Consider the following 72,089-nt stretch of genomic DNA (forward strand, 5'->3'; position numbering starts at 1 on the left):
TGCAATAAGGAGCGGGGACTTTATAGATATGATCATGTAGACTTGAACAACAATGTGTATCCCCCATCATGGGGCTTGAACCCATGCCCACAAGGTTAAGAGCCTTGTGTTTTACCAATTGAGCACTGGATCCTTCAATATAACGGAATAAGGCTCGTGTACCTTCAATTTTTGGCAGGAGCAATTGGTAACCCCCAAGGGCCGGCTCATTATGATGTGATGAGTCGGGTCTTCAATAAGGTGAGCAAAAAATGACTTTGCATTAGCCCCCAAGTGCCATGGTACATGCTGGCAGTGACATGGGACTTGCATATTTAATGTAATCTCAATTTGAATAATGTAGCCCCCAAGTGCCGGGTCGTAAGCCTGCAGCGACTCGAGACTATTCCTTCCATTGTAGAATAAATTGTATCCATTGATAAAATAATAGCCATTGTGCTGAAGCGACTTTGAAACCTCAATCATAATATTGGTTATTGATAACCATAATAAAAATCCAGCCATGTTGGCTATTGAAGATTTGAATAATATAATCCGTCGAGGGTATTGACCCGTAGGCATGCAATAGCATGATTTTGATTGCTCAAGGTAAATATATCCTAGCAACTTAACGCCCTTTATCAGGACAGGTTATCAAAACCCCAAATATGCTCAAATATGAGTCATAAAGATTAAGGCTACATGGCCTGAATTGTTTTAAACAAGGATGAACTCAAAAATGTTCAAATAGAAATAATAAATCAGAAAAACAAGGCTTTCATAGGTGTCCAGGCCTAAAACTCAAGTGCTTTCACGGGCCGCACAGCCACTGAGTTAAACCTTTATACAAAACTTATAAGCCAGACTTCACACAACCAATCGTTGTTTTAACTTTGACAAGTTTAGGGTCTGTATAAGATTGACTTGTCAAAAGTACGGCGGGTCGTTCCAGGATTACCTAGGCAGAGTGGCAGACTTAAAAAGGCAGGATAACCCGGGGTTTTAGGTGAATACACCTGGCTTCCAAGCCTGGCTTTTAAGCCTATTACAAGGGTCACAAAACTCTTGTCCTTTAGAACAAAGAGCCCCCAAGCAATATCTTTGAGCTATGCTCAATGGGCAATTATGTTTGAGTTGTGCTTTTGCAATAGACTCTCTTTGGTCCCTTTAACCTGGGTAGCAATCCCCCAAGTGTTTTTATAAACATGGCATATAAGCCGGATCAAAAGGGTAATCATAACTCCGCTAAATAAGCCGGAAGCCCCCATGTGACCATAATAAGATAAGCCCATAAGGCAGGATACCCATGTTTGAACTGTGCATCATGGCAGCAAGTTCTCTTTGGCAACCTTTAATTTTTCTGAGAACTCAAACTTCCGAGAGAGGAATTTCTTTGTTCAACCGGAGTTTTAAATCGGATACTAAGAGCTTCCAAGCTTGATGGGAGAGAGATATCTCTTGAGCCGGATTTTAAACCGGAATCTTCATTTTGAGCCGGAAATTTTCTAACGGCCTTTAAATTTTCACCAATAGGGCAGTAACCTCCAGGACCGGGTTATTTTTCCCTTCAATGACCTGGAGTTCTTGAGTCTGCTTTAAACTGGCAATCATTTACTGAATCATGTCATCATAGCCCTCGAGTCTCAAAGCGACTCGAGGAGTTGGCTTGAGATTCTCCATAATTGACCGTGATATAAACCAGCATATAGTTGAACAGCGGAACGCTGCAATATGGTGAAGCTTAGCGGCAAAGGTGGCAAGTTGATGATCTTCGCAATACTCATTGTATATCCCAATATGAGTCATTCAATAAATTTGGTGATATGGTGGTCACTTCTGCAGCAGAAAATTTGTCCTGCACATGAAAATATATAGACAAAAGTAATTGTTCTTTGACAAAAACAATATGTGCCAATAAAATAGACGTAGATAGACATCACCTGACTTTGTCCAGATGACGTATGATCCGTATATATATCGTTCATGAATAATCCACAGTAATTTCAATGGCGCTTTAATCACTCTCTCGAAGAGACTTCAAACTGGGCGACTCTTGTTTGAAGAAATGGAAAAGCCCGGTGGGTCAAAGCCCATAGATGAGTGTGGCAGAAGCAGGACCACAGGCAGCTCGCAGCGGCGATTCTGGATGCAACACCCGCAAGACAATGGGCCGGTGGTTTAAAGCGGCACTGTGGTGACTTAGAGCAGAGGCGCGGGTGCTTGGTAATGAAGGCGACGACCGTGGCCCTGGCGGATCGAAAACCGCGGTCTAGAGGCGAGGTGAACCAGCAGGTCGACGGAGGCGGCGCCGAGGAGCACTAAAACGGGGCGACTCATGGAGGAGTGGCAAGGTGGTTACACTGTAGTGGCGGGTCAAAGACGAATGCGGCGGCTCAGTGAGGGACAGCCAGTTCGAGGCACGCTGAGGCGGCCTACCGGTGAGGTGCGGCTGAGCCAGCGTCAGGTTGAAGAGGAACAGACGGTTGAATGCTTGACGTGGAGTACCCGCAGTGGCAGGAAGAGCCACAATGGAGGAAGTAGATTCAATGGCGAAGGTGAGCCGGCATGGGCGTGCTCAGAGACGGGTCGTGGCCAAGCAGCTCCAGGCAGCACCGTAGCAGAGGCGGGTTAAGGCTGAGGCAATTTGACGAGGCTACAACCGTGGAAATGGGAGGCCACGGCCGCGGTGGCAGAGGTATCTCGCTGCGGCACTGCTCCAAGGCGGGGGCGGTTCGCCCACGGCAGATCATGATGGCTCAAAGCAGCAGAGGCGGTACCCGCGGATCGACAACGGTGGCAGGCCGCTTTGCACGGGATCGATGGAAATAGAAGGTGACCTGGCGCAGCGGCGGTTCATAAGTGTAGCGGCGGCGGCGGCAGGGCCCAGGCCAGCCGTAACGGTTTAGAGGTGAGTCACTGCGGCGGTTCAGCATCGCAGGCTGGTGATGCAGTGAGTCATAACAACGGTGGAGGTGACCCGGCTGGGGCGATTCATAAACCGGCCGCGGGCAGCGTGAGTCGGCCAGAGGCAAAGGCCGCAGAAGTGAAGGCATCTGGCGGCTAAAGGCGCGGGCAACGAGTAAGGCTGCGGTAGCGGCAGCGGCTCGACACAGCGGCCCAAGATGACCACTTTGAAATAGAGGTAAGGCCAAACTGGGGTTAGCAGCTTCTACACTCGAAGTGGCGTTGTGTGATGACGGTTGTAGTTTCTATCTCCAGCAGATTTGATTGATTCTCTGGGCTCGAACCTGAAGCATGGTCGCAATCTGCACTGTCTTTTGTTTGATCACAGAGAGCCATATCAATTTAACTGCTGCAGGATTTGTACGGTACAAAGAGCAGGAGCCCGAACGTATTTAACCCTCTCTATTGTACGCGCGCGGGAAAACATATAGTCTGATCCAGCCGTTGTAAAACTTTGCAGTGGAATTCCTGAAGGATCTTTGACCCGGTGACTTGCTGTGCCGTATGAAGGCGAAAACTTCAACTCGTCTCAATCTAGTCTGGCACATTCTTTCTCAACGAGGTGGCTTGGTATGGCCACAGGAGCAGTGAGTCGACGAAGCGGGGGACCACGATGGCGGTTTGAGGCAAGGCGGCCGTGAGCGACTTGCATCAGGTATAAGCAGCTTGGTCAAAGCGGAGAGCGGCAGCGCCGGCTCGGCCACGGCGGCTTATGGCAGTAGAGGACGGTAGAGACGAGCCGGTGTTGGAGTACAGTAGCCAGCGCGCCTCGGCGGGTCAACAGCACAGGCGAACCAGGCGGGTCCACGGCAAAGGCGAGCTGCTGGCTTGGAGTTACCCCAGAAGCTATGTCAGGCCGTAGTAGTGGCATGCCGTCAACTCGGAGGTAGCTCAGAGCGGTTCGGAGACGGCTTGGCAACTTAGCAGAACGACGCTTGGAGCGGTGGGTTAAAGCCATGGCGGGTTGACCGGGGCGGCGTCTTGACCAGGCGGAGGTGGGTCGCGGCGAACCTCGGCAGAAGAGCAGACCGGCCCCGAGACAAGGTAGGCCCGGCTCGGAACGGCTTCGGGTGTAACTTGATGCACCACAACGGGGGCGACTTAGCAAAAAACGACACCGACCACTAGTTAAAAACCATCTTGACTCCACGCGTGACTCATCAAGTAGTAGTAATTAGCTCTTTTTGGTAGCGATTTAGAGGCCGAGTCGTGGTTGGTTTGACTCCGCTGTCACTTATGTCAGCGACCGTAGCAAATATTGATGCCTTAGGTTCCGAAGGATCACCGGATCCTCAGTGACTTAACCCTAATTTCCCTTGAACTCAAAACCTCGCCCGGGCATTAGATCTGACTCCTGTTTTAGACTGATAAACTGAAAACTGATGCAAATCTTTCCAAGCCGGTTTATGTTCATCCGGAAACTTATGAACTTCTCGATCCCTGAGAAAAGATCCCTCCAAGAACTCATCACCACCGTGCGCAGGCCCCACGGTGGGCGCCAACTGTCGTGGAATTCTCATGGCAGATGTCCTAGTGTGAGGACTTAGTCGTGAGGCCAACGCATCTATGTGGTAGCTTGAGAGGGGTTGATCGGAATCGAGAGACGCAACACAAGACAAGGATTTAGACAGCTTCGGGCCCCGGGAAACATCATCCGGTAACGACCCTACATGTTGTTTGTGGTTAGGTCTTATTATCATCATGAGGGAGTCGCCGTAAACCGGCTCTCCTAGTTATGTCTAGCCTTAAGATTCTCCTCTCTTCTCTTGGGGTGCCCTGCCCCTCCTTATATAAGTTGAAGGGGCGGGTCACATGTAGAGTCCATCTCGGACTAAGACTTAAACTATTCTGACTTCTCTTCATGGGCTTCTTAACATCTTGGGCTTCTTAACGTCTCGGGCTTATTAACCCCAAGCGACTCTGTCTGCTGGGTTATGACTGTCTGCCGGGTTACCATCTGACTTATCATCTGTCGGGTTATGATCTGACTTAACATCTGCTGGGTTATGATCTGACTTATCATCTGCCGGTTTATGATCTGACTTAACATCTGCCTTATCATCTGCCTTAACATCTGCCGGGTTACGATCTGACTTAACATCTATCGGGTTATGATCTGACTTAACATCTGCCTTAACATCTACTGGGTTATGATCTGACTTAACTGTCCCAGCTGGGTCATAACTTCCTCCGGGTCATACTGCGGGGTATATCCCCGACAGTGGTAGTTGTTTTGATCTTGCTGAAAAAACAGAAACTTTTACGCCCAGGAAAATAATTTTCATTTGTTACAGAAGCGTGATTTGAATCTGATTCGTTTTGCACAAGATTGGTATACAAATTTCCCAGGTTGTCCTAATTTTTCAGAATTTTTGGAGTTACAGAAGTATTCTAGAGTTACAGATTACTACATGTTGTTCTGTTTTTGACAGATTCTGTTTCTATATGTTGTTTGCTTATTTTGATGAATCTGTGGGTAGTATCGGGGGGTATGTACCATGGAATAGTCGGAATATAGTAGATATTACACCAATATAAATGAAGAATGATTTCACAACATTACCAAAAGTGGTGATTTATTTTCTTATACTAACGGAACTTATGAGATTTTCTGTTGAGTTTGTGTTGTGAAGTTTTCAAGTTTTGAGTAAGGATTTGATGGACTATGGAATAAGGAGTGGCAAGAGCCTAAGCTTGGGGATGCCCAAGGCACCCAAAGGTAATATTCAAGGACAACCAAGAGCCTAAGCTTGGGGATGCCCTGGAAGGCATCCCCTCTTTCGTCTTCGTCTATCAGTAACTTTACTTGAGGCTATATTTTTATTCACCACATGATATGTGTTTTGCTTGGAGCATCTTGTATTATATGAGTCTTTGCTTTTTAGTTTGCCACAATAATCCTTGTTGTACACACCTTTTGAGAGGGACACGCATGAATCGTGATTTATTAGAATACTCTATGTGCTTCACTTATATCTTTTCAGCTAGGCAATTTTGCTCTAGAGCTTCACTTATATCTTTTTAGAGCACTGATATGTCTCCAACGTATCTATAATTTATGAAGTATTCATGCTGTTATTTTATCATTCTTGGATGTTTTACAATCATTTTTAGCAACTTTATATCATTTTTTGGGACTAACCTATTGACCTAGTGCCCAGTGCCAGTTGCTGTTTTTTGCTTGTTTTTTACATTACAGGAAATCAATATCAAATGGAGTCCAAACACCGCGAAACTTTTTGTGGATTTTTTTGGACCAGAAGACCAACTGTGGGCCAAAGAAGCACCTGGGTGGTGCCCCAAGGGGGGCACAACCCACCAGGGCGTGCCTGGGGGCCCAGGCGCGCCCAGGTGAGTTGTGCCCACCTCGGTGGACTCCCACACCCCTTCTTTGCACTATAAATTCCCAAATATTCCGAAACCATTCAGGGTTAACCTAGATCAGAAGTTCCACCGCCGCAGGGCTCCATAGCCACAGAAAACCAAGCTAGACCCGTTCCGGCACCCTGCCAGAGGGGGGAATCATCTCCGGTGGCCATCTTCATCATCCCGGCGGCCACCAGGATGAGGAGGGAGTAGTCCACCCTCGGGGCTGAGGGTTTGTACCAGTAGCTATGTGATTAATCTCTCTCTCGTGATCCATATCATGGGCTTTGTTAATATAGTCAGATCATATGATGTTTCTCCCCTGTACACTACTGTTGTGATGAATTGAATCTTTACCCTTTAAAGTTTTGTGATGTCGGATTGAATGTTCATATTTGAGAACACATGATGTATGTCTTACGGTATGAATACTTGAGGTGACAATGGGGTATCATATGGATTCACTTGATATACATTATGGCACTCAATTTGCGGATTCTCGCGCTGATATTGGGGTAATCTATGCATAGGGGTTGATGCACGTTTTTATTATCTTTTCTCCGATAGAAACTTTGGGGTTTCTTTGTAGTTCTTTGTGTGGATTGAGTATTATGAATATGAATATGCTTTGGTGTTATTCTAGTATGAACTCTAGTATAGATCGAACGGAAAAAATAGCTTTGCGTTATTTTAGTACGAACTCTTGAATAGATCGAGCGGAAAGAATAGCTTTGAGGTGGTCTCGTACCCTACCAACAATTTCTATCTTTTTTTCTCCGCTAATAGGAACTCGGGAGTGATTCTTTGTTGCACGTTGAGGGATAATCATATGATCCAACTATGTTAGCACTGTTGGGAGATTGCACTAGTGAAAGTACAGACCCTAGGCCTTGTTTTTAAGCATTTCAATACCGTTTTTGTGCCCGTTTACTATTTTCTACCTTGATGTTTTTATTTATTCAGATTATAAAAATATATTCGACCATCAATATTACACTTTTATCACCATCTCTTCGCCGAACTAGCGCACCTATACAATTTGCCATTGTATTGGGTGTGTTGGGGACACAAGAGGTTTCTTCTATTTGATTGCAGGGTTGTTTGAGAGAGACCATCTTCATCCTACACCTCTCACGGATTGATAAACCTTAGGTCATCCACTTGAGGGAAAATTGCTACTATCCTACAAAACTATGCGCTTGGAGGCCCAACACGTGTCTACAACAATAAAGTTGTGTAGTATGCTAGAAATATTATTGTTTTTATGTCAATATTAAACTTTTGTTTTGAATCTTATGGATCTGAATATTCATGCCACAATAAAGAAAAATTACATGGATAAATGTGTTCGGTAGCATTCCACATCAAAATTCTGTGTTTATCATTTACCTACTCGAGGACGAGCGGGAATTAAGCTTGGTGATGCTTGATACGTCTCCAAGGTATCTATAATTTTTGATTGTTCCATGCTATTATATTATCTGTTTTGGATCTTTTACATGCATTAATATGATATTTTACATTATTTTTTGGACTAACCTATTAACCTAGATCCCAACACCAGTTTATGTTTTTACCTTGTTTTTGAGCTTCGCAAAAAAGGAATACCAAACAGAGTCCAAATTAAATAAAACTTTCACGATGATTTTTCTTGGACCAGAAGACACCCCGGAGATTTGGAGTTCAAGTCAGAAGAGCCACGAGGCGGCGACAAGGGGGGAGGGCGCAGCCCCTGCTGTCGGTGTACTAGAGTAGGGGTACCCTAGTATCCCGAACTTGTGCACGGGCAGTCGCAGCATCCCACGGCAAGGCTTGCCGGGTGACCGCCAAGATCCTCCGTGTTTCCTCTGGAGCCATTCAAGAACAAAGTGTCCAAGCCAAGAAGACAAGACCCCGGCAAGAGGAGCTTGCCGGGAAGGCTAACAAAAGCATCCCAAGACCCCGGCAAGAGGAGCTTGCCGGGAAGGCCACCCAAGGCAGTTCAAGGAACTTGCCGCGGCGCACCAAGCGTCCCGGCAAGGCCCGGTGAGCGACAAGCTCCCGGACGTGACAAGACAACAACCGCGGCAAGGCACTTGCCGCGGCAAGGCACCACTGTGCCCGCGCTCCAGCACATCCACCAACGTGTCGCTCAGGGACCCCTCCAGGCGTACGTGGCGGAAGGCTGTGCAGCTTGCGGTGTGCGGTGGCAAGCGGCTGACAAGTTTGCCATCATGGCGAGCGGTGGCGCCCCTGACGGTCTCTTCTCGCACTGTTTAGGCGACACAGACGGGCATTTAAGGCCCTTGTCCCCTGCCGTCAGGGTTAGGTATGATACACTGTAGCAGGTAGCTGTGCCTACCACAGCACCTTTCCATTTTTGCCCTTTACCTCCGTTGCCACCTGTCGGTGACCCCTTGAGCATATAAAAGGAGGCATGTGTGCAACGTAGGGTGGGGGGGGGGTTCGAACACTCACGCTCGGTCTCGCTAGCTGCTGGTGTGTACTGTAGCACTCCACGCCCCCGAGCAAGAAATCAATACAAACCACAAAGCAGGAGTAGGGTTTTACGCATCCGTGTGGCCCGAACCTGGGTAAATCGCTCGCGTGCATCGCCTCGATTTGCTCTTTTCACGACCTCCGCCCCCGCCGAACCAAAAGGGACCCGGTCCGCCGGTCCCATAGGTGCCCGTGGATCAGTACCCCGGCACCTTCCTTATGGCCTCCTTGTGACTCCCGTGACCTAGTTCTGCCTCCTATATATTCACATATATTCCCAATCCACCAGAAGCATCCACGAACACTTTTCCACTGCCGAAACCTTCTGTTCCCGTGAGATCCCATCTTGGGGCCTTTTCCGGCATCCTGTTGGAGGGGGATTCGATCACGGAGGGCATCTACATCAACTCTATTTCCCTTCCAATGAAGCGTGAGTAGTTTGCCTCAGACCAGCGGGTCCATAGCTAGTAGCTAGATGGCTTATTCTCTTTCTCTTTGATTCTCAATACCATGTTCTCCTCGATGTTCTTGGTTTCTACCCGATGTAATCTTTGTTTGCGGTGTGATTGTCGAGATCCGATGAATTGTGGATTTATGATCAGCTTATCTATGAATATTATTTGAATCTTCTCTGAATTCTTTTATGCATGATTTGATATCTTTGTAATTCTCTTCGAACTATCGGTTTGGTTTGGCCAATTACATTGGTTTTTCTTGCAATGGGGGAAGTGCTTAGCTTTGGGTTCAATATTTTGGTGTCCTTTCCTAGTGACAGTAGGGGCAGCAAGGCACATATTGTATTGTTGCCATCGAGGATAAAAAGATGGGGTTTACATCATATTGCTTGAGTTTATTCCTCTACATCATGTCCTCTTACTGAAAGCGTTACTCTGTTCTTCATGAACTTAATACTTTAGATGCAGGCAGGAGTCGGTCGATGTGTGGAGTAATAGTAGTAGATGCAGGCAGGAGTCGTTCTACTTGACACAGACGTGATGCCTATATTTCGTAATCATTGCCTTAGATATCGTCATAACTTTGCGCTTTTCTATCAATTGCTCGACAGTAATTTGTTCACCCACCGTATTATTTGCTATCTTGAGAGAAGCCTCTAGCGAAACCTATGGCCCCCGAGTCTATTTTCCATCATATAAATTTTCGATCTACTATTTTGCAATCTTTTACTTTCTGATCTATAAACCAAGAAACCCCAAAATATTTTATCTTTTATTTAGTTTTATTTATCTATCCCTATCAGATCTCACTTTTGCAAGTGACCGTGATGGGATTGACAACCCCTTTATCGCGTTGGGTGCAAGTTGTTTGATTGTTTGTGCAGGTATTGGTGATTTGTGTGTTGTTTCCTACTAGATTCATACCTTGGTTCTCTAACTGAGGGAAATACTTATCTCTACTTTGCTACATGATACGTCTCCAACGTATCTATACTTTTTGATTGCTCCATGCTACTTTATCTACTGTTTTGGACTATATTGGGCTTTATTTTCCACTTTTATATTATTTTTGGGACTAACCTATTAACCGGAGGCCCAGCCCAGAATTGCTGTTTTTTTGCCTATTTCAGTATTTCGAGGAAACAGAATATCAAACGGAGTCCAAACGGAATGAAACCTTAGGGAACGTGATCTTCTCCCCGAACGTGATCCAGGAGACTTGGACCCTACTCCAAGAAGTTTCCAGGGAGGTCACGAGGGTGGAGGGCGTGCCCCCTGGGCGCGCCCCTCTGCCTCGTGGGCCTCTCGGAGCTCCACCGACGTGCTCCCTCCTCCTATATATACCTACGTACCCCCACTAGACCAGAGACGGAGCCAAAAACCTAATTCCACCGCCGCAACTTCCTGTATCCACGAGATCCCATCTTGGGGCCTGTTTCGGAGCTCCGTCGGAGAGGGAATCCATCACGGAGGGCTTCTACATCAACACCATAGCCCTTCCGATGAAGTGTGAGCAGTTTACTTCAGACCTTCGGGTCCATAGCTAGTAGCTAGATGGATTCTTCTCTCTTTTTGGATCTCAATACAATGTTCTCCCCTCTCTCGTGGAGATCTATTCGATGTAATCTTCTTTTTGCGGTGTGTTTGTTGAGACCGATGAATTGTGGGTTTATGATCCAACTTATCTATGAATAATATTTGAATCTTCTCTGAATTCTATTATGTATGATTGAGTTATCTTTGCAAGTCTCTTCGAATTATCCATTTGGTTTGGCCAACTAGATTGCTAGTTCTTGCAATGGGAGAAGTGTTTAGCTTTGGGTTCAATCTTGCGGTGTCCTTACTCAGTGACAGAAAGAGTTGTAAGGCACGTATTGTATTGTTGCCATCGAGGATAACAAGATGGGGTATTTATCATATTGCATGAATTTATTCCTCTACATTATGTCATCTTGCTTAATGCGTTACTCTGTTTTTAACTTAATACTCTAGATGCATGCTGGATAGCGGTCGATGAGTGGAGTAATAGTAGTAGATGCAGGCAGGAGTCGGTCTACTTGTCACGGACGTGATGCCTATATACATGATCATACCTAGATAACCTCATAACTATGCTAAATTCTATCAATTGCTCAACAGTAATTTGTTCACCCACCATAGAATATCTATGCTCTTGAGAGAAGCCACTTGTGAAACCTATGGCCCCCGGGTCTATTCTCATCATATCAATCTCCATTACTTTATTTTACTTGTTTTGCTTTTACTTTTTACTTTGCATCTTTATACCAAAAATACCAAAAATATTATCTCTATCAGATCTCACTATCGTAAGTGACCATGAAGGGATTGACAACCCCTAAGCGTTGGTTGCGAGTTGCTACCATTTTGTGCAGGTACGAGGGACTTGCGCGTGACGTCCTACTGGATTGATACCTTGGTTCTCAAAAACTGAGGGAAATACTTACGCTACAGTGCTGCATCACCCCTCCTCTTCGGGGAAAACCAACGCTAGCTCGAGACGTAGCAAGAAGGATTTCTAGCGCTGTTGCCGGGGAGGCCTACGCCAAGTCAAGTCAAGATTTACTCTCCCGTCAACGAGCCATTTCTGGCGCCGTTGCCGGGGAAGCCTACGCAAAAGTCAACATACCAAGTACCCATCACAATCTCTATCTCTCGCATTACATTATTTGCCATTTGCCTCTCGTTTTCCTCTCCCCCACTTCACCCTTGCCGTTTATTCGCCCTCTCTTTCCCAATCTCCTCCTCTTTTTCCCTTTGCCTTTTGTTTGCTCGTGTGTTAGTTTGCTTGCTTGTTCGTCACGATGGCCTTACCTAATTTTGGTGATCTTCACCTTAAAAGGCTAGAAGATATCGAAAACAATGTCAGGAAGTTTATGGTCTTGCAATTTGAGCATAATAATTTCTTTAGAAACGAGCTTAAGGAACAAAAGAGTTTTATGAGTTATATGAATAAAGAGCTCGATGATATGTCCAAAGAATTTGATGGTGTAAGAGCCCAAATTGCTCATCTTGAAAAAATGACCGCTGAAATTTCGGATATGCAAGCCACCTTAGTCAATAAGATGGCCGCTAAACCGAATAACTATGAGAATCAAGATGAAGATCTAAAAGTTATTGATGTGTCCCCTATTAAATCGTTGTTTTGCAATGTGAATCTTGATGAATATGATTATGATCTTCCCTTACCTAGAAGGCGTTCTAAGAATTCTGAGTTTTTAGATCCTGATGATGAAATTGATAAAAAAGGGATTGAAAGAAATAAAAATCTAGATATTGCTAAACCCACTATTTTGGATCTCAAGGAATTTAACTATGAAAATTGCTCTTTAATTGATTGTATTTCCTTGTTGCAATCCGTGTTAAATTCTCATCATTCTTATAGTCGAAATAAGGCCTTTACCGAACACATTGTTGACGCCTTAATGCAATCTTATGAAGAAAAGCTTGAGTTGAAAGTTTTTATCCCTAGAAAACACCATGATGAGTGGGAACCTACAATTAAGATTAAAATTAGAAATTACGAGTTTCATGCTTTGTGTGATTTGGGTGCTAGTGTCTCTACTATCCCCAAAGCTTTGTGTGATTTGCTAGATTTCCGTGACTTTGATGATTGCTCTCTAAACTTGCATCTTGCGGATTCCACTATTAAAAAGCCTATGGGAAGAATTAATGATGTTCTTATTGTTGCAAATAGGAATTATGTGCCCGTATATTTTATCGTTCTTGATATAGATTGCAATCCTTCATGTCCGATTATTCTTGGTAGACTTTTCCTTAGAACGATTGGTGCAATTATTGATATGAAGGAAGGGAATATTAAATTCCAATTTCCCTTAAAGAAGGGCATGGAACACTTTCCTAGAAAGAAAATAAAATTACCATATGAATCTATCATGAGAGCCACTTATGGATTGCCTACCAAAGATGGCAATACCTAGATCTATCCTTGCTTTTATGCCTAGCTAGGGGCGTTAAACGATAGCGCTTGTTGGGAGGCAACCCAATTTTATTTTGTGTTTTTTGTTTTTGGTTCTGTTTAGGAATAAATAATCCATATAGATTCTGTTTAGATGTGGTTTTATCTTTTATTTAGTGTTTGTGCCAAGTTAAACCTATTAGATCTTCTTGGAAGATAGTTATTTAATCTTGCTGTAATTTCCAGAATCTTTGTGCTCAGTGCCCGAATTGTCAAAAATCACCAGAACGTGATAAAATAGTGATTCCAATTGCTTCTGATCAATAAACAAATTTCCCAGGTCTTCTAATTTTGGTAGAATTGTTTGGATTCCAGAAGTTTGCGTTAGTAACAGATTACTACAGACTGTTCTGTTTTTGACAGATTCTGTTTTGCGTGTGTTGTTTGCTTATTTTGATGAATCTATGGCTAGTAAAATAGTTTATAAACCAGAGAGAAGATGGAATACAGTAGGTTTAACACCAATACAAATAAAGAACAAGTTCACTACAGTACCTTAAAGTAGTCTTTTGTTTTTTTTCTCTAACGGAGCTCACGAGATTTCTATTGAGTTTTGTGTTGTGAAGTTTTCAAGTTTTGGGTGAATTCTTTTGATGGATTATGGAACAAGGAGTGGCAAGAGCCTAAGCTTGGGGATGCCCATGGCACCCCCAAGATAATCCAAGGACACCAAAAAGTCAAAGCTTGGGGATGCCCCGGAAGGCATCCCCTCTTTCGTCTACTTCCATCGGTAATTTACTTGGAGCTATATTTTTATTCACCACATGATATGTGTTTTGCTTGGAGCGTCTTGTATTATTTGTGTATTTGCTTGTTAGTCTACCACAATCATACTTGCTGTGCACACCTTTTGAGAGAGCCATGTATGAATTGAAATTTGTTAGAATACTCTATGTGCTTCACTTATATCTTTTAAGCTTGATAGTTTACTCTATGTGCTTCACTTATATCTTTTTGAGCGTGATAATTTTTGCTCTAGGAGCACGGTGGTGGTTTGTTTTAAAGAAACTTGATCTCTCATGCTTCACTTAGATTATTTTGAGAGTCGTTAATAGCATGGTAATTTGCTTAATGTTAATATACTTGGTATTCAAGATATGTGAAACTTTCCTTTTAGTGGGTTGAATACTAAGATAAGTTTAATGCTTGGTAATTGTTTTGAGATATGGAGGTGATAATATCATAGTCATTCTAGTTGAGTAGCTGTGAATTTGAGAAATACTTGTGTTAAAGTTAGCAAGTCCCATAGCATGCACGTATGGTTAAAGTTGTGTAACAAATTTGAAGCATGAAGTGTATCTGGCTTGTGCATCCTTATGAGTGGCGGTCGGGGACGAGCGATGGTCTTTTCCTACCAAGCTATCCCCCTAGGAGCATGCACCTAGTACTTGATTTTTGATGACTTCTAAATTTTTTTGCAGTAAGTATATGAGTTCTTTTGACTAATGTTGAGTCCATGGATTATACGCACTTTTACCTTTCCGCCATTTGCTAGCGTCTTCGGTACCGTGCATTGCCCTTTCTCACATTGAGAGTTGGTGCAAACTTCGCCGGTGCATCCAAACCCCATGATATGATACACTCTTTCACACATAAACCTCCCTATATCTTCCTCAAAACAGCCACCATACCTACCTATCATGGCATTTCCATAGCCACCATACCTACCTATCATGATATGATACACTCTTTCACACATAAACCTCCCTATATCTTCCTCAAAACAGCCACCATACCTACCTATCATGGCATTTCCATAGCCATTCCGAGATATATTGCCATGCAACTTCCATCATCATCATCATCATCATGACATGCTTTACTTTTGTCATATTGCCATTGCATGATCTTGTAGTTGACATCGTATTTGTGGCAAAGCCACCATGCATTATTTTTCATACATGTCACTCTTGATTCATTGCACCATCCCGGTACACCGCCGGAGGCATTCATATAGAGTCATATCTTGTTCTAGTATCAAATTGTAATCATTATGTTGTAATCAATAGAAGTGTGATGATCATCATTATTAGAGCATTGCCCAATCAAAAAAAGAGAGAAAGGCCAAAAAGAAAAAAAAAGAAAGGCCCAAAAAAAAGAAGGAGAAAATAAAAAGGGCAATGCTACTATCTCTTTTTCCACACTTGTGCTTCAAAGTAGCACCTTGTTCTTCATGTAGTGAGACTCATATATTGTGCTTCAAAGTAGCACCATGATTTTCATATAGTGAGTATCATAATTTGTCTTGTTCATACTAGTGCGAATTTTTCATTATAGAACTTGGCTTGTATATTCCAACGATGGGCTTCCTCAAAATGCCCTAGGTCTTCATGAGCAAGCAAGTTGGATGCACACCCACTAGTTTTCTTTTGTTGACCATTCTTAGCTCTAGTGCATCCGTTGCATGGCAATCCCTACTCCTTGCATTAACATCAATTGATGGGCATCTCCATAGCTCATTGATTAGCCTCGTTGATGTGAGACTTTCTCCTTTTTTGTCTTCTCCACACAATCCCCATCATCATATTCTATACCACCCATAGTGCTATGTCCATGGCTCGCGCTCATGTATTGCGTGAAGGTTGAAAAAGTTTGAGATTATTTGAGTATGAAACAATTGCTTGGCTTTTCATCGGGGTATAGAAGTTGGGAACATCTTTGTGTGACGAAAATGAAGCATAGCCTAACTATATGATTTTGTAGGGATGAACTTCCTTTGGCCATATTATTTTGAGATGACATAATTGTTTGATTAGTATGCTTGAAGTATTATCATTTTTATGTCAATATGAACTTTTGTCTTGAACCTTTTGGATCTGAATATTCATACCATGATTAAGAAGATTTACATTGAAATTATGCCAAAGTATCACTCCGCATCAAAAATTCTCTTTTTATCATTTACCTACTCGAGGACGAGCAGGAATTAAGCTTGGGGATGCCTGATACGTCTCCAATGTATCTATAATTTTTGATTGCTCTATGCTACTTGATATACTGTTTTGGACTATATTGGGCTTTATTTTCCACTTTTATATTATTTTTGGGACTAACCTATTAACCGGAGGACTAGCCCAGAATTGCTGTTTTTTGCCTATTTCAGTATTTCGAGGAAACAAAATATCAAACAGAGTCCAAATGGAATGAAACCTTCGGGAACGTGATCTTCTCACTGAACGTGATCCAGGAGACTTGGACCCTACTCCAAGAAGTTTCCGGGGAGGTCACGAGGGTGGAGGGCGCGCCCCCCCTGGGCGCGCCCCCTGCCTCGTGGGCCCCTCGGAGCTCCACCGACGTGCTCCTTCCTCCTATATATACCTACGTACCCCCATTAGACCAGAGACAGAGCCAAAAACCTAATTCCACCACCGCAACTTCCTGTATCCACGAGATCCCATCTTGGGGCCTATTCCGGAGCTCCACCGGAGAGGGCATCCATCACGGAGGGCTTCTACATCAACACCATAGCCCTTCCGATGAAGTGTGAGTAGTTTACTTCAAACCTTCGGGTCCATAGCTAGTAGCTAGATGGCTTCTTCTCTCTTTTTGGATCACAATACAATGTTCTCCCCCTCTCTCATGGAGATCTATTCGATGTAATATTCTTTTTGCGGTGTGTTTGTTGAGACCGATGAATTGTGGGTTTATGATCCAACTTATCTATGAATAATATTTGAATCTTCTCTGAATTCTTTTATGTATGATTGAGTTATCTTTGCAAGTCTGTTCGAATTATCCGTTTGGTTTGGCCAACTAGATTGGTAGTTCTTGCAATGGGAGAAGTGTTTAGCTTTGGATTCAATCTTGCGGTGTCCTTACTCAGTAACAGAAAGAGTTGTAAGGCACGTATTGTATTGTTGCCATCGGGGATAACAAGATGGGGTATTTATCATATTGCATGAATTTAACTTAATGTCATCTTGCTTAAGGCGTTACTCTGTTTTTAACTTAATACTCTAGATGCATGCTGGATAGCGGTCGATGAGTGGAGTAATAGTAGTAGATGCAGGCAGGAGTCGGTCTACTTGTCACGGACGTGATGCCTATATACATGATCATACCTAGATAACCTCATAACTATGCTAAATTCTATCAATTGCTCAACAGTAATTTGTTCACCCACCATAGAATATCTATGCTCTTGAGAGAAGCCACTAGTGAAACCTATGGCCCCCGGGTCTATTCTCACCATATCAATCTCCATTACTTTATTTTACTTGTTTTTTCTTTTACTTTTTACTTTGCATCTTTATACCAAAAATACCAAAAATATTCCAAAAATACCAAAAATATTATCTCTATCAGTTCTCACTCTCGTAAGTGACCGTGAAGGGATTGACAACTTCTAAGCGTTGGTTGCGAGTTGCTACCGTTTTGTGCAGGTACGAGGGACTTGCGCGTGACGTCCTACTGGATTGATACCTTGGTTCTCAAAAACTAAGGGAAATATTTACGCTACCGTGCTGCATCACCCCCTCCTCTTCGGGGAAAACCAACACTAGCTCGAGACATAGCACTGCATCACCCTTTCCTCTTCAAGGGAAAAACTAACGCACCGTTGCCGGGGAGATCTATGCCAAGTCAAGACATACCAAGTACCCATCATAAAACTCTCATCTTTTGCATTACATTATTCGCCATTTGCCTCTCGTTTTCCTCTCCCCCACTTCTAAAATGATTTTCAAAAATATTTGCCTTTTTCCTCACCCCTCTTCTGTTCGTCTTTTTCATTTGCTTTTTGTTTGCCCGTTTGTTAGATTGGTTTGTTGCTACCATGTCTGAATCTGGGTAGGTTATCGCTGAAAAGGATAGTAGTAACGATGGGGGAAACTTTGATGCTTTTGCTAATAGTAATCCTCATGAAGAATCTACTATCTTGCACACTAAAAAACTTTGCATAGGTAGCAGCAGTATTATTGAAAAAAGGGGCTATTCAAGATTTCTTTACTTGTGCCAGTGTGCTACCGACGTTAGGTGTATCTATTCTCCATAAAACTAGTAGTCTCGTCGATGCTATATCTTTGCTTGTGGTTGAACTTGAAAGACAATTTGTTCATATGCATCCATGCATACAACGGATTTTTCTAGAGTTCTCTAATATTGAGCATTCTTCTGTTAAGCGCGCCACCACTATATTTCTAGCCCATGAATTTAGATTTATTATGAAAGAAGCTAGTGAAATTTTCACGCATTATAAAGTAGATGGTGGTCGACCTCCCACAGAGGGGGTTCTCTTTAATCAAGAGGAAATAGTGCGTTTACAATCTCTAGATCATGTTGCTTATAATGAAAATTTAAGAAAGAGGGTCCCTACCGATGTTTTAGTTGATAAGATTTCTGAACTTAATGATAATTTTGCTATACAAAAAAACGGATTAGGTTTCTCTCTTGGACACAAGCTCATGACTTTTTCCCAAAAGAACACTTACAATGATGAATTGGTCATACAATATGAGGGGCCGAAGGTGGAACCAATTCCTCCCAAGCTTGATCTTAGGGATCCTTATCCCATTAAATTTAGCCCTTTTGATTACTTTTGCTTACCACAAAGAAAACTTGTTGCTGAACGAAGGAAGTATGACATGAGCTTTCGAGATTTGCCTTATCATTACTATGATTATACCTAGATCTATTTGTGTTTTATGCCGAGTTAAGGGCGTTAAACAATAGCGCTTGTTGGGAGGCAACCCAATTTTATTTTTGTTCTCCGCTTTTTGGTTATGTTTTTCAATAAATAATTCATCTAGCCTCTGGTTAGATGTGTTTTCGTGTTTTAATTAGTGTTTGTGCCAAGTAAGACCTTTGGGATGGCTTACAGTGGTTGTCGTGGAATTGTCACAGCAGATGTCCTAGTGTGAGGACTTAGTCATGAGGCCAACACATCTATGTGGTAGCTTGAGAGGGGTTGATCGGAATCGAGAGACGCAACACAAGACAAGGATTTAAACAGCTTTGGGCCCCGGGAAACATCACCCAGTAACGACCCTACATGCTGTTTGTGGCTAGGTCTTATTATCATCATGAGGGAGTCGCCGTAAATCGGCTCTCCTAGTTATGTCTAGCCTTAAGATTCTCCTCTCCTCTCTTGGGGTGTCCTGGCCCTCCTTATATAAGTTGAAAGGGTGGGTTACATGTAGAGTCCATCTCGGACTAAGACTTAAACTATTCTGACTTCTCTTCATGGGCTTCTTAACATCTTGGGCTTCTTAACGTCTCGAGCTTATTAACCCCAGGCTACTTTGTCTGTTGGGTTATGGCTGTCTGCCGGGTTACCATCTGACTAACCATCTGGCTTATCATCTGCCGGGATATGATCTGACTTAACATTTGCCGAGTTATGACCTAACTTAACATCTGCCGGGTTATGATCTGACTTAACATCTGCCGGGTTATGATCTGACTTAACATCTGTCGGGTTATGATCTGACTTAACATCTGCCTTAACATCTGCCGAATTATGATCTGACTTAACTGTCCCAGCCGGGTCATAACTCCGGCTGGGTCATACTGCAGGGTATATCCCCGACATTAGCCCCAATTTAATTTGGATTTATCCATGTTACACTAATCCTATAAAACAAACACAAGAACAATTTTGACAGATTATGCTCCGGTTTAAGAACTTTTGTAATCCGACACCTGATCATCCTTAACTCCTTGTCATTTCCTTCTTCTAGAAAATCTGGGTCAATAGACCAACTTCATACTCAGTCTTATCTTCAGCCGGCTTGAAGATGTAGAACTTGCCCATTTATCATTGCCAAAATTGCCGGGTTATAAAAAGTGATGGCACCATGTCATAATTGTTTGTTAACATCAGCTTTGAAAGCGTACCTCCCTTATATGAATATCACTTGTAGCCCCCAAGTCTTAAGAAGGGAACATAGTAACAACTTAAGACTTGCTTCAATATGAATGTCACAAGCTTGAAGAAATACAGGTTATTCATCTCAATCATTAATCATAAACTGAGTATTCCACATATGTAGCCCCCAAGTGCCGGGTTGTCATGCTTGCAGCAACCTGGAACTTGTAATTGTCTTATGCTCATAAAAACTTCAACCAGTGTAGCCCCCAAGGGTCGGGTCGTTATGCAATAAGGAGTGGGGACTTTATAGATATGATCACGTAGACTTGAACAACAATGTGTATCCCCCATCATGGGGCTTGAACCCATGCCCACAAGGTTAAGAGCCTTGTGTTTTACCAACTGAGCACTGGATCCTTCAATATAACGGAATAAGGCTCGTGTACCTTCAATTTTTGGCAGGAGCAATTGGTAACCCCCAAGGGCCGGCTCATTATGATGTGATGAGTCGGGTCTTCAATAAGGTGAGCAAAAATGACTTTGCATTAGCCCCCAAGTGCCATGGTGCATGCTGGCAGTGACATGGGACTTGCATATTTAATGTAATCTCAATTCGAATAATGTAGCCCCCAAGTGCCGGGTCGTAAGCCTGCAATGACTCGAGAGTATTCCTTCCATTGTAGAATAAATTATATCCATTGATAAAATAATAGCCATTGCACTGAAGCGACTTTGAAAACCTCAATCATAATATTGGTTATTGATAACCATAATAAAAATCCAGCCATGTTGGCTATTGAAGATTTGAATAATATAATCCGTCGAGGGTATTGACCCGTAGGCATGCAATAGCATGATTTTGATTTCTCAAAGTAAATATATCCTAGCAACTTAACGCCCTTTATCAGGACAGGTTATCAAAACCCCAAATATGCTCAAATATGAGTTATAAAGATTAAGGCTACATGGCCTGAATTGTTTTAAACTAGGATGAACTCAAAAATGTTCAAATAGAAATAATAAATCAGAAAAAACAAGGCTTTCATAGGTGTCCTGGCCTAAAACTCAAGTGCTTTCATGGGCCGCACAGCCACTGAGTTAAACCTTTATACAAAACTTATAAGCCAGACTTCACACAACCAATCATTGTTTTAACTTTGACAAGTTCATGGTCTCTATAAGATTGACTTGTCAAAAGTACGGCGGGTCGTTCCAGGATTACCTAGGCGGAGTGGCAGACTTAAAAAGGCAGGATAACCCAGGGTTTTAGGTGAATACACCTGGCTTCCAAGCCTGGCTTTTAAGCCTATTACAAGGGTCGTAAAAACTCTTGTCCTTTAGAACAAAGAGCCCCCAAGCAATATCTTTGAGCTATGCTCAATGGGCATCTATGTTTGAGTTGTGCTTTTGCAACAGACTCTCTTTGGTCCCTTTAACCTGGGTAGCAATCCCCAAGTGTTTTTATAAACATGGCATATAAGCTGGATCAAAAGGGTAATCATAACTCCGCTAAATAAGCCGGAAGCCCCCATGTGACCATAATAAGATAAGCCCATAAGGAAGGATACCGATGTTTGAACCGCACATCATGGCAGCAAGTTCTCTTTGGCAACCTTTAATTTTTCTGAGAACTCAAACTTGCGAGAGAGGAATTTCTTTTTTCAACCGGAGTTTTAAATTGGATACTAAGAGCTTCCAAGCTTTATGGGAGAGAGATATCTCTTGAGCCGGATTTTAAACCAGAATCTTCATTTTGAGCCAGAAATTTTCTGACGGCCTTTAAATTTTCACCAATAGGGCAGTAAACTCTGTGACCGGGTTATTTTTCCCTTCAATGACCTGGAGTTCTTGAGTCTGCTTTAAACTGGCAATCATTTACTGAATCATGTCATCATAGCCCTCGAGTCTCAAAGCGACTTGAGGAGTTTGCTTGAGATTCTCCATAATTGACCGTGATATAATCCAGCATATAGTTGAACAGCGGAACGCTGCAATACGGTGAAGCTTAGCGGCAAAGGTGGCAAGTTGATGATCTTTGCAATACTCATTGTATATCCCAATATGAGTCATTCAATAAATTTGGTGATATGGTGGTCACTTATGCAGCAGAAAATTTGTCCTGCACATGAAAATATATAGACCAAAGTAATTGTTCTTTGACAAAAACAATATGTGCCAATCAAATAGACGTAGATAGACATCACCTGACTTTGTCTAGATGACGGATGATCCGTATATATATCGTTCATGAATAATCCATAGTAATTTCAATGGCTCTTTAATCACTCTCTCAAAGAGACTTCAAACTGGGCGACGCTTGTTTGAAGAAACGGAAAAGCTCGGTGGGTCAAAGCCCATAGATGAGCGTGGCAGAAGCAGGACCACAGGCAGCTCGCAGTGGCGATTCTGGATGCAACACCCGCAAGACAACGGGCCGGTGGTTTAAAGCGGCACTGTGGTGACTTAGAGCAGAGGTGCAGGTGCTTGGTAATGAAGGCGACGACCGTGGCCATGGCGGATCGAAAACCGCGGTCTAGAGGTGAAGTGAACCAGCAGGTCGACGGAGGCGGCGCCGAGGAGCACTAAAACGGGGCGACTCATGGAGGAGTGGCAAGGTGGTTACACTGTAGTGGCGGGTCGAAGACGAATGCGGCGGCTCAGTGAGGGACAGCCGGTTCGAGGCACACTGAGGCGGCCTGCCGGCGAGGCGCGGCTGAGCCAGCGTCAGGTTGAAGAGGAACGGACGGCTGAATGCTTGACGTGGAGTACCCGTAGTGGCAGGAAGAGCCACAATGGAGGAAGTAGATTCAATGGCGAAGGTGAGCCAGCATGGGCGTGCTCAGAGACGGGTCGTGGCCAAGCAGCTCCAGGTGGCACCGTAGCATAGGCGGGTTAAGGCCGAGGCAATTTGACGAGGCTGCAACCGTGGAAATGGGAGGCCACGGCCGCGGTGGCAGAGGTAACTTGCCACGGCACTACTCCAAGGCGGGGGCGGTTCGCCCGCGGCAGATCATGATGGCTCAAAGCAGCAGAGGCAGTACCCGTGGGTCGACAATGGTGGTAGGCTTCTTAGCGTGGGATCGATGCAAATAGAAGGTGACCTGGCGCAGTGGCGGTTCATAAGTGCAGCGGCGGCGGTGGCAGGGCCCAGGCCGGCCGTAACGGTTTAGAGGCGAGTCACTGTGGTGGTTTAGCATCGTAGGCTAGTGATGCAGTGAGTCATAACAACGATGGAGGTGACCCGGCTGGGGTGATTCATAAACCGGCCGCGGGCAGCGTGAGTCGGCCAGAGGCAAAGGCCGCAGAAGTGAAGGCATCTGGCGGCTCAAGGCACGGGCAACGAGTAAGGTTGCGGTAGCGGCAGCAGCTCGACACAGCGGCCCAAGATGACCACTTTGAAATGGAGGTAAGGCCAAACTAGGGTTAGCAGCTTCTGCACTCGAAGTGGCGTTGTGTGATGACGGTTGTAGTTTCCATCTCCAGTAGATTTGATTGATTCTCTGGGCTCAAACCTGAAGCATGGTCACAATCTGCACTGTCCTTTGTTTGATCTCAGAGAGCCATATCAATTTAACTCCTGTAGGATTTGTACGGTACAAAGAGCAGGAGCCCCAACGTATTTAACCCTTTGTATTGTACGCGCGCGGGAAAACATATAGTCTGATCCAGCCGTTGTAAAACTTTGCAGTGGAATTCCTGAAGAATCTTTGACCCGGTGACTTGCTGTGCCGTATGAAGGCGAAAACTTCAACTCGTCTCAATCTAGTCTGGCACATGCTTTCTCAACGAGGTGGCTTGGTATGGCCACAGGAGCAGTGAGTGGACGAAGCGGGGGACCACGATGGCGGTTTGAGGCAAGGCGGCCGTGAGCGACTTGCAGCAGATATAAGCAGCGTGGTCAAAGCGGAGAGCGGCAGCGCCGGCTCGGCCATGGCGGCTTATGGCAGTAGAGGACGGTAGAGACGAGCCGGTGTTGGAGTACAGTAGCCAACGCGCCTCGGCGGGTTAACGGCGCAGGCGAACCGGGCGGGTCCACGGCAAAGGCGAGCTGCTGGCCTGGAGGTAGCCCAGAAGCGAGGTAAGGCCGCAGTAGTGGCAGGCCGTCAACTCGGAGGTAGCTCAGAGCGGTTCGGAGTGGAGGTGGGTCGCGGCGAACCTCGGCAAAGAGCAGACCGGCCCCGAGACAAGGTAGGCCCGGCTCGGAACGGCTTTGGGTGTAACTTGACGCACCAAAATAGGGGCGACTTAGCAAAATACGACGCCGACCACCAGTTAAAAACCATCTTGACTCCACGCGTGACTCAACAAGTAGTAGTAATTAGCTCTTTTTGGTAGCGATTTAGAGGCCGAGTCATGGTTGGTTTGACTCCGCTGTCACTTATATCAGCGACCGTAGCAAATATTGATGCCTTCGGTTTCGACGGATCACTAGATCCTCAGTGACTTAACCCTAATTTCCCTTGAACTCAAAACCTCGCCCGGGCATTAGATCCGACTGTTATTTTAGACTGATAAACTCAAAACTGATGCAAATCTTTCCAAGCCGATTTCTCTTCATCCGTAAAATTATGAACTTCTCGATCCCTGAGAAAAGATCCCTCCAAGAACTCATCACCACCGTGCGCAGGCCCCATGGTCGGCGCCAACTGTCGTGGAATTCTCACGGCAGATGTCCTAGTGTGAGGACTTAGTCGTGAGGCCAACACATCTATGTGGTAGCTTGAGAGGGGTTGATCGGAATCGAGAGACGCAACACAAGACAAGGATTTAGATAGCTTCGGGCCCCGGGCAACATCATCTGGTAACGACCCTACATGCTGTTTGTGGTTAGGTCTTATTGTCATCATGAGGGAGTCGCCGTAAACTGGCTCTCCTAGTTATGTCTAGCCTTAAGATTCTCCTCTCTTCTCTTGGGGTGCCCTGCCCCTCCTTATATAAGTTGAAGGGGCGGGTCACATGTAGAGTCCATCTCGGACTAAGACTTAAACTATTCTGACTTCTCTTCATGGGCTTCTTAACATCTTGGGCTTCTTAATGTCGCGGGCTTATTAACCCCAAGCGACTCTGTCTGCTGGGTTATGACTGTCTGCCGGGTTACCATCTGACGTACCATCTGGCCTATCATCTGTCGGGTTATGATCTGACTTAACATCTGTCGGGTTATGATCTGACTTAACATCTGTAGGGTTATGATCTGACTTAACATCTGCCGGGTTATGATCTGACTTAACATCTGCCTTATCATCTGCCTTAACATCTGTCGGGTTACGATCTGACTTAACATCTACCAGGTTATGATCTGACTTAACATCTACCAGGTTATGATCTGACTTAACATCTACCGGGTTATGATCTGACTTAACTATCCCAGCCGGGTCATAACTTCCTCTGGGTCATATTGCGGGGTATATCCCCGACAGTGGTAGTTGTTTTGATCTTGCTGAAAAAACAGAAACTTTTACGCCCAGGAAAATAATTTTCGTTTGTTATAGATGCGTGATTTTAATCTGATTCTTTTTGCACAAGATTGGTACATAAATTTCCCTGGTTGTCCTAATTTTTCAGAATTTTTGGAGTTACAGAAGTATTCTAGAGTTAGAGATTACTACATGCTGTTCTGTTTTTGACAGATTCTGTTTCTATATGTTGTTTGCTTATTTTGATGAATCTGTGGGTAGTATCGGGGGGTATGTACCATGGAAAAGTTGGAATATAGTAGATATTACACCAAAATAAATGAAGAATGATTTCTCAACATTACCAAAAGTGGTGATTTATTTTCTTATACTAACGGAACTTATGAGATTTTCTGTTGAGTTTGTGTTGTGAAGTTTTCAAGTTTTGAGTAAGGATTTGATGGACTATGGAATAAGGAGTGGCAAGAGCCTAAGCTTGGGGATGCCCAAGGCACCAAAAGGTAATATTCAAGGACAACCAAGAGCCTAAGCTTGGGGATGCCCCGGAAGGCATCCCCTCTTTCGTCCTCGTATATCAGTAACTTTACTCGAGGCTATATTTTTATTCACCACATGATATGTGTTTTGCTTGGAGCGTCTTGTATTATATGAGTATTTGCTTTTTAGTTTGCCACAATAATCCTTGTTGTACACACCTTTTGAGAGGGACACGAATGAATCGTGATTTATTAGAATACTCTATGTGCTTCACTTATATCTTTTCAGCTAGGCAATTTTGCTCTAGTGCTTCACTTATATCTTTTTAGAGCACTGATACGTCTCCAACATATCTATAATTTATGAAGTATTCATGCTGTTATTTTATCATTCTTGGATGTTTTACAATCATTTTTAGCAACTTTATATCATTTTTTGGGACTAACCTATTGACCCAGTGCCCAGTGCCATTTGTTGTTTTTTGCTTATTTTTAAATCGCAGGAAATCAATATCAAACGGAGTCCAAACACAGTGAAACTTTTTGTGGATTTTTTTGGACCAGAAGATCAACAGTGGGCCAAAGAAGCACCTAGGTGGTGCCCCAAGGGGGGAACAACCCACCAGGGCGCGCCTGGGGGCCCAGGCGCGCCCAGGTGTGCCCACCTCGGTGGACTCCCGCACCCCTTCTTTGCACTATAAATTCCCAAATATTCTGAGACCTTTTGGTGTTAACCTAGATCAGAAGTTCCATCGCCGCAGGGCTCCATAGCCACCGAAAACCAAGCTAGACCCGTTCCGGCAACCTGCCAGAGGGGGAAATCATCTCCGGTGGACAGCTTCATCATCCCGGTGGCCACCAGGATGAGGAGGGAGTAGTCCACCCTCGGGGCTGAGGGTTTGTACCAGTAGCTATGTGATTAATCTCTCTCTCGTGATCTATATCATGGGCTTTGTTAATATAGTCGGATCATATGATGTTTCTCCCCTGTACACTATTGTTGTGATGAATTGAATCTTTACCCTTTAAAGTTTTGTGATGTCGGATTGAATGTTCATATTTGAGAACACATGATGTATGTCTTACGGTATGAATACTTGAGGTGACAATGGGGTATCATATTGATTCACTTGATATACATTATGGCACTCAACTTGCGCATTCTCGCACTGATATTGAGGTAATCTATGCATAGGGGTTAATGCACGTTTTTATTATCTTTTCTCTGATAGAAACTTTGGGGTTTCTTTATAGTTCTTTGTGTGGATTGAGTATTATGAATATGAATATGCTTTGGTGTTATTCTAGTATGAACTCTAGGATATATCGAATGGAAAAAATAGCTTTGCGTTATTTTAGTACGAACTCTTGAATAGATCGAGCGGAAGAATAGCTTTGAGGTGGTCTCGTACCCTACCAACAATTTCTATTTTTATTTCTCCGCTAATAGGAACTTGGGAGTGATTCTTTGTTGCACTTTGAGGGATAATCATATGATCCAACTATGTTAGCACTGTTGGGAGATTGCACTAGTGAAAGTACAGACCCTAGGCCTTGTTTTTAAGCATTGCAATACCGTTTTTGTGCCCGTTTACTATTTTCTACCTTGCTGTTTTTATTTATTCAGATTATAAAAATATATTCGACCATCTATATTACACTTTTATCACCATCTCTTCGCCGAACTAGTGCACCTATACAATTTGCCATTGTATTGGGTGTGTTGGGGACACAAGAGGTTTCTTCTATTTGATTGCAGGGTTGTTTGAGAGAGACCATCTTCATCCTACACCTCTCACGGATTGATAAACCTTAGGTCATCCACTTGAGGGAAAATTGCTACTGTCCTACAAAACTCTGCGCTTGGAGGCCCAACACGTGTCTACAACAATAAAGTTGCGTAGTAGACATCAAGCTCTTTTCTGGCACCGTTGCCGGGGAGGTGAGTGCTTGAAGGTATATCTTTAGATCTTCCAATTAAATATTTTAGTTTCTTTTTTTATCACTAGTTTGGTTTATAAAAAGAAAACTAAAAAAATGGAATTGAGGTTGCATCATATTATTAATCATCTTTATAACATCTTTCTTGAAAATGATGGTTCAGAAAATTGTGCTCAATTGTTAGAAGAAGAAGTCAATAAAATGTTTGGCACAAAATATTTGAATGATGAGTATGATTGCAATGTTGTTAGTATAAATTCTTTGAATATCCAAAATGCTAATGATGATTGCACAAGTCATGACAAAAATGTTTCTTATAAGCATGTCAATTTTTGCGGAGTGAATTGGGAATGCATTTGCACACCAAAAAGGGAAGATAGATTTTGTAAGAAGCATAAATATTTAGAAATGAAAAGTTGCAAGAGAGGCTATATGGTTGTGATGAAAGATATAATTTTTCGCCATCCTTGTGAACTTTGCAATGAATGTGGTCATTTAAATCTCCAATGCAGTTTGTTTCAATCAAATCGTGTCCAAAAATTGTGATACCTTGATTTCCCTTAAGCATCATAACGATCTTAGTCTTCTTTTGGGGTATGAAGAAATGAAACATATAACTAAGGGTTTCCCAAATCCCAAGAGATTTCTTGATTTTGATCTAGAGGAAATTTATATGTCTTGTACGGTAAATTGCATTGAGAATCCTTATATTGCCAACTATCTAAAGACAAGAAAACAAATAGAATATGAAGAGAGTAGTAATGAAAGGGAAAATATTTCCCAATACCGTCCTAGTGTTTATTATGATGAATCAGGTAATGAGGAGGAGCTTCCTATCCAATCAATCTCTTCAACAAGAAGCTTTAAAGAATTAATTAAACCCACACATGATGTGGTGAAGAAGAAGAAAAGAAGAAAGAATAAAGGTAAAAAGGTATCTCTCCCAAATAATGTTGCTCCTATCACCATTGTGCCTCATGAAAGTGAATCAAATATGTTGATGGAGGACGATGATATTGAGTATGATTTTGTGATACCTACTACTTGTTGTAATGATTATGATTGGGAAGACAACGATATCCCTTATGATCTTGAAAATCTATTTAGCACTTGCTTAGAAGAATATGATAATAATGTTTTCTATACTATTGGTGCCATTCATGCTATTGATAAGAATGGTTGTGATGACATGCAAAACCACAAGCTTGGGGATGTTATGTTTAATGAGTATGATATGTTTGAAGATTTATTTACAGAAAATAATGCTTGTCCTAAGCTTGGGGATGCTTTGCTTAATGAATATGATCCTTTGATTCCTTCTACTTTTGATAAGAAAATTTATTATGATGATAGCATGCCTCCTATTTATGATGATTACATAGATAAAAGTGGGTTTGGAGTCAACTCTAGGTAGTAGTGATCCCACTATTTTGGAGGGTGTTGAATCTTATTATAATATTGATGAAAGTGGATTTGGAGAGGTCATGACTCTATTTAGTGATACATCCACTATTTTGAAAGAGGTTTCAATTGACTTTGACAATGAAGTTGCTATCTATGATGATTATTATGATGACATCTATGCCATAAAGAGTGATAAATCTTCTATGCTTGAGCATCATGAAAAGAGTGTTGTATGTGATAGTTATATTGTTGAATCCATTCATGATGTTTCTGAAAATTATTATGAGGAAGGAACTTATGCTCTTACATATCTCAATAATATCAAGTTTCTTCTCTATGTGTTGATTGTTTTGAAGTTGCACTTGTTTTGCCTTCCCATCCTAGTTGATTCTTGTTCCCATAAGTTGTTTTCTCACAAAATCCCTATGCATAGGAAGTGGGTTAGACATAAATGTGCTACTTATATGCTTCATGATGCTCTCTTCATGTTTCAATTCTTATTTTTTTATACGAGCATCATTGAAATCATCATGCCTAGCTTAAAAGGCATTAAAGAAAAGTGCTTGTTGGGAGACAACCCAACACTTTTACCTACTGTTTTTGTGTGTTCACATTATTATGCTACCGTATTTATAATGTTTTATTGCTTTCGTTTCAATAAAGTGCCAAGTAAAGCCTTTAGGATCATGTTGGGTGATAGTTGCTTTGATCTTGCTGAAAAACAGAAATGTTTGCGCTCACAAAAATAATTCTAGTTTTTAACCGAAGAGTGCTTTTGAGTTTATTCTTTTTGCAGAATATTAATATACAAATTGCTCACGTGGTCCTACTTTTTCAGAATTTTTCGAGTAGTGGAAGTATGGTTGGAGTACAGATTACTGCAAACTGTTCTATTTTTGACAGATTCTGTTTTCAATGCATAGTTTACTTGTTTTCTAGTTTCTATGGCTTATATTGCTCAATATAAATTGTGGAAATGCGAGAATGCTCTTTAGAGCTCGGGCTCCATGGAGCCTGAGTTTGACTTGGTCAAAATTCAAGCTTTTACGTTTCAATTTTTTTAAAAAAATACACACATACTTAGAGACATAAAGCATATGTGTGTAAATTTTCAGGACGAAACACCTTAAAATGAGTGGTACACAAAAAGAAAAAATCTAAGACTTTTTAGTATATGCACTATTCATCCTCAAAGTCCATGAATTTGTCTTTTTTGCACAGATCACATTTTAGGATAATTAATTCTTAAATTTAACATACATACACATAATATCCTTGTTTACTCGTATGATTTGTTTCAGATTTTATTGAAATTGAAAAGTGCGAATTTTGAATTTTTCAAAAAATCTGGCCTCCAAGGAGGCCGAGCTCCAAAAGGCCCTACTCGTGGAAATGATATGATATAGTAGGCATTGTGTGAGAATAATTATGAATCTTGTCTTTGGCAGTACCAAAAGTGGAATGGTTTGCTCTTTATCATACTAACCTATCTCACAAAGTTCCTTAAAGTTTTGTGTGATTGAAGTTTTCAAGTTTTGGGTGAGATGTCAATATGAGTAGAATAAGGAGTGATGATACTCTAACCTTGGGGATGCCCAAGGCACCCCAAGGTAATATTCAAGGAAGATCCAAGCAACTAAGCTTGGGGATGCCTCGGAAAGCATCCCCTCTTTCGTTTCCAACATTATCGGTAACCTCACTTGGAGCTATGTTTTCATTCGTCACATGATATGTGTTTTGCTTGGAGCATCATTTTCTTTTGCTAGGATTTGCTTGATGTTATTTAGAATAATATTTTGCATCTTTATTTTTAATAAAAATATCAAGTATAGCCTTTGCCATGCTTATTTTGCAAGTCTACTTGTTGTTGTTTCAAAACAGAAAGTTTATCGATGTTGCAAAAATTCCCTAGAAAATTCAGAATGTGATAAAATGTTGATGTTTTTTGCAAAATGAGCTCTGATAAATTTTCTACAGCTTGGCAAATGTTCATAACTTTTGGAGTTAGGGAAGTGCTGATACTCTTGCATTCTTTACAGACTGTACTATTTTAGCAGATTGTTGTTATGTTTGCATTGTTTGCATATGTTTGCTTTTTTAATGATTCTATTTGAGGATAGGAGTATTAAATATGCAGAGGCATTTAGTATGCAATGTTGAATAATAATTTTAGTGGTTTGCTACAGTAGAGTGTGATAAGGTTTTTGCATTGGTTTATACTAACTTATCTCACGAGTTCTTGTTGAGTTTTGTATGGATGAAGCTTTTGAGATTTAGGAAAACCGTGATATGGGAGGAACTAAGGAGACATAAAAGCTCAAGCTTGGGGATGCCCAAGGCATCCCAAGATAATATTTCAAGAAGTCTCAAGCATCTAAGCTTGGGTATCCCCCGGTAGGCATCCCACCTTTTTTCTTCAACAATTATCGGTTAGTATCGGTTGAGCCTAAGTTTTTGCTTCTTCACCTGATGTGTGCTATCCTTGGATTGATATTTTATTTTGTTTTTCTTGCTGTTTTATTAAAGTACTTAGATTTGAAAGTTTTTAAATAAAATAGAGTCCTCAAATAGTTGTCAGGAAGGCTAAGTAAGCGGCATTCACATCTCGTCAATGAAGCTCTTTTCTATAAAATTGCTGTTGTGCTTCACTTATATCCTATGAGTAAATTATTGAATAAATTGAATGTCATGAAGTTGAAATCATATCATGCCTAGTGGTAGCTTAACATTGGGTTTAAAAGTGAAATCTTTTGAGGCTTGACAATCACAATATTGTTCATACAAGCAATTCACGAATAATTAGTATAAGGAAGAGAACTTTCACATGTAAATACACTATCATGGAAATCTTTTGTGATTGTGAGCCCCCATCAAAATATTATATGCCAAAATTGTTGACGTTGGACAAGGAATACAACGTAATGATTTATGTTTGTTCATATTCATATAGAAGTTATATTGTCATAGATCGTTCAACATGTGGTGCTTGCCCCCCATCTTTGCTAGCCAAAAATTCCGCACCAAGTAGAGATACTACTTGTGCATCCAAAAACCCTTAAACCCAAATCTTATTTTCAAGAGTCCACCATACCTACCTAAGGATTGAGCAAGATCCTTCAAGTAAGTTGTCGTCGGTGCAATAAGGCAATAGAAATTTCTTCTAAAAGTGTGAGAGAAAATTGAGCGTTGCACGAACTTGTGATGGCAAAAGCGACGGACTGCATAATAAAGGTTGCTATCATCAGGGGCAATACAACGTGACGTTCTTTTGCACTAAGTGGTTGATCATACAAACAAATAAGCGCATGGCAACCTCTGCTCACCTCTACGAAGGGCCTATCTTTTACTTTTCAGTATTTACTTTTATGCAAAGAGTCAAAGTATTTCTCTCTATTCCCTTTTATTTTTATCCTTTGGCAAGCATCATGTGGTGAGGAAAGATCTAGGCACATATGTCCAGTTGAATATGGGTAGCATGAGTTATTATTGTTGACATCACCCGTGAGGTGAATACATTGGGAGGTAAAACAATAAGCCTCTATCTTCTATGTGTCCGGTTGAAACGCTTTGCTCATGTGTACGAAGCGAGTGTTAGCAATCATAGAAGACTGTATGATGGTTGAGTATGTGGAGCTCTTACTTAAACTCTGTTGAATAAGTTGAATTGCAATTGCTTGGTGACTAAGAACATAGGTTGTTGGGTTTCAAGAGAATTCATTGTTTGAACCTTAACATGTGAATTGGTTGCCACTATAACATGAGAAGTTTTATAAGAAAGAATTGTTGTTATGATGCTAGGAAAAGTGATTGAAATTATCATTGATTAAACTTGTGCACTTTTCTAGCATTCACACTTCATAAATTATTTGTTTTATCATTTACCTACTCGAGGATGAGTAGGAATTAAGTTTGGGGATGCTGATACGTCTTCAATGTATCTATAATTTATTAAGTATTCATGCTGTTATTTTATCATTCTTGGATGTTTTACAATCATTTTATAGCAACTTTATATCATTTTTGGGACTAACCTATTGACCCAGTGCCCAGTGTCAGCTGTTGTTTTTTGCATATTTTTTACATCGTAGGAAATCAATATCGAACGGAGTTCAAACACCACGGAACTTTTTGTGGATTTTTTGGACCAGAAGACCAACAGTGGGCCAAAGAAGCACATGGGTGGTGCCTCAAGGGGGGCACAACCCACCAGGGCGCGCCTGGGGGCCCAAGCGCGCCCAAGTGGGTAGTGCCCACCTCGGTGGCCTCCCGCACCCCTTCTTTGCACTATAAATTCTCAAATATTCCGAAACCGTTCGGGGTTAACCTAGATCAGAAGTTCCGCCACCGCAGGGCTCCGTAGCCACCAAAAACCAATCTAGAACCGTTCCGGCACCCTGTTGGAGGGGGAATCATCTCCGATGGCCATCTTCATCATCCCAGCGGCCACCACGATGAGGAAGGAGTATTCCACCCTCGGGGCTGAGGGTTTGTACCAGTAGCCATGTGATTAATCTCTCTCTCTCGTGATCTATATCATGGGCTTTGTTAATATAGTCAAATCATATGATGTTTCTCCCCTGTACACTCTTGTGGTGATGAATTGAATCTTTACCCTTTGAAGTTTTGTCATGTCGGATTGAATGTTCAGATTTGAGAACACATGATTTATGTCTTGCGGTATGAATACTTGAGGTGACAATGGGGTATCATATTGATTCACTTGGTATACGTTATGGCACTCAACTTGCGGATTCCCGCAGTGATATTGGGGTAATCTATGCATAGGGGTTGATGCACGTTTTTATTATCTTTTCTCCGATAAAAACTTCGGGGTCTCTTTGTAGTTCTTCGTGTGGATTGAGTATTATGAATATGAATATGCTTTGGTGTTATTCTAGTACAAACTCTAGGATAGATCGAACAGAAAAAATAGCTTTACGTTATTTTAGTACGATCTCTTGAATAGATCGAGTGGAAAGAATAGCTTTGAGGTGGTCTCGTACCCTACAAAAAGTTTCTATCTTTTGTTCTCCGCTAATGGGAACTCGGGAGTGATTCTTCGTTGCACTCTGAGGATAATCATATGATCCAACTATGTTAGAATTGTTGGGAGATTGCACTAGTGAAAGTACGGACCCTAGGCCTTGTTTTTAAGCATTGCAATACCGTTTTCGTACCCGTTTACTATTTGCTACCTTGCTGTTTTTATTTATTCAGATTATAAAAATATATTTCTACCATCAATATTACACTTTTATCACCATCTCTTCATCGAACTAGTGCACCTATACAATTTCCATTGTATTGGGTGTGTTGGGGACACAAGAGATTTCTTGTATTTGATTGCAGGGTCATTTGAGAGACACCATCTTCATCCTACACCTCTCACGGATTGATAAACCTTAGGTCATCCACTTGAGGGAAAATTGCTACTGTCCTACAAAACTCTACGCTTGGAGGCCCAACACGTGTCTACAACAATAAAGTTGCGTAGTATGCTAGAAGTATTATTGTTTTTATGTCAATATTAAACTTTTGTTTTGAATCTTATGGATCTAAACATTCATGCCATAATAAAGAAAAATTACATGGATAAATGTGTTCGGTAGCATTCCACATCAAAAATTCTGTTTTTATCATTTACCTACTCGAGGACGAGCGGGAATTAAGCTCGGGGATGCTTGATACGTCTCCAAGGTATCTATAATTTTTGATTGTTCCATGCTATTATATTATCTGTTTTGGATCTTTTACATGCATTAATATGATATTTTATATTATTTTTGGGACTAACCTATTAACCTAGAGCCCAGCACCAGTTTCTGTTTTTTCCTTGTTTTTGAGCTTCGCAGAAAAGGAATACCAAACAGAGTCCAAATGAAATAAAACTTTCACGATAATTTTTCTTGGACTAGAAGACACCCCGGAGATTTGGAGTTCAAGTCAGAAGAGCCACGAGGCGGCTACAAGGGGGGAGGGCGCGTCCCCTGCCTTATGGGCTCCTCGTGACTCCCGTGACCTAGTTCTGCCTCCTATATATTCACATATATTCCCAAACCACCAAAAGCATCCACGAAAACACTTTTCCACTGCCGCAACCTTCTGTTCCCATGAGATCCCATCTTGGGGCCTTTTCTGGCATCCTATTGGAGGGGGATTCGATCACGGAGGGCATCTACATCAACTCTATTGCCCTTCCAATGAAGCGTGAGTAGTTTCCCTCAGACCAACAGGTCCATAGCTAGTAGCTAGATGGCTTATTCTATTTCTCTTTGATTCTCAATACCATGTTCTCCTCGATGTTCTTGGTTTCTACCCGATGTACACTAGTAGAAAACAGGGCTATGGTCTAGGCCGGCTCAGCCCATTAGTCCCGGTTCAGTGTAGAACCGGGACTAATGTGGGCATTGGTCCCGGTTCGTGAACCCAGGGGGCCGGCCGGGCCACATGGGCCATTGGTCCCGGTTCGTCTGGACCTTTTGGTCCCGGTTGGTGGGACGAACCGGGACCAATGGGCCTCGCTCCTGGCCCACCACCATTGGTCCCGGTTGGTGGCCTGAACCGGGACCAAAGGCTCCCCTTTAGTTCCGGTTCTTGCCACAAACCGGGACCAATGAGGTGCCTATATATATACCCTCGCCCGCGAGCAGAGCACTCCAATGCTCTATTTTTCTCTGGCCGGCGAGGGGAGGGGTTTGTGGTGCTCTAGCTCACCTCCTATGCACATGAGGTGTTCGATGGAATGCCCGAGCCACACTACTTAAACTTTCTCCTCTCGAAGCTCGACCTCCAAGCTCCATTTTCCTCGAGATTTGTCTAGATTTAGCGGTCCGTCACGCCCCGTCCCCGTCTTCACCGCCGTCGATCACCCGCGCTGATCTCATCACCGACACCACCGTGGTGAGCCTCTTGTTCTTATCTTCTTTCTGAAAGGAAAAATATTCTTACTTGTCTGTTTAGATAGATACTTGTATCATTTTCTTACATTTATTATTGCATCTTATATAGTGCGATGGTTTTGGTATCCGCCCCCGTCGGCCCTCGTCCTGTCTATGATTCGGATTTGGTATGTATATTATCTTCATAACTATTGGTTCATTTATTGTTTATGAAAATTATGCCGACCAACGTGACATAGATTTTATTTATCTAGGATGTATGTGAATCGGAAATGCCAACCGACCCTATTGTCGAGAGGTTAAATTTAGTTGAAGAAGAAAACAATTTGTTGAAGGAAAAAATAAAAAAAATTGAGGAGGAGAAGATGATATTGGAGTTGCATGTTGCGGATGTCGTCGATGATCACAAGATCAAGATGGATGCAATGCGCTTGAAGATTAGAAAGATTAGAAAATATGCCATTCATACCGAGGCTTGGTATCATTATGCTGTTGGATCAATTGTTACCTTGGTTGCGATTATGATCGCATTTGTTTTCGCATTGAAATGTTTTACATAGTTTCAATGTATGGTTTAATTAATTAGATGCTCTGGAGAGCTATATGTTGTTAGATGAGAACAATGTATGCACTTTGGTTTTAATGTGATGATGAACTTCTATTAATTTGGACACTTAATTATATATAATGCACGCAGATGAACCGGCAATGGATGTACGGTGACAGACACACCCGCGAGTACATTAAGGGCGTGCATGAGTTTCTCGATGCGGCTAAGGCAAACAAGCAGAATGGTTTTATGTGTTGTCCATGCACTGAATGTGGGAATATGAGGTCTTACTCTAACCGGAAAATCCTTCACTCCCACCTGCTTTACAAGGGTTTCATGCCACACTATAATGTTTGGACGAGGCACGGAGAAATAGGGGTTATGATGGAAGACGGCGAAGAAGAAGAGTACGATGACAACTATGTGCCCCCTGAATACGGTGATGCTGCAACGGGGGGAGCTGGTGAAGATCAAGAGGAACCAGACGATGTGCCCAATGATGCTGCCACGGGTGAAGCTGCTGAAGAACAAGAGGAACCAGACGATGTGCCCGATGATGATGATCTCCGCCGGGTCATTGTCGATGCAAGGACGCAATGCATTAGTCAAAAGGAGAAGCTGAAGTTCGATCGCATGTTAGAGGATCACAAAAAAGGGTTATACCCCAATTGCGAAGATGGCAACACAAAGCTCGGTACCGTACTGGAATTGCTGCAGTGGAAGGCAGAGAATGCTGTGGCTGACAAAGGATTTGAGAAGCTACTGAAAATATTGAAGAAGAAGCTTCCAAACGATAACGAATTGCCCGACAGTACATACGCATCAAAGAAGGTCGTATGCCCTCTAGGATTGGAGGTGGAGAAGATACATGCATGCCCTAATGACTGCATCCTCTACCGCGGTGCATACAAGGATCTGAACGCATGCCCGGTATGCTGTGCGTTGCGGTATAAGATCAGACGAGATGACCCTGGTGATGTTGACGGCGACCCCCTCAGGAAGAGGGTTCCTGCGAAGGTGATGTGGTATGCTCCTGTAATACCACGGTTGAAACGTCTGTTCAGAAACGAAGAGCATGCCAAGTTGATGCGATGGCACAGTGAGAACCGAAAGAAAGATGGGAAGTTGAGAGCACCCGCTGACGGGTCGCAGTGGAGAAAAATCGAGAGAAAGTACTGGGATGAGTTTGCAAAGGACCCAAGGAATGTATGGTTTGCTTTAAGCGCGGATGGCATTAATCCTTTCGGGGAGCAGAGCAGCAATCACAGCACCTGGCCCGTGACTCTATGTATGTATAACCTTCCTCCTTGGATGTGCATGAAGCGGAAGTTCATTATGATGCCAGTTCTCATCCAAGGCCCTAAGCAACCCGGCAACGAAATTGATGTGTACCTAAGGCCATTAGTTGAAGAACTTTTACAGCTGTGGAATGGAAACGGTGTACGTACGTGGGATGAGCACAGACAAGAGGAATTTAACCTTAAGGCGTTGCTGTTCGTGACCATCAACGATTGGCCCGCTCTCAGTAACCTTTCAGGACAGACAAACAAAGGATACCACGCATGCACGCACTGTTTAGATGACACTGAAAGTATATACCTGGACAAATGCAGGAAGAATGTGTACCTGGGCCATCGTCGATTTCTTCCGACCAACCATCAATGTCGAAAGAAAGGCAAGCATTTCAATGGCGAGGCAGATCACCGGAAGAAGCCCGCCATGCGCACCGGTGTTCACGTGCTTGCTATGGTCAATGATTTACACTACGTAATCTTTGGAAAGGGTCCCGGTGGACTAGCTGTTCCGAATGACGCTGAGGGACACGCACCCATGTGGAAGAAGAAATCTATATTTTGGGACCTACCCTACTGGAAAGACCTAGAGGTCCGCTCCTCAATCGACGTGATGCACGTGACGAAGAACCTTTGCATGAACCTGCTAGGCTTCTTGGGCGTGTATGGGAAGACAAAAGATACACCCGAGGCATGAGAGGACCTGCAACGTTTGCACGAAAAAGACGGCATGCCTCCGAAGCAGTATAAAGGTCCTGCCAGCTACGCTCTTACGAAAGAAGAGAAAGAAATCTTCTTTGAATGCCTGCTCAGTATGAAGGTCACGAGTGGCTTCTCGTCGAATATAAAGGGAATAATAAATATGCCAGAGAAAAAGTTTCAGAACCTAAAGTCTCATGACTGCCACGTGATTATGACACAACTGCTTCTGGTTGCATTGAGGGGGCTTCTACCGGAAAACGTTCGATTAGCCATTGTGAAGCTATGTGCATTCCTCAATGCAATCTCTCAGAAGGTGATCGATCCAGAAATCGTACCAAGGCTAAGGAGTGATGTGGCACAATGTCTTGTCAGTTTCGAGCTGGTGTTCCCACCATCCTTCTTCAATATCATGACGCACGTCCTAGTTCATCTAGTCGACGAGATTGTCATCCTGGGGCCCGTATTTCTACACAATATGTTCCCTTTTGAGAGGTTCATGGGAGTCCTAAAGAAATATGTCCGTAACCGCGCTAGGCCAGAAGGAAGCATCTCCATGGGCCATCAAACAGAGGATGTTATCGGGTTTTGTGTTGACTTCATTCCTGGCCTTAACAAGATAGGTCTCCCTAAATCGCGGTATGAGGGGAGACTGACTGGAAAAGGCACTCTGGGAAGAGACTCAATAATATGCAGGGACGGATATTCTTGGTCTCAAGCACACTACACAGTTCTACAGAACTCTACCTTGGTGACCCCGTATGTCGATGAACACAAGAACAGTCTGCGCTCCAAACACCCGGAGCCGTGCGACGACTGGATTACATGTGAACACATCAGGACTTTCAGCAGTTGGTTGGAAACACGTCTCAGAGGTGACAACACTGTTTGTGATGAGTTGTATTTGTTGTCCAGGGGACCATCTTTGACTGTACTGACTTACAAAGGATACGAGATAAATGAGAATACATTTTACACGATCGCCCAAGATCAAAAGAGCACCAACCAAAACAGCGGTGTCCGCTTTGATGCAGCAACCGAGAGCGGAAAGGACACATATTATGGTTACATAGTGGACATATGGGAACTTGACTACGGACCTGATTTTAAGGTCCCTTTGTTTAAGTGCAAATGGGTCAATCTGTTAGGCGGCGGGGTACAGGTTGACCCACAGTACGGAATGACAACAGTGGATCTGAAAAATCGTGGGTACATTGATGAACCGTTCGTCCTAGCCAATCATGTGGCACAGGTTATCTATGTGAAGGACATGTCTACCAAACCGAGAAAAAGAAAAGATAAGGAAGCGAATACATCATACGATGAGCCAAAGCGCCACATAGTTCTTTCAGGAAAAAGGGACATCCTGGGAGTGGACGGCAAGACAGACATGTCTGAAGATTATGAAAAGTTTCATGAAATTCCTCCCTTCAATGTCAAGGCTGACCCAAGCATCCTGATAAACAATGAAGATTATCCATGGTTACGGCGCAATAAGCAAATGACACAAGCAAAGAAAAAGTGAAGACTTTCTCCCGCAATAAGCAAATGCTATGTGGGTGAAATTATGATACCATCCCAACTTTCAACTTTTTCAGAGTTCATTTGAAATGCTTTCATGTCTTATGGTTCGAAACTTTGATACTTCGAAAGTGATTGTCCATTTTGTACACGAAGTGCATCAAGTTTTTGTCGTAACCCTCTCTACTTTTTGGAACATGCTATGTTGGTGAAATGATGATATCATGGCAACTTTCAACCTTTTCAGAGTTCATTTTGAAATGCTTTCCAATTTCAGAGTCATTTAGCTCAAAGAATGAATTAATAGCAAACAGAATGAACTACAAAACTTTTATGAAAATAAAAACAATCAATTAAAATATTATTTTATGATCAACTAAAATAAAACTATAATATTCTTCAATAGCAAAAAGAATATAATTTGTGTGACCTAAAATCAAACTATAAGTATCTAATTGTAAGTATAAATAAAAAATAAATAAAAAAGAAAAAAATTCTAATTTTATAGTAAAGTTATTCATAAACTAGTGATTCACACAAATTTTTAAAAATTCAAATTTAAACTATTTAAAATTTAAAACTAATGGCACTAACAGAAAGTTTATAATTTTTGTGACCTAAAAGCAAAAAGAAATCACTAAAAAACTGTAAGTATTTAGTTTTAAGTAGAAATAAAAAAATAAAAAACCAAAAAAATATAGAAATAAAAAAGAAAAAACCAAAAAAAATGCCACCTACTGGGCCTCCACGGCCTGAATACGACTAGAAACCCTACATGGGCCAGGATTCAGGCCCGCAGAAGGCCCAATAGGCCCACAGGCAAAGCAGTGCCAAATTAGGCCCATAGGCCTGCTGTTCAGAGGAGTTCGAGAGGGAGGAGGCAGCAGAGCTTATAAACTGGTGTTGGACGCTGTCAACTAGCAATGTGGGACTAAACTTATGGGCGCGGGGCAGCACAAGGGTATTGGTCCCGGTTGGTGGCCCTAACCGGGACTAAAGGTGGCATTGGTCCCGGTTGGTGGCACCAGCCGTGACCATTGCCCCCCTTTAGTCCCGGTTGGTGCCACCAACCGGGACCAATGGGCTTCGCTTCCCGCCCTTTGGGCTGCCGAAAAGAGGCATTGGTCTCGGTTTGTGGCACCAACCGGGAATAATGCCCACCTTTAGTCCCGGTTGCTGCCACGAACAGAGACTAAAGCCTCTTCTATATAAGGCCACACTTTGGAATTTTTCATTCTCATCTTGCAGTTGTCGCCCCTGACGCCGCCAGGCTGCCCCGACGCCGCCCCGCCCCCATCGTCGCCGTCGCCCGCGCCGCGCGCCGCCACGGCCCGCCCCCGTCGCCGTCGCCCTCGTCCCTGCCCCGACGCGCACCGCCCCGTCCCGCCCTCGCCGTCGCCCGCGCCGGCCCCTTACCCGACGCCCTCCGCCCTGGCTACCGTCCCCGTCATCGCGTCCCCGAGCCGGCCGTCCTCCTCGCCAGACTCCAGCCGTCGCCGCCCCCCTCAAAGTGAGCCCCCCTCTCGAGTGCCACTCTTGCGCCGCCCGAGCGCCCTTGCTCCGCCACTGCTCCATGGTCGCCGCCGCCCGAGCGCCCCGGCTCCGCCCCTGCGCCCTTGCTCCGCCCCTGCTCCGCCGGCCCCGAGCGCCCGAGGAGAAGTAGAGGAGAGGAGAAGTGGAGCAGCAGCAACGCGCTGTCCACTTTTCTGGAATTTTTTGGAACAGGAGGAATTTTTTTGTCCATATAGAAGGTGTTTGATGAAATACTAGATGGTTTTGGGCATTTTTGGAATTTTAAAAAAAATTTGTGGTGAGGTACTGATGCAAGACAAAGGCGATGGAAAAATTTCAGAATTTTTGGAGAGGTTTAGAATAGGTTTTCAACAAGTTATTTGAATCCGATTCAAATTTCATTTGAATGAAATTTGAAAATTTTGAACTATGGATCAGAATATGCTAAATATGTCAAAAATGTTTTTTATATGATGTTTTTTTCATATATGTATTCATTTTTTTATTTAGGTTGTTAATTAGTAGATATCGATTTTAGGTTAGTGTAGAGGAAAAAGTAAAATAAGGAAAAGGAAGAAAAGAGGAAGAAGGAAGAAGAAGAAGAAAAAGAAAAGGAAGGAGTTTGGAAAGGAAAATAAGAAGAGGAAGGCTTCTTTTTTTTTCTTCAATCTTCTCCTCTATTTTGTTCATGGATATATGCTAAAGAAAACGAGGGGGGTGATAGATGATGATGAGGGGTCGAGAGTGGGACGAGAGGTCGAGAGGTGTCGAGGGGAGAAAAAATATGTTATCAGGGACGAGGGTCATCGAGGGGTCAAGAGAGGGATGAGGGGTCGAGAGAACTAAATAAGAAGAAGAAGAGGAGAGGAAGAAGAGGAGAAATAAATAAGAAGAAGAAAAAAGAAGGGGAAGAAGAGGGAGAAGAAGAGGAGAGGAAGAAGAGGAAGTCTTCTCCTCTATTCTTTCTTTTCTTCTTCTTCTTCCTCTTTATTTTATCGGGAACGAGGGTCTTCGAGAGGTCAAGGAGCGGTAGAGGAGAAACCCTAAATAGAAAGTATCGTCGGTGTGAGATACATGTACCGTCGGTGTCGGACACTACACCCACATCCCACAAGTGGCGCGGGCTTCGACGCCCACGTCACTTGTGGGACGTGGATGTAGTGTCTGACACCGAAGGCCACATGTATCTCACACCCACGAAACTTGCTAGCTATTTAGGGTTTCCTCTACCGAAAAGAAGAGGAGAAATAAATAAGAAGAAGAAAAAAGAAGAAAAATAAGTGGAGAAGAAGAAAGGAATAGTGGAGAAAAAGAGAAAATAGAATATATTCTATTTTCTCTTTTCTCCACTATTCCTTTCTTCTTCTCCTCTTTTTTTTCTTCTTTTCTTATTCTTATTCTTCTTCTTATTCTTATTAGCCGGAAGTAGAGAGAGGTTTCCTAGTGTCAAAGTATTGAAGAAATCCATGCCTTCATCATTAGCCGGAAGTAACCAGGGCATGTTGGTACGAAGTTCTGCAAAGTTGTTTTGGAATGGAGTCCCGGATAGAATAATCCGCCTTTTGGTACCAATTCAGCAAAGGCCTTCCAAATAGCGATATTCGGAAGGCTCTTGCTGAACTTTGTACCAAAAGGCGGATTATCCTATCTGGGAGTCCGTTCCAGAACAACTTTGAAGAGCTTCGTACCATCATGCACATGTTACTTTCGCCTAATGATGAAGACATGGTTTTGTTGAATCCTGAGACGCTACGCAACCTCCCGACCCCTCGGCGATCCTATCGAACATGAGAGGAAGAAGAGGATAAAAAAGAAGAGGAAGAAGAAAAAAAGAGGAGAAGAAAGAATAGAGGAGATCTTCTCCTCTATTCTTTCTTCTCCTCTTATTTTTCTTCTTCTTCCTCTTTTTTTATCGGGAACGAGGGTCGTCGAGGGACATAGATGTAGTGTCGTCGTTGTCGATATATACCCCCTCCCGATAGCTTACTATGATTAGGTAGCTAGTTCTATGTTTGGCACTAATATATCCATCTATCATGTTTGAATAATAATTGCCATGTTGTAAATATTTGTAGAAACTATGGACACCGCCCTAGACGAAGCAACAAAAGAAGCGTTGTTGAGGGACATAATCGCAGAAGGAAGTGATGCCATCTCGTTGTTTCTGAACGAAACCGATGGTCTGGAAGGAGAGGGTGATCAAGCTGGCTACGGTGACCTAATGCCGGTGCAAGAAGAAGAACATGAGGACGGCTCCGGTGACCGAACCGAGTCCGGCCAGGTATATATATTAGTTAAGCCTATGCTGACTAGCTGATTGATGCATTCATTGTTTTGGTATGTACACATATTAATTAAGTCTTTGTTCTTTTTTCTAGCCCTCCGGATCGAGCACAACTTCGGTAAAGAGACGAGGCCCGAAGAAAAAGTTGAGCTCGGATGAAAAGTTTGAGATCATAGCAATCGCGCCCGACGGCCAACCTATTGAACCCCTCCGGACAAAGAGCGCATTTGTTGCTCAGTGCGGGGTTCTGGTTAGGGACAAGATCCCGATAAGCATCCAGCAATGGTTTAAGCCGGCTACAGAAGACCCTGAGGTCTCTTATGTCAATGATATGCAGAAAAATGATCTTTGGACTGAGCTGAAGTCAAATTTCACCCTACCACCTAAGGATAATCCAGAGAACCCAGTTAAAGAGAAATTAATCAAGTCTTTTGCTCTGAAGAGGATGGCAGAACTATTCAGGAGGTTGAAGAAAGAGCTGAATAAGTTTGTCGAAAATAATGAGACACCAGAATTTAAGGGCAGATATGAGAATATCAGAGATCACTGGCCCGCATTTGTGGCCCACAAGACATCGGAAAAGAGTAAGAAGATGTCGGCGACAAACAAGCAAAATGCTGCGAAGAAGAAGCTTCACCATCGCACGGGGTCAGGTGGCTACCTCGTAGCCCGGCCTAAGTGGTCCAAGACTGAGAATGATCTGGTTCATAAAGGGATCGAACCAGAGACAATTAACTGGCCAGACCGTTGCCGGACTTGGTTCTTCGGGGCTGGCGGAACACTGGACCCCGTAACAGGGAAGTGCATTTGGACGAACGATCAAATGGACATACCAGTCAGTAAGCTTAAGCAGTATATCGAAGCAACACGTGAAGGGACGTTCTTTCCAGACAGAGAGAATGACGAGCTCACAATGGCCCTCGGGAATCCTGAGCACCCTGGACGGACACGAGGCATGCCAGGCTCCATTCCGTGGAAGGTTGGGTTTCCGGACGCAGGCGGTTACAAATCCCATGAGAGGAGGAAAAAAGTGCAGCAGACCCAAATGCAGGCGCTGCAAGCAAGGGTAGACGCGATAGAGGAACGAGAAGCAAATCGCAGCAAACGTACTGCCGAAGCCTTCCCCGAAGCTACCCCGCCATCTCAGCGTAGAAGCAGCATGGCTTCCACCGAGGTGCTTCAGCCGGAGCATGCCTTGACGGCTCCTGCCAGCTATCCCGTGGATGCTATAACAGAGTCTCAAAATTGCCACCTTATGACGCAATGGGTGAATTTGAAGGTCAAGGCGGCTGTTGGCTCTGTTTTTCCTACTAAACCCGGCGCAACTTTTCACTGCCAGCCGATTCCAGAAGGAAATGCTAGGGTGATGGTGGATGAGATAACGGAGGGATTTGAGGACCTCCAGCTTGACCACCCTACCGGTGAAGGGGAGACTCGGCTGGGGTCTGCTCTGAAGACTCCATGCCTATGGCGGAAGGAGCTCATCAACCTTCTGAACTGGACGCCACCGCCTCCTCCTCCTCCTCCGGCGAGTCAGGGCACTCCGCCTCCACCGCCTCCTCCTCCGGCGAGTGACGATCAGGGCCCTCGGCCGGCTCCTTCTTCGGCGCGTGGCGGCACTCCGCCTGCGCCGACGCGCCCGAGCAGCCAGCCTCCTCCTTCTCCGCCTCGTCAGCAAGGGCGGAAGAGACCTGCCGCCGCTCCAGCTGCTCCGGCGCGTCGTAGTCCTTCTCCTCCGCCTCTTAAGCAAGTAAAGAAGACAACCGCTACGTCTGCTCGGTCGGCGTCTAGTAGTACAACCAGAGGCGGGAGGACATACAGATTCGGTCCTTCTCTGAAGACTCCAGAGAAGTTACCATACGAGAGGACCCAGGAGGAGAACGCCGAGATCGCGCGAGAAGAAGTGAAGAAATTCTTTGAAGGGGTGAAAGCAAAGAAACATCCACCTCCGGAGGAGAAGGTAGATCGGGTGAAAGTGAAGCGCACTCTGGCTGCCCTGACAAAACCACCGAAGTCTGATTCGCCGAAAGGAAACTATGACCGCATTATTGGAAAGGAATTTGCCGAAGCGGAGCGGTCGGGAAGTACTGTCAGTGATCAAAGGCTGAAAGAATGACGAGCTGGGAAACAAATTGCCCAGCTCGGCGAACAAGCGAAGCAATCGTGCCCCCCGCTCAAGGTGCCTAGCCACAACGTCGATAATGATCCGAGGATGGTGCCCGGTTATAGCAATCTTGCAGATTACCTGCCCGACGAAGTACATTATGAACCCATGGAGATGCTGATACAAAGATACGAGTACGGGAAGCCTCTCATCAAAGATGAAAGATCTCTATCAACGATGATGCGAAGATTGCATGATTGGTACTTGAAAATCTGCAGAGACTCTGGGGGGAGGAGTACTTTGTATGTGAAAGTTAAAAAGGAGCATGACCTCGTTGGAATTGATCTGTTGCCTGTTCCATTTGAGGAGTTCTATCAGTTTTTCAATCAATTGGCCCTCGATAAAGCAACGGTCACCTGCTACTGTCTGTAAGTAGTACTACTTCTATCATTAAGTCTCTCTATATAGCTCAGCTCTTTCATTGCATGTATTTATAATTATCCTCACTATATTATGCAGATTGAAGATCGTTGAATTTAAGAAAAGACAAATCGGTGATATTGGGTTCATTAACACAAATATCATAGATGCAACTCAGGTTAAATTTCATGTCGCAGATACCGAGGCCAACTTGCTACGATCGTTGGTAATAAATGAAAACAAAGATATAATACTCTTTCCTTACAACTTCAAGTGAGTGTTACTATCTTGTGCATATTCGGTTTCCCTTATGTATTAGTCAAGGTTATAGTAATGTAATTGATGAGTTATGCATGTGTGTGCAGTTTCCACTATATTCTCCTAGAGATTAAGCTTGAGCAGGGACTAGTAACTGTCTTAGACTCAAGACGAAAAGATCCCCAGGACTATGCGGACATGACTCAAATGCTCGAGAAGTAAGTTTAATCGATCATTATCCAACATATCAGCAACTTTGTTCATTTCCTGATATATCAAGTAATTGTTTTCTTTGTCTGGCAGGGTTTGGAAAAAATTCACCAAAAAAGCTCCGGGACTCCCGAAGAAGCTGCAATTTAGACACCCGAAAGTAAGTACTATAGTAGCATGTTCCGTGCATCTCCTATTGATTCAAGCGCTAGTTTCATCAATACCATTTGGCATTCTTGCTTATCAGTATGATTGACCTCTATTTCTTGTAAAGTAGTTGTGGCAGGAACAAGGGAATGATTTCTGTGGATACTACATTTGCGAGTCCATCCACCACACGACCTGTGAGCGGGGCTACTCTGACGAACAATATGAAGTGCGTAATAAACAACATTCACAATTTTATTTTATTACCATCATTTGTGTTGAGTTTCATTCATTCATATATATATATATATATATATATATATGTATGTATTGACCCCCTTCTTCAAATTAGATGTTTCGGAAGCGGGATGAACTCCTTGCACTAGCTCGCATGCGAGCAATTCAAGAGGAATTGGCGGCATTCTTTCTTGACCACGTGATCCCTGAAGACAGAGAATTCTATGTGGACCCTGAGTCCGTATGATTACATTTGTAAGAGATAATTATTGTATATATGTAGCCGGTAGTGTCAGATAGATATACGAGAACTTGTTGTTCGACCAATCTCTCGGAGAAGGAGAGGTGGTCGATATCACTTCTCTCTGTATATATGCATATATGTTCATGACGATCTTCTGTTTCCTTCGTTTGCTTACTAGCTAGCTAGCGTGTCTAGTCCTCTCTATATACGTATGTATAGTACGTAGCGTCGACCAAGCACGGACATAAGAGAGGACACTTCTCTCTATTAATTATAACTAGCTAACACAATATATGAAACACCTAAATTAACCCCGCAAAACCCCCAACCCTCCCCCCTTCAAAAAAAACAAAAACCCCAGCCACAGAAGTGCTGACGCGTGGATGCCTATTGGTCCCGGTTGGTGCCACCAACCGGGACCAAAGGGTCTCCTGACTGGGCTCTGCGCAATGCCCACGTGGAGGGCCTTTAGTCCCGGTTCTGGATTGAACCGGGACTAAAGGGGGGAGGTATTAGTACCGACACTTTAGTCCCGGTTCTGGAACCGGGACTAAAGGCCCTTACGAACCGGGACTATAGGCCCTTTTTCTACCAGTGGTAATCTTCGTTTGCGGTGTGATTGTCGAGATCCGATGAATTGTGGATTTATGATCAGCTTATCTATGAATATTATTTGAATCTTCTCTGAATTCTTTTATGCATGATTTGATATCTTTGTAATTCTCTTCGAACTATCGGTTTGGTTTGGCCAATTAGATTGGTTTTTCTTGCAATGGGAGAAGTGCTTAGCTTTGGGTTCAATATTGCGGTGTCCTTTCCTAGTGACAGTAGGGGCAGCAAGGCACATATTGTATTGTTGCCATCGAGGATAAAAAGATGGGGTTTACATCATATTGCTTGAGTTTATTCCTCTACATCATGTCATCTTACTGAAAGCGTTACTCTGTTCTTCATGAACTTAATACTTTAGATGCAAGCAGGAGTCGGTCGATGTGTGGAGTAATAGTAGTAGATGCAGGCAGGAGTCGTTCTACTTGACACAGACGTGATGCCTATATTTCATAATCATTGCCTTAGATATCGTCATAACTTTGTGCTTTTCTATCAATTGCTCGATACTAATTTGTTCACCCACCATATTATTTGCTATCTTGAGAGAAGCCTCTAGCGAAACCTATGGCCCCCGGGTCTATTTTCCATCATATAAGTTTTCGATCTACTATTTTGCAATCTTTTACTTTCCGATCTATAAACCAAAAAACCCCAAAATATTTTATCTTTTATTTAGTTTTTTTATCTATCTCTATCAGATCTCACTTTTGCATGTGACCGTGAAGGGATTGACAACCCCTTTATCGCGTTGGGTGCAAGTTGTTTGATTGTTTGTGCGGGTATTGGTGATTTGTGTGTTATTTCCTACTGGATTGATACCTTGGTTCTCTAACTGAGGGAAATACTTATCTCTACTTTGCTGCATCACCCTTTCCTCTTCAAGGGAAAAACCAACGCAAGCTCAAGAAGTAGCAGGTATCTTCTAGTAATACAGATACCTAGATGTGCACGAGGTGAGTACTTCTGATATGTAGTAGACTAGCTTCTCCGGAACTTGTGACCCTCCGCTTCTCGTTCGACAACGAGAACCGCACTGACCACTTGATTTGTGGCTGACATGTATAACATCATTGGTTCACCTATGCAAGGTGCTGCAACAATGTTTTAATTTCTTCCAATGCGGCCGTTGCTTTGTAGGTCCACTGAAAGTTTTTGGTCCGTTTGAGCAGTCTGTAGAGCGTAGTGCCTTTTCACCAAGGAGGGAGATAAAGCGGCTCAAAGTCACCATGCAGCCCGCCAATATTTGAACGGGCTTCAGCTCTGTAGGGACCGCTAGTTGGGATAGGGCTCGGATTTTAGCCGGATTTTCCTCTATTCCTCTATGGGATACAATAAATCTGAGTAGTTTACCAGCGGGAAGTCTGAGTACACATTTGTTAGGATTGAGCCGTATATCGTAAGCCTGCAGATTACTAAAGGTTTGGTGGAGGTCGTCCACCAGTTGGCTAACGTTTTTGGTCTTGATGACTACGTCGTCCACGTATGCCTCAACTGTCATGCCGATTTGATTTTCCAGGCATGTCTGAATCATCGGCTGGTATGTGGCGCCTGCATTTTTAACCCGAAGGGCATTGTGTTGAAGCAGAATGGCCCGTAGGGGGTGATGAAGGCGGTTGCAGCTTGGCCGGACTCCTTCATTTTAATTTGGTGGTATCCGGAGTAGGCATCAAGGAAGCATAGTGAGTCGTGTCCGGCGGTGGCATCGATTATCTGGTCAATACGAGGTAAAGGGAAGGGATCCTTGGGGCAACCTTATTTAGGTCCTTGAAATCGACGCACAACTGCTAGGATTTGTCCTTCTTGGGCACCATGACCAGATTAGCCAACCACTTGGTGTGTTTGATTTCTTGGATGAATCCGGATTCAAGCAATTTTAGTAGTTCCTCACCCATAGCTTGACATTTGGGTTTAGAGAATTGTCGTAGCGCCTATTTGACTGGCTTAAAGCCTTTGATTATGTCAAGGTTATGCTCGGCTAGCCTTCGTAAGATTCCTGGCATATCCGATGAGTTCCAAGAAAATATGTCCCAGTTTTCGCATAGAAATGCGCACAATGCCTCATCAACCATGGGGTCTAGTTGATCTCCTATGGACGCTGTCTTGTTGGGGTCCGTCGGATGTACCTGAAACTTGATGATCTCGTCTGCTGGCTTGAAAGATGTGGGTTTGGGCCTCTTACTGAGGATTACATCATCTCTATCCACCATGGAGTGGAGTGTGGTTAATTCCTCGACTGCGAGAGCTTCAGAAAATGCTTCGAGGGCAAGTGATGTTGTTTTGTTTTCAGCCTGAAGAGCTCTATCCGGATCGCTTATAAAAGTGATCAGGCCATTGGGGCATGATAGCCGTTGTGGAAGGGCACAATGTGGAAGAGTAATTCCTCGGACCGGTAGTTATTAGGAGTGCTGAATACTACATCGAGAGTGACTTGTTCGGTGCAACGCTCCTCTTTTCTGGAGATGATCCCTCGAAAGGTGGTATGGCTTTGCTCGACGCGAGATCTGTCGAATTGCATTTTGTCTAGAGTGTCCTCGTAAATGAGGTTTAGGCCGCTACCGCCGTCCATTGGTACATTTTGGAGTCTGAATTCGTCCACTATGGGACCGAGGACTAGTGTGGCAGGTGTTCGGGCGGGGCGGGCTCTCGGCTAGTTTGCCTCACCGAAGGTAATGGGTGTGCTTGTCCATGAATTCGTCGCTGCCACCTGGTGGATTTGATTGAGTTCTCGAGGAGCTCTCTTCCTCTAATTTTTTGAGGGAAATGTCTTGTAGATCGTTAGGATCTCGGCATTGTTATCCAGGGGTGCTGTTGAACGTCTATGTGAGGGTGAGACCCCGAGGATGGTCTCTCCGCTCTTTGCGACTTGCCTAATGACCCAACAAGCTCGAAGGCCGTGAGTCAGGTTCGTATTCATCAGGACGGAGTGTATGGGACATAGCTTGTCCAATAGTTTGTCAAGGACAATTCTAGATCCTGCAGGGGGTTTATTCTTTTTCTCGGTGGGCTTATGTTAGGCCGACCATCATGGAGGCACGCGCTTCGCCCAAGTTCTTCTGGGTTCCACGGCATGGATTGACTCCGTGCACATCTGTTGAGCCTATCAGGCGCTTTCCATGGCGCAGTATTTGCGTACCAGATCCGACATCTGGGTGAAGTTTTGAACATGGCGGTGGGCGAGGGCGTTTAGGGTTCCTTCGTCTTGGCAGTTATGTCGGAAGGTAGCAATAATTTCCTGGCTGCTACAGTATGATATCTTGTTTTTGACAAGGAGGAATCTGGTCCAAAAGTGTTGGACCATTCCCTCGGGCTATTGTTTTATGTACATTAGATCCCATATGTCGGGTGTCCCTTAGTTGCTTGGGGAGTACTCAACATGGGAGTGGGTGGGAAAAACTTTGTATCCCAATAGGCCGTGAGTCCAGAGCTTTAACAGCAGCGCCCTGTGCCGTCACGAAATTCGGCGTGCCAGACTCGAGGTCCGGATTGTCAACCGGGCATTGTTGTATGGACTCAAGGTCGTGCGACAGATCGAATCTCGATCATGAATTCTTTCTCGGATGAAGGTCGGATTCCGAGCCAGAGGACTGCACCCAATGATTGGGAATCCGAACATAGTCCATTCTTAGCTTTGGTGGCCATGAGGGAGAGCCTTCAGGCACGTCCTCGATGGTAGTGACCAAGTGTGTGATAGGGGGGACGTGGATTTCCATATCATCAGGTTTGAGCCCAATCTGATGATAGACTGAGGACTGGCCGTCGGAAATCCCCATGGCTTGGATCAGGTCTAGTAACTCATTTAACAACGAGAGATCTGTCGGGTCCATGTTCTCAGAGTACTTGGGGTCGATCCATAGTATAGCCATCCCCAAGGTGTTCGAGGTCATGCTAGGACAGTGCTCAACCGATGCTAGTCTAGGAATATCGGCAAGATTTGGGCTCAAGGCTGGATCTAAGGCAGGGGCAGCCCTAGTGGCGGGGAACACCTCACCCGAAGTCAAGGCCTCGGGGTTTTCTGGCTCTTCAAGAAGAACCGCATACTTTGTCAGAATAAGATCTCCCCGGGAGTCGGCGATGAACTCTAGGTTCCTAAACATGATCTCTTGATCAGGGGTGAAACTTCTAACCTGGTCGAGGCGTCCGGTCGGGTCAGCGTGCAGTACGATGCTACCAAACGCGAAGATCTGTCAAGGGACGAAAGCGTCCCTATTGCAGATGCCGTCGCTAATGACTAGGTGAGCCATTGGTCCTTTGGTGATCCCACAACGGAACTCTCAATGAAAGCACAGATGTCGGTGTCAAAACCTGCAGATCTCGGGTAGGGGGTCCCGAGTTATGGATCTTGGATCAATGGGGAACAGGAAACACAGGGACAATATTTACCTAGGTTTAGGCCCTGTCGAAGAGGTAAAACCCTATGTCCTGCTTGATTATATTGATGTGTCTACGATGGTTACCAAGTTGATCTTCCACGAGATCGAATGAGCTAAACCCTAGATGAGTAGGATGATGGTTCTAGCCTCTACGGATTAAACCCTCTGGTTTATATAGACACCAGGGGTTCCTATGGTTACATATGTTGGCTATTATCATGGGATAAACATGTCAATCTCCCCACCTTGTCTTGGAGGGTACGCCATGTCTTCGGAGGTCTCCTTCCATAGCACAAGATTATCTGATGTTCGCTCTTTCTCCAAAGAACCAAAGGTAGACCATCAGTCCGGCCCACGAGAAAGAGGCCGGCTGCCTGAGGAACCCTTAGTCCTAGACGCCCACAATGAGGACCACCAAGAGTACACCTTTTGTAGCAACCCGACCCCAATGGATCAAGTCTCTGTGCATAAGTGTCATCCGTGGATCGGTAATGCTGACACACACAATACTTTGAAGGATTTATAACAGAGCTGCAATCACACACTTATTACATCGAATATCTCATAAGAGAGTTCTTATTACAATAATACGGCTGAAGGCCATCTAACAATATAACAGCGGAAGGCTTGGAAGATAAAACGAGCCCATCAACTCCAACGGCATAACTGAGTGCAAAACAACAACCTAGTGCACCTTACTCTTCGTCTGAAAAGTCTGCAACATAATACGTTTTAGCCCCAAAACGGGTCAACACATGGAATATGCTGGCAAAGTAACACTGTAGAGGAATGAACATATAACAACTACAACTATATGCATATTTGGCTGGTGAAGGCTCTATGGTTATTATGTTTTTGTGAAAAGCCAATTTTCCCCTACAACAAAGGAATATATTTTATTTAACTACAAACTTTGTTGAAAACATTGAGAATGGAAAACCCATCTCAAACCCAATTAAAGTAATCATCAACCCAACAAATTAATTAGTGTGAAGTGATGAGATCAACATAATAATTCAAGCACCAGATACTCAAGATGTCCATAACCGGGGACACGGCTAACCATGATTAGTTTGTACACTCTGTAGAGGTTTGCACACTTTTCCCCACAAGACTCGATCTCCTCCGTTTGATTTCTCGCATTACATGGTGTTTGAGAAATGGATGACCGAGACACAGTCTTTCAGAAGCATTAACTCCCTCGACGGGTAAACCGTACCACCTACATCCCCTACATCTGCTAGTTTACCACTGAAAGAGGTCACACAACCTACTCAATTATGCCAGAGCCCATAATGGCTTGTGGCTACACACAGAAGTTTCCAGCATGAATAACAATATGATCCCTTTGAGCCTAGGTGGCGAGCCATAGGATGATCGCACGGATTCCCCGGGATCTCCTTGGACAACACTGGATTCCCCAGGTGCCCACAAACAATCCACCCAGATGTATGTTAAAGTAGCCACCTTAAATAAACCCTTAGTTCATAATGATCTCACATCTGTCATGAATCACTCAACCAATCCACGTCTACGAGCATAGCATAGCAGTATAAGCATAACATAGAAGTAACTCCCTGGGTTTGAATGAAAGGGCAATAGGTACTACCTCAACATCTACTCCCCAAATCCCACATGTTAAGCAGATCCTACTCATGCAATGTTTGAGGGTTGAAACTAATGCATAAAACTGGGTAACAAAGGGATATGATCAAAGTGTTACTTGCCTTGCTGACGATCCGCAAACCCTAGAGACTCATAGTAGCACGCTTCGCACTCCGGGAACTCTATCGCAAACAAACAATAGCATACATAATCACTCAATCACAGACGCAAGGGTAAAACTCAGATGAGAAAGTCCAAACTGAAATATCAACGGAAGAGCTTCGATTTGCAAAAAGAATCAATCAAATCGGAGCTACGAAACTCAAACTACAATCAAAAGAAGTTCGAATTCAAATCTGCTTGAAACCAAATTTTAAATTGTCAAAATCATGTTCAAGTTGATTAACTGGAAAGAGGGGTTCAAGACGAAGATTTGGCGTTGGTTTCACTGGATTTGGACGAACGGTTAAAAAGTTGCGAGGGTTTGAAGATTAGGGGCTAATCTGTGATAAAAATAATCACGGATAGGTCCCTAGCAAAAATAAAACAGAAAAAGAAAAATCTATCGGACGAACGTCCGCTAACAGAGACAAACGAACGAATTCGTTCATTATAAGAAATAAATGAACGAACGTTCGCAGAATAGATCTAACCGAGGAAAATCGAGAAAAACCCTAACCCTAAAGAAAAACCGACCTAGATCTCAAACCGAAAAAACTGGCGAACCGGGCGGTATCTATACCTGTCAACGGCGGCGGCGGCTCCGGCGAGGCTGCGGGGCGAGGTGCAGGGCGGCGGCAGCTGCAACCGGTGGAGGCGGCGGAGCGGCGGCGAGCGTGGGCGGTGGCGGCGCTGCTGCTGCCTGGGGGCACGGCAGCTGCGGCTGCCGTGACGAAGAGGAGGCGGCGTCCTCGGGCGGCTTATAAAGCCCCCCCGGGTTCTCCGACTTGGAGAGGGGGTTGGCGCGGGGCGGCGGCGACCCGGACTCTCGTCGGAGTCCGGTGCGGACACGGGTGCGGTGGCGGTGCGGCGCTGGGCTTGACCCGGCTCGATTGGGCGTTGGCCCAGTCGGGCGAAACTCTTTTTTTTAAATAAATTCTGGCAAAAAAATCCTAAATAAATATATAAACAAAATTCTAAAAATGCCAAAAACAATTTTCACTGTCTAAATAAATTATTTAGAACAAGGTGAACATTTTTCTGGCCAAAAAATGCAATTTTAAAAAAATGCATATTTTTCTAATTCAAATAAAACTCTCGAATAAAAATCCAAAGAAAATATTTATTTGATTTTAACATTTTCCTCCTATATTTAATTTATTTTGTAGAAGTCATTTTATCTCCTCTCATTTATTTTGGATATTTAAAATATTTGGAGAGAAAAATATTAAAACCAAAATGATCCTCTTTTCAAATTTGAGAAAAAATCAAATATGAAAGTAAATGAAATCCCCAACTCTCTTTGTGGGTCCTTGAGTTTCTTAGGATTTCTAGGATCTCAACCAAAATGCAAAAAAATATGATATGCATATGATGACCTAGGTATAACATCCAAATTGAAAATTGGGATGTTACACCTTTCTTGGATGGCGCACAGGCCGTGGGATGGATGATCTAAACCGTAGTCAGGGAGTAGTGCTCGTCGGAAACCCGACCAGCCAGAAGGACACATGTCATTGTGGTCGAGGTGGCGCCGCTGACCGCGGTGTTCGACTGTAGACCTGAACAAATCTGTGGCACAAACAATCAGGTATTATGGCAGCACTGCATGGGTCTCCGACGGTGATGACCCGTGAAGGCTTGCTAGTGCTAGCATAGTGTGGAGAGATAGAGGTACATACTACAGATACAGAGGGAAGATGAGAAGAATCCGTAGGGATTTTCTTAGAGAAAATGGTGGAGAGATTTATTCGTTTAGGGAGATGAAAGACCCTAGTCGTCTGCGTGAATTTCTATCCTAATCAAAGCAATTTCCTCCCATGTTAATATTGATGGCTATCCCCGTAACCACTTCATGCATGTAATAATGTTGGGTGTCCCTACCTATGAATGCATGCAGGTGTTTTGTGATAAGAGATAGACATTAATTTTCCCCTAATAATATGTTTCATGCATGAGGCCTAGGTGGAGGGAGAACTGGTGACGTGGCATAAAGCTGACATGGACAGTGTGGTGGTGAGAGAATAGGTAGAAGTGGGGAGCAACTTCTAAGAATGTTAGATACCTATAGAAAAATATTCCTCCAAATGTTCTTATATTATGAGAAGGAGGGATTAGATGTCATTTCATGCATATGATAGGATTTTTTTCAACGTGTCTATGCTAATGTGTTCTTTTTCTTTTTTGAGAACACGGTACAAATGCAGGTGCTCATATATACGCGCATACACTCATCCCTATGTACACACGTAGACCCTATCTCTATGAGCACCTCCGAGAGACTGAGCCGGCATATCATCTTGAAATTGACGAAGTCACAACAAATCCAGGAATAATGCGGGTACCACTATCCTCCTAGCCATCCAACCACAAGTTGGTTTGCAATGTTTTTCTTTGCTTTATAATGTGAAGGATTGGTTCCTATCCTGTAGTGCCCAGGATGTGGTCTTAGTCCCAACAAAAACTTTACAATCTTTGCGGCGGTTAGAAGCACATATTGGTCGCCCCAACATATGACTTAAAACATACATGGAGGGTCATATGTTGTTGAACAAAAGGAACATCACAACAAATACAACTAAAAACATCAAGAGATAAATACCAGTGACAATAGGGCAAATATATGCCAATACATAAATATATTATGGATTAGAGGTACACGACCCAACAATACATCATTCATTGTAGCAAAAGAAGACGAATCCAAGTATAAATATAAGAAAATATGCTTAAGAGACAAGAGAAATAAGCAAAGTGTCCACCCTGCAGTCTCAGACTACCAACCGTAATCCCAAGCTAGTGATCGACGTGATAGTAACCGAGAGTCACATGGTATCTGCCACTATATCCATCATAATGACCCTGGTAGTTTAGAACATCATCTGAACCTACACATGTCTCATCGTCACCTACATCTGGAGTTGTTAGTATCTGTGAGGTTTTTGGACTCAACAAGTACTTTACCAAGGGTACTAAGACTAACAACACTTTTGTGTATGATATGGTTAAGTGGTGAGATTGTAGCAAGCAACTAAGCAATGTAAACCAACTATTCCTACGTATACTAGATGAGATTAACCTACGCAAAAGGAGTCGCAACTAGTTGATGAAGAAGTGATCCTGAGCACCTGCCTACGAGTCATTCATAACCATACTGTGTCCTCTTCTTGCTTGCATACTGATACGCCTCCAACGGTGATGGTGTCCTGGATTAGGGGATACTCACTACGTCAGCCTATCATTCATGGGCCCACCAAGCCGAGGACCATCGACAACCGAAGAATGGGCCCCATAAGCTATGGACCTCGGCGTACTCAAGATCGAATCCTCCGAAGACTTGGCATACACTTCAAGGCATATTCAAATATTCTGCATGTTTATCTCTAGATGCAACCAACCATGTGTAACCCTAGGTACCCCTCGGTCCCTATATAAGCTGAGGGTTTTAGTTTGTAGAGGCAAGGTTAGATTCATTCATAGGATCTCGAGGTAGATCATCATGTACTTTGTACCCCATCCAAATCAATACAATATAAGCATGACATAGGTTTTTACCTCTTTTAGAAGGCTGATACTTATCCAACATATCTATAATTTCTGCTGGTTTCATGCGATTATATTACCAATCTTAGATACTTTATATGCAATTTTATATCATTTTTGGGGACTAACCTTTTAACTCAGTGCCCAGTGCCAGTTGATGTTTTTTTGCATGTTTTTGGCTTTTCAGAAAATCAGTACCAAACGAAGTCCAAACATGATGAAACTTTTCAGTGATTTTCTGGATCGAGAGGGACCCTAGAATGTTTGCGAGGAGGCAAGAAGATCAATGGGAGAGCGATGAGCTCACACGACGCGTCCCCAGGGGGTGCGCCACCTGAGCTTGTGGGTCCCATGCAGCTCCGTTTGACCTAATTCCAACTCCATAAATTCCCAACAGAGAGCCACCCTAAACACTCTTTTTTGCTGCAGTGAGCTTCTGTTCTTCCGTGATCCCATATGGAGGCCTTTTTTGTTACTCTACCGAAGGGGGAATCGATCATGGAGGGCTTCTACATCATTCTTGATGCACCTCCAATGTTGTGTGAGTAGTTTAATTATCACGGACCTACGGGTCCATCGATAGTAGCTAGATGTCTTCTTCTTTCTCTATGATCTTCAATACAAAGTTCTCCATGATCTCCATGGAGTTATAGCCGATGTAATCTTCTTTTGCAGTGTGTTTGTTGGGATCCGGTGAATTGTGAGTTTATGATCAGCTTATTCCCTGAAAGTAATTGAGTCTTTTCTAAGCTTTATTATTCATGATTATTATAGCTTTGTAATTCTCCCCGATCTACCCGTTTGGTTTGGCCAACTAGATTGATTTATCTTTAGTGGGAGAGGTGCTTTGTAATGGGTTCAATCTTATGGTGTCCTCACCTCGTGATAGAAGGGGTAGCAAGGCACAAATTTGTATTGTTGCCGTTAAGGGTAAAATGATGGGGTTCAATCATATTGCTCGTTATTATTCTGTCTACATTATGTCATCAGACTTCATGCATTACTCTGTTTGTTATGAACTTAATACGTAGAGAGGCAAACACATAAGCTCTTGATACGTCTCCAACGTATCTATAATTTTTTCTTGTTCCATGTTGTTATATTATCATTCTTGGATGTTTTACAATAATTTTATAGCAACTTTACATCATTTTCTAGGACTAACCTATTGATATAGTGCCCAGTGCCAGTAGCTGTTTTTTTTGCTTGTTTTTTACTTCTCAGAAAATCAATACCAAACGGAGTCCAAACACAGTGGAACTTTTTGGAGAATTTTTCTGGACTAGAAGACACAAGATGGGCCAAAGAAGTACTAGAGGGGTGCCCCGAGGGGGGCACAACCCACCTGGGCGTGTCTGGGGGCCCAGGGGCACCCTGGTGGGTTGTGCCCACCTCGGTGGCCTCCAGCACCGCCTCTTCATCCTATAAATCCCCCAAAATTCCAAAAACCCTAGGGGAATCGATGAAACATAATTCCAGCCACCGCAAGTTCTAGAACCACGAGATCCAATCTAGACACCATCACAGAGGGGTTCATCATCCTCATCTGTGCCTCTCCGATGATGCATGAGTAGTCCATCATAGACCTACGGGTATGTAGGCAGTAGCTAGATGGCTTCATCTCTCCCTTTTGATTCTCAATACAATGGTCTATTGGAGATTTATTTGATGTAACTCTTTTTGCAGTGTGTTTGTTGGGATCCGATGAACTTTGAGTTTATGATCAGATCTATATATCCATGAAAGTTACTTGAGTTTTTGATCTCTTATATGCATGATTATTTATAGCCTCGTATTTCTTATTCGAATCTTTGGTTTAGTTAGGATAACTAGATCGATTTTTGTTGCCATGGGAAGAGGTGCTTTGTGATGGGTTCGATCGTGCGATGTTCTTTCCCAGTGGCAGAAGGGGCAGCAAGACATGTATGTATCGTTGCTATTAAGGATAACAAGATGGGGGCTATTCCTGCATGAATAGATCTTGTCTACATCATGTCATCGTTCTTATTGCATTACTCCATTTCTCTATGAACTTAATACATTAGATGCATGCTGCATAGCGGTCAATGTGTGGAGTAATAGTAGTAGATGCAGGCAGGAGTCGGTCTACTAATCTTGGACATGATGCGTATATATTTATCATTGCATGGATATCATCATAATTATTTGAGGTTTTATCAATTGCCCAAAATTAATTTGTTTACCCACCGTGTGCTATTTTCTTGAGAGAAGCCACTAGTGAAATCTACGGCCCCGGGGTCTATATTTATCATATTTGCTTTCGGATCTATTATTTTCCACTTTTATTTTTAGATATATTGTTCCAAAAAACAAAAATACCTTGCTGCACTTTCTATTTGTATATTTTATTTCGCATTTTATCGAGATCTGTTTATCCAATCTATCACAATCTTATCGCGTCAACTTGATAATTTCTGGCGCCGTTACCCGAAGAAGGGATTGACAACCCCTTATATGCGTTGAGTTGCAAGTATTTGTTCTTTGTGTGTAGGTACCGTTTACATAGTGTTGCTTGGTTCTCCTACTGGATGGATACCTTGGTTTCATAACTGAGGGAAATACCTACCGTAGTTGTGCTACACCAACCCTTCCTCTTTGGGGAAATACCGATGTAGCTCAAGCGACATCAAAAGGAATTTCTGGCGCCGTTGCCGGGGAGACATCATCAACATCTATCAGGTTCCGAATCACAAATCTCATCTCCTTGCAATTTACATTATTTGCCATTTTCCTCTCATTTTCATCTCCCCCACTTCACAAAAATTGTCGTTTTATTCATCCTCTTTTTTGTTCGTCGTTTTCTCGTCAGATCTATCTCTTTGTGTGTGATTTTGCTTGCTTTGTCGTTATAGCTAGCATGACTACCCCTCCTTTGCCACCTGATTTTGAAGTTTTATACTTCAAGTAGAAACACGGAGAAAATTTGAAAGATGCTTGGTATAGGCTAATGGAATCCTATCGCATTAGTAATCTAAAAGGGGATGCAAAGATTTTGCTTTGAAACTTTTATATAGTTCCAGCTTTGCATCATAGACAAATTTTGTATTTTGCCGCTAAAGGGAACTTTATTGAGCTTGATGCTAATACCGCTTATGAGATCCTAGAGGGGATTTTGGGAATTCCACCAACCAAAGAGGGGATTTCTTTTACCCAAGAAGGGGCTCAAATCTTAGACAAGTCGAGTGGTTTCCATAAACATTTGGTTGAGCTACAAAAATATAACGAACCTCTTAAACATATCGGTGGAAATCTCAATCGTATGAATACTTTGACTACTCTCCGCAATAATTATTTGGATATTTTAGATCTCAAGATGGTCTCTTTTCCGGAAAAATCTTGGGAAGCGTAAAGAGCCTCCCGGGTTTGAAAAAGCCCTTACAAAAGTTGCGAAAACTAAAGATGAAAATACTTAGATCTATGGATTATGCCTACCCAGGAGCATAAAATGACAACGCTGGTTGGGAGGTCACCCAATGAATAAATTCTATTTTTGCCTTTTTCTTTCTTTCTGGAGTGTTTGCACAATTATGGTACTGTTATGATTGTGTTTTCCATGTTTTAATTAGTGTTTGTGCCAAGTAAGGCCTTTGGGATTATATTTGGTGATAGTTGATTTGATCTTGTTGAAAAACAAAAACTTTTGCATCCAATAACATAATTGTTTAGATTTATCAAAGCGACGAAAAATTCTGAATTGTTTGTACAAGATTGATATACAAATCGTCTACATTTCCTAATTTTTCAGAATTTTTGGAGTTACAGAAGTATTTGAAGTTTTCAGATTGCTGCAGACTGTTCTGTTTCTGACAGATTTTGTTTTCTTTGTGTTGTGTGCTTATTTTGATGAGTCTATGGTTTGTATTGGGGAGGGGGGGTATAAGCCATGGCAAAGTTATAATACAGTAGATATAATGCAAAAATAAAATATGAATTGGTTTGCAACGGTACTTAGAGTGGTGATTTGCTTTCTTATCCTAACGAATCTCATGAAGGTTTTGTTGTGTTTTGTGTGATTGAAGTTTTCAAGTTTTGGGTGAGATCACTGTAACACCTTGGATGTAACTTACCATATTTGTAACTCTGACTCTGCCATTTTCGGCCTTAAGTTATGAGATTCCCTTCGTGGTTGGGTTTTATCTTCGTTTTGCATTTTGTTCATGTCATGCATTTCATATCATGTTGTCATGTGCATCGCATTTGCATTCGTGTTCGTCTCATGCATCTGGGCATTTCCCCCGTTGTCCGTTTTGCAATCCGACACTCCCACATGCACCCGGCGCACCCCTCTTGTCTCTTTCCATTAGCGGGTGTTGAACGTTCTTGGAATGGACCAAGATTTGCCAAGTGGACTTGGTACACCACCGGTAGACCGCTTGCCAAATTTTGTTCCATTTGGAGTTCGTTTGATACTCCAACAGTTAACTGGCGAACCGCAAAGGCCTCGTGTGTGTTGCAGCGCACCATCCCTCCAAAACGGCCCAATAACCCATCCAAACCTCTTCCATGTCCTCCGTCATCGGATCACTATCGTGTGAGCGAAAACCACACCTCATTTGGACACTCCTACCTCCTCCTAGCTATAAATATGTGGACCCCACCCAATTTCCGGGTCCCAAAACCCTAAATTTCGTCCCCTCCGCCGCCGGACGTGTACGCACCCGCTGGACATGCCCGCGCCACCGCGCCCAGCCAATCTCCACCCGCCACATGGCACTCCCCGCCTCTAGTTGCTGCCGGCCTCCTCGGGCCCGAGGCAGGCCCGCCCGGCCCGCCAATCGCCGCCGCCCGTCCCGCGCGTGCTCAGCCGCCCGCGCTCGCCTGCTCCGGCCGCCGCCTCGCCGCCTGCCACATGCGCTGGCCTGCTCCGGCCGCCGCCTCGCCTGCTCCGATCGCCGCCTCGCTGCCCTCCGCCTCGCCGCGCCCTTCGCCGCCTCGCCTCGCCCGACGAGCTCCGGCGCTGCTCCGACGCTCCGGCCACCTTCTCCTCCGCCGGCCTCCTTCCCCCAACTCCGGCAAGAGCTCGGATCCGCCTCGGTTCGTGCACCCGGGGTCAAAGCCTAGATCCATTTAGAGGTTGTTTATTTTGCCTAAGTCTTTTTCTTTGCTATTTTTATGCCTCTGTTCATTGCCCTACTTTTGCATGCTCTTCATTGCATTCCATTGTAGCATGCTTGTTTGAGTTCATCTTGATGCCCAAATAATTGATGCAAGAGTGCTATAAATTGTTAATTGCTGCTACTTATCAGATTATGATGTGTTATCATTTTTGTCACATTTGATGTGTACATCATATGGGCATGAGCTCTACATGTGTTTTGAGCTATGCCATGCTATCTTTACAGGGGTGCTTGCTTTTTATTTTTGTGATCAATGTGATGACTAGCACAAGCATGCAAAGTATCCTTTGTGATATTGCTGTTTTCAGAGACTTAGGATTTTGCAAAGTCTTGTGCCTGCTGTTATTTTTATGCCATGTAAACATGATGCTACAGTGATATCCATGCTTGTTTTAAATATCATCAGTAAGGATGTTATAAACATATCGTTATGCTCTATCCATCCATGCCCCTGTTTGCAATTATGGAGTGACCTAGCACATCTTAATCTTGCTCTACTTTTGCTATAAAATGTTCCTGTCAGATTGTTTACATGTTAATCAATCTTGCCATGGTTGTTGTTTGTGATCCATGCATGATATGAACTTGCTCTTGCCATGGTTCGCTTCATGTACATGTTATCTTGCTGATGCTATGCTTGTTTTGTCATGCAATGCTTTGTGGTGAGTGATGTGAGCTCGCAAAGTTGCCCTTCATAATTCTGTTTATGCCATGCTCTGTTTTCTGCTAATTCTGAAACTGTTAATAAAACTTGCTATGTTTACATGAGTGCCATCATATCTTCTGTGCCTTTTTAGCTCATGATCAGTAAGGGACTTTTGTTCTATTCATTTTGTAGAAGCATGCCATGCCTTTGTGTGCTATGATATGTTCATGTAGCATGTTGTTTTAATGCTCTAAACATGGCTTCCTGATGTTATTTCTGGCATGTTAGTATTTTCACTAAGTCTGCGAAGCTGATATATTTGCACTTTTTCCATGCTTGTTTGAACCTGCTATTGTGTGAATTAGCCGTAGTTCAGTGTTCATGCTGAGTACATCACTTCCATATGCTTTGTTGCTATGTTGGAGTGTAGTAGCTTAGTTGCTTGTTGCATTCTAGATGACATTGTGATGTTAATCGCAAAATTGTGCCATTATTGTTTTGCTTGCCATTTGCAAACCGTGCCTCCGTTTCCGGTGATCTCTATATCGATTTTGACCAAAATCATCTCATCTTTCCAGCGGCACACTTGGTTTTCCAAGTTGATGCTTTGTTCATCCTTTTCCTTCCGGAGCATGCATATGCATTGCTTTTCACATCTCGCATATCATGCCATATATTGCATCATGTTGCTTGTGCATGGCACCGTAGTTGATTGGTGTTCCTTTGCTTATGTTCTTGCTTTGGGTAGAGCCGGGAGATGAGTACGTGATCAAGGAACCAGTTGAGTACGCTAACGAGGATCAAGCTTTTGTCAACTCTGAGAACTTTGTAGGCAACATGACCATACCCTCGAAATCACTTCTATCTTTGCTTGCTAGTTGTTCGCTCTATTGCTTTGACGCGATACCTACCACTTGCTATATCATGCCTCCCATATTTCCATGTCAAGCCCCTAACCCACCTTCCCTAGCAAACTGTCTTTGACGCGATACCTACCACTTGCTATATCATGCCTCCCATATTTCCATGTCAAGCCCCTAACCCACCTTCCCTAGCAAACTGTCGTTTGGCTATGTTACCGCTTTTGCTCAGCCTCTCTTATAGCGTTGCGACTTGCAGGTGAAGATGAAGTGTGTTCCTTGTTGGAACGTGGATATTGTTGGGATATCATTATTATATCTTGTTTACTTTAATGCATCTATATACTTGGTAAAGGGTGTAAGGCTCGGCCTTATGCCTGGTGTTTTGTTCCACTCTTGCCGCCCTAGCTTCCGTCATACCGATGTTATGTTCCTTGATTTTGTGTTCGTTACACGGTTGGGTGATAATGGGAACCCCTTGAAAGTTCGCCTTGAATAAAACTCCTCTAGCAAGGTCCAAGATTGGTTTTACCATTTGCCACCTAAGCCTTTTCCCTTGGGTTCCGCGGACTCAAGGGTCATCTTTATTTCAAACCCCTGGGCCTGTGCTCCTCTGAGTGTTGGTCCAAACTAGAGCACCGTGCGGGACTGTCCCTTGGAAACTTGGGTTATGATGGTACCTGTAGGCGTAGCTTATCCGGTGTGCCCTGAGAACGAGATATGTGCAACTCCTATCAGGATTTGTCAGCACAGTCCGGTGGTCTTGCTGGCCTTGTTTTACCATTGTCGAAATGTCTTGTAACCAGGATTCCGAGTCTGATCGGGTCTTCCTAGGAGAAGGAATATCCTTCGTTGACCATGAGAGCTTGTGATGGGCTAAGTTGGGACACCCCTGCAGGGTTTTGAACTTTCGAAAGCCGTGCCGCGGTTATGGGCAGATGGGAATTTGTTAATATCCAGTTGTAGAGAACTTGACACTTAACTTGATTAAAATGAATTAACTACGTGTAGACGTGATGGTCTCTTTTCGGCGGAGTCCGGGAAGAGAACACGGTCTCGTGTTATGCTTGAACGTAAGTAGCTTCAGGATCACTTCTTGATCATTTCTAGCTTCTCGACCGTGCTTTGCTTCTCTTCTCGCTCTCTTTTGCGTATGTTAGCCACCATGTATGCTTAGTGCTTTGCTGCAGCTCCTCCTCACTACCCTTTCCTACCCTTAAGATTAAATAGTCTTGATCGCGAGGGTGTGAGATTGTTGAGTCCCCGTGACTCACAGATACTTCCAAACAGATGCAGGTGCCGATGATGACAGTGAAGGGGACGCTACCGAACTCAAGTGGGAGTTCGACGAGGATTCAAGCTGTTACTATGTTTCTTTTTCGGATGATCAGTAGAGGAGCTCAGTTGGGACGATCGGGGATCTAGCATTTGGGGTGGTGTTTCTTTATTTTGGTTCCGTAGTCGGACCTTGATTTTATTCTGGATGATGTATGATATATTTATGTATTGTGTGAAGTGGCGATTGTAAGCCGACTCTTTATCCATTCAGAGCACATCTTAATCTTGCTCTACTTTTGCTATAAAATGTTCCTGTCAGATTGTTTACATGTTAATCAATCTTGCCATGGTTGTTGTTTGTGATCCATGCATGATATGAACTTGCTCTTGCCATGGTTCGCTTCATGTACATGTTATCTTGCTGATGCTATGCTTGTTTTGTCATGCAATGCTTTGTGGTGAGTGATGTGAGCTCGCAAAGTTGCCCTGCATAATTCTGTTTATGCCATGCTCTGTTTTCTGCTAATTCTGAAACTGTTAATAAAACTTGCTATGTTTACATGAGTGCCATCATATCTTCTGTGCCTTTTTGGCTCATGATCAGTAAGGGACTTTTGTTCTATTCATTTTGTAGAAGCATGCCATACCTTTGTGTGCTATGATATGTTCATGTAGCATGTTGTTTTCTTGCTCTAAACATGGCTTCCTGATGTTATTTCTGGCATGTTAGTATTTTCACTAAGTCTGCGAAGCTGATATATTTGCACTTTTTCCATGCTTGTTTGAACCTGCTATTGTGTGAATTAGCCGTAGTTCAGTGTTCATGTTTTGTCAAGCATCCTGAGTACATCACTTCCATATGCTTTGTTGCTATGTTGGAGTGTAGTAGCTTAGTTGCTTGTTGCATTCTAGATGACATTGTGATGTTAATCGCAAAATTGTGCCATTATTGTTTTGCTTGCCATTTGCAAACCGTGCCTCCGTTTCCGGTGATCTCTATATCGATTTTGACCAAAATCATCTCATCTTTCCAGCGGCACACTTGGTTTTCCAAGTTGATGCTTTGTTCATCCTTTTCCTTCCGGAGCATGCATATGCATTGCTTTTCACATCTCGCATATCATGCCATATATTGCATCATGTTGCTTGTGCATGGCACCGTAGTTGATTGGTGTTCCTTTGCTTATGTTCTTGCTTTGGGTAGAGCCGGGAGATGAGTACGTGATCAAGGAACCAGTTGAGTACGCTAACGAGGATCAAGCTTTTGTCAACTCTGAGAACTTTGTAGGCAACATGACCATACCCTCGAAATCACTTCTATCTTTGCTTGCTAGTTGTTCGCTCTATTGCTTTGACGCGATACCTACCACTTGCTATATCATGCCTCCCATATTTCCATGTCAAGCCCCTAACCCACCTTCCCTAGCAAACTGTCGTTTGGCTATGTTACCGCTTTTGCTCAGCCTCTCTTATAGCGTTGCGACTTGCAGGTGAAGATGAAGTGTGTTCCTTGTTGGAACGTGGATATTGTTGGGATATCATTATTATATCTTGTTTACTTTAATGCATCTATATACTTGGTAAAGGGTGTAAGGCTCGGCCTTATGCCTGGTGTTTTGTTCCACTCTTGCCGCCCTAGCTTCCGTCATACCGATGTTATGTTCCTTGATTTTGTGTTCGTTACACGGTTGGGTGATAATGGGAACCCCTTGAAAGTTCGCCTTGAATAAAACTCCTCTAGCAAGGTCCAAGATTGGTTTTACCATTTGCCACCTAAGCCTTTTCCCTTGGGTTCCGCGGACTCAAGGGTCATCTTTATCTCAAACCCCTGGGCCTGTGCTCCTCTGAGTGTTGGTCCAAACTAGAGCACCGTGCGGGACTGTCCCTTGGAAACTTGGGTTATGATGGTACCTGTAGGCGTAGCTTATCCAGTGTGCCCTGAGAACGAGATATGTGCAACTCCTATCAGGATTTGTCAGCACAGTCCGGTGGTCTTGCTGGCCTTGTTTTACCATTGTCGAAATGTCTTGTAACCAGGATTCCGAGTCTGATCGGGTCTTCCTAGGAGAAGGAATATCCTTCGTTGACCATGAGAGCTTGTGATGGGCTAAGTTGGGACACCCCTGCAGGGTTTTGAACTTTCGAAAGCCGTGCCGCGGTTATGGGCAGATGGGAATTTGTTAATATCCAGTTGTAGAGAACTTGACACTTAACTTGATTAAAATGAATTAACTACGTGTAGACGTGATGGTCTCTTTTCGGCGGAGTCCGGGAAGAGAACACGGTCTCGTGTTATGCTTGAACGTAAGTAGCTTCAGGATCACTTCTTGATCATTTCTAGCTTCTCGACCGTGCTTTGCTTCTCTTCTCGCTCTCTTTTGCGTATGTTAGCCACCATGTATGCTTAGTGCTTTGCTGCAGCTCCTCCTCACTACCCTTTCCTACCCTTAAGATTAAATAGTCTTGATCGCGAGGGTGTGAGATTGTTGAGTCCCCGTGACTCACAGATACTTCCAAACAGATGCAGGTGCCGATGATGACAGTGAAGGGGACGCTACCGAACTCAAGTGGGAGTTCGACGAGGATTCAAGCTGTTACTATGTTTCTTTTTCGGATGATCAGTAGAGGAGCTCAGTTGGGACGATCGGGGATCTAGCATTTGGGGTGGTGTTTCTTTATTTTGGTTCCGTAGTCGGACCTTGATTGTATTCTGGATGATGTATGATATATTTATGTATTGTGTGAAGTGGCGATTGTAAGCCGACTCTTTATCCCTTTCTTACTCAGTACATGGGATGTCTAAAGATTACCCCTCTTGCGACATGCCTACCATGCGGCTATGCCTCTAAGTCGTGCCCCGACACGTGGGAGATATAGCCGCATTGTGGGTGTTACAAGTTGGTAATTAGAGCATTCCCCGAGTTAGGAGCACCCTGCTTGATTGAATCGCTGACGTTGTTGAGTCTAGAACAAAATGTTTTGAGTCTTAGGATTATATATATCGGAGAGTAGGATTCTTTTTACTCCTCACTCCCTTTGTCGCTCTGGTGAGGCCTCCTGACATAGAGTTTTGACTCTTCTCTCCTCAAATTTCACGATCTTTTTAGGATCACGTGGGTATCTTGGAATCGTTCTGATGGTTTTGTGACGAGAACATTGTTCTTGGTGCCTCCTGACATTTATGGGTTGTGGCAGTGTCCCGGGGAGTTGAGCTCCGAGGTGTTGTCGTCACAATTTTATCGTTGCAGTTTTGGAATACCAGAGTTCACCAACATCGAAAATCTCTTTTATGCAGTTGTTGGTGAGATAACCTCGATGCCACCAAGTACCAGGGCGGGAGTTCGGGAGTATTGCCATAACTCGTATAACGGATGCTTTTCAAAGGTTGAGGTAGATGATTTCCGAAGGTTTCTTGGTTATGTGTTGAAGGATGGATACAACTGGATATAGGATTTGTTAGTTTTGGGTGAGATATTATGCTTCCCCTGTATCCCCAACACCTGATTGCATAACCAGAAAGTTTCAGGAGTTTCATAGGTGGGAATTCAAGTAGCTCTAGTATTTCTTCCCGCAGATATTTGGTTTGTGATTGGGTAATCCTTACCACTTATTTGTTCATATCTGTACCTTGTTTCTTTATTCATCTACCTTTATCTAAGTGGCTTCTCAACTTTATGGACGTGTGATGATTTACTTTGGAATTCATTCGTTCATCCTTGTTCGAATGTTAAGACTTTATGTTGCAATTTCGATCCATTGATTCAGCTTGACTATCTGTTTTTCAAGATGCTAACGGATGTCAACCTCTTCAGGATGGCTCCTCCAACGCGTCAAAATCCGGACCCTCCGCCACCACCTCCACCTCCGGAGGCATGGCAAGCTGTCATGGCAGCCACCAACGCCAACACTCAGATGCTTTTGCAACTCTTGCAAGAGCGCAACCAAGGGCAAGGAAACCAAGGAAATCAAGGCCAAGGAAACAATCAGCCTCAGCTTGCTACCCTCAACCAGTTCCTCGCAAACCAGCCAAAGTCCTTCAGCAACTGTGTCGAGGCCACAGACGCCGACGACTGGCTCGTGGATATCTGCAAACATTTTGAGTGTAGCAATGTCAAGCCTAAGAACTTTGTCAAGTTTGCTTCGTTTCAACTCAAGGATAAAGCTGCTGAGTGGTATCAACAATACAGAGATTCCAGAGGAGGTCGTGTGATTACCTGGGATGATTTCCGCCGAGACTTCAAAGCTCATCACATTCCAAAAAGTGTTGCTGAGAGCAAGCATGAGGAGTTCCGCAATCTCAAGCAAGGCAACATGTCCGTGTATCAATACAATATCCAGTTTCAAAAACTCGCTTGCTTCGCTAAACAAGATGTCCCTGATGAAAAGAGAATGATTTATCAATTCAGAGGTGGCCTCAGAGAAGATCTGCAATTAGCTCTCGTGCTTCTTGAGCCGACTAAGTTTGATGAATTCTACAACATGGCACTAAAGCAAGAAGCTTCTCAGCTCAAGTGTGAGGCATCTAAGAAGAGAGTCAGGGATGCAGTTCAATCTTCTTCTTCAACTCAAGTGGCAGCTAAGCAACAGAAGTTCTGGTTACCTCCTCCTCCTCCGTCTCGTCAGCCTTATCAGCATAAGAGCAAAGGTGGCAATGGATCTTCCCACCCACCAACCCAGGCTATCAGAACAAAGCTCAGTATCATACTCCAAGGTCAAGTGCTCCTTATCACCGGCCGCTCTCAGAGGTTACTTGCAACAAGTGTCAGCAGAAAGGGCACTATGCAAACAAATGCTTCAACCAAAGGCACCTTCCGTCTCCTCCTCCTGTGAGATCCGCCAGCAATGCAGTGGTCAAGCATAATCCCAAGCATGCTAAGGTCAACATGATGAACGCAGCTCAGGCAGAGGACTCTTCAGAAGTGATCATGGGTAACTTTCCAGTTAACTCTATTCATGCAAAAGTTCTTTTTGACACGGGTGCATCGCATTGTTTCATGTCAAGATCTTTTGTTTCAAAGCATGACTTCGTTTCGGAAATGTTGGGAAAACCCATGGGAGTGGTTTCTCCGGGCAAGTCTATGAGGGCTACCACGGTGATCCCGGATGTTTCCATCAAGATGGGAAACTATAAATTTCTGTCTTCTCCAATGGTTCTTGGTGACTCGGATATTGATCTAATTCTCGGCATGGACTGGATTTCTAGGCACAAGGCTCAACTTGATTGTGCTTCCAGACAAATTCAATTGACACACTCTTTTAAGGATGTGATTATCTATGCCGCTCGTGATGATACCATTCGACTATTTTCTCTCAATGAGAAGGGTGAGTTGAATGCCATCTCTCAGATTCCAGTCGTTTGTGAATATCAAGACGTCTTTCCAGAAGAGCTTCCAGGAATGCCTCCTCACTGGCCAGTTGAATTCGTTATCGATCTTGAGCCTGGCACGGAACCTGTTTGTAAACGTCCTTACAAGCTTGGACCAGAGGAGTTGAAGGAGTTGAAGAAACAACTCGATGAACAAGAGCGTATGGGTTTGATCAGACCGAGTTCATCTCCATGGGGTTGTGGTGTCCTTTTTGTCAAGAAGAAGGATGGAACGGAACGACTATGCATCGACTACCGCCCATTGAACAAGAAGACAATAAAGAACAAGTATCCACTTCCCAACATCAATGAGCTATTCGAGCAACTTAGAGGTGCCCAAGTTTTCTCCAAGCTTGACCTCCGTATGGGTTATCATCAGATTCGCATTCGTGAACAAGATATCCCCAAGACAGCATTCAGAACAAGCTATGGTTCTTATGAATATACTGTCATGTCTTTCGGCCTTGTCAATGCTCCTCCAACGTTCTCTCGCATCATTAACTTCATCTTCAACCCTTACACAAATGATTTCATCTTGGTGTATCTCGATGATATTTTGGTCTTTTCCAAGAATAAGGAGGATCATGCCAAGCATTTGAGATTGGTACTCGACAAACTTAGAGAACATCAATTCTATGTGAAGTTTTCCAAGTGTGAGTTCTGGCTTGACGAAGTTCTTTACCTTGGTAATATCATCTTCGCCAAAGGCATCGCTGTTAATCCTGACAAGGTGTCTGCAATTGTGAATTGGGAACCACCTCAGAATGTCAAGCAGCTCCGTAGTTTTCTTGGACTTGCAAGCTATTGTCGAAGATTCGTTGAGAATTTCTCTAAGATTGCAAATCCTCTTT

This window comes from Triticum urartu, chromosome 2, assembly GCF_003073215.2.
Source record: "Triticum urartu cultivar G1812 chromosome 2, Tu2.1, whole genome shotgun sequence".
Taxonomy (NCBI): domain Eukaryota; kingdom Viridiplantae; phylum Streptophyta; class Magnoliopsida; order Poales; family Poaceae; genus Triticum; species Triticum urartu.